General features: G+C 47.8%; 3 protein-coding genes across 4 annotated transcripts; 2 read left to right on the forward strand and 1 right to left on the reverse strand.

Moving 5' to 3' along the window:
• Positions 1-2,846: 2,846 nt before the first annotated feature.
• DET1 (DET1 partner of COP1 E3 ubiquitin ligase) lies at positions 2,847-23,602 on the forward strand. The gene is made up of 5 exons (XM_050967410.1): positions 2,847-2,958; positions 3,315-4,411; positions 12,242-12,432; positions 15,412-15,603; positions 19,918-23,602. Exons 2-5 carry the CDS (start codon positions 3,329-3,331, stop codon positions 20,105-20,107), a joined length of 1,656 nt encoding a protein of 551 aa, XP_050823367.1. The 5' UTR covers positions 2,847-2,958; positions 3,315-3,328; the 3' UTR covers positions 20,108-23,602.
• Positions 23,603-35,832: 12,230 nt separating this feature from the next.
• On the reverse strand, positions 35,833-44,420 carry MRPS11 (mitochondrial ribosomal protein S11). 2 transcript variants are annotated; one of them, XM_050967422.1, is made up of 6 exons: positions 44,299-44,420; positions 42,127-42,249; positions 41,756-41,854; positions 39,646-39,775; positions 36,694-36,759; positions 35,833-36,177 (listed from the first exon to the last, which is right to left on the reverse strand). In XM_050967422.1, exons 1-6 carry the CDS (start codon positions 44,349-44,351, stop codon positions 36,070-36,072), a joined length of 579 nt encoding a protein of 192 aa, XP_050823379.1. In that variant the 5' UTR covers positions 44,352-44,420; the 3' UTR covers positions 35,833-36,069. The 2 variants fall into 2 exon arrangements, with proteins under 2 accessions (XP_050823379.1, XP_050823380.1); XM_050967423.1 differs by lacking the exon at positions 44,299-44,420 and adding an exon at positions 43,359-43,516.
• A 66-nt stretch (positions 44,421-44,486) lies between these two features.
• On the forward strand, positions 44,487-49,526 carry MRPL46 (mitochondrial ribosomal protein L46). Its single transcript, XM_050967421.1, has 4 exons — positions 44,487-44,708; positions 45,802-45,994; positions 47,737-47,910; positions 49,087-49,526. The coding sequence occupies exons 1-4, from the start codon at positions 44,517-44,519 to the stop codon at positions 49,335-49,337; spliced, it is 810 nt and encodes a 269-aa protein (XP_050823378.1). The 5' UTR covers positions 44,487-44,516; the 3' UTR covers positions 49,338-49,526.
• The last annotated feature ends 20,415 nt before the right edge of the window (positions 49,527-69,941 follow it).

Genomic DNA, 69,941 nt, shown 5'->3' on the forward strand with positions numbered 1-69,941 from the left:
TCACTGAGAGGAGAGAGATATTCCAACCACCATAGGACAATAGCGCAGCTAGGGGGAGAACAGAGGGAGAGGCTGCTCCCTTGAGCACTCACTTGGGGCTTCCCAGCATGTCCGGGTCTTCAGTGGCACTCACTTTGGGCTCCGCTGCGTGCATCTTGTGACGGCGGCTCCTGCGGCCGGTGCTTCTCCTGCTCCCCCCGCCCTCACTTTGTGGCGGCCTGGTGATGCTGCTCCCTGTGCCCGCTGAGGAGTGCCTGCTACTTTGCTTGGCTGAGGACTAATCCAGCGTGAATTTCCCACAGGCAGCTCCGGGTTGGCGGCAATTCGGCGGTGGGTGCTTCAGTCGCTCTGGGTCTTAGACAGCAATTCGGTAGGGGGTAATTCGGCGTGGCGGGTTCTTCAGTCTTCGGCGGCAAGACTTGGTTGTTTTTTTTTTCTTTGCTGCTTCGCAGCGAGTGGTGTCTTTTTTTATATGTTCGCTCTCCATGCTCTTAGAACCTGGCTATGCCACTGCCATAGGAAGGGGTCAAACAGGAATAAGGTTTTCAAACCTGTGATGATTTTCACCTCCTCACTGAAGGACCAAGTGGCAATGCGACAGCACGCACTTGAGTCTCTTCTCTGGAGGTGACCAGGTTTCCCAGTTTGCTTGGATCACAAATGTGATGAATTTGCTGGTCACAAGGGGCATTAGAAAGGGACATTTTGAGTCAGCAAAACTGTTGCTCTCATTGACTGCTAATCTATTCCCAAGTGGCAAATAGGAATGTGATAACTTTATTGGGAGTGAGCAAAGCCAGCAATCCTCGGGGAGGAGGATGGGGTGGGACTCTTCTCTGAGAACTGATGTGAAGAGAGCATTAGAGTCTTGGAGGAGCATGATTCTCTTTGACTAAAAGGGCAGTGAAATGGGGCATAGTGTGCTCTCCCCACATTGCGTATCAGCCTTCTCTGCATTCAGGCTGTACAAAACTCTTCTGGGGCGATGGTGCTTTCCCAGGAGGGGAGGAAATACTGGAAAGTGAAAGGTCAGGAAGGCTCTATGGTGGATGGCCAATGAGAGCTGGACTGAAGAAAGCAGGCAATGGGGCAGTACAGGAGGGGGATGGTGCATCAGTCCCAGTCCTGAGGGGGGAACGCCCACAACACATTTTGGAAAGACATGTTTGTGACAAAGTGTAATGGAATGCACTCGTGTAGTCACCTTATGAAATATTTGAAAACTAATATCTCACTGGTCAATAATATCACGGTGGAATGTATGTAGCAACATGGTGTGTAAAGTTATGAAATTCCCCCCTGTATAATGTTAAAGGCCCATGTTTAAAGTCACATAGCCATCAGGTAAAGCTGATCAAGCAGGTCTTAAACAAAGGGAGGTGTGTTTACCTCAATTTGCATATGAGCTGTAAACAGAGTCCTCAGACAGAGGGGAGAGAAGGAACAGCATGAAATCTCTCTCCCCCACCTCCAACATGTCTCCTTGCCCTCCACTGGAAAGAACTTTAAGGGTCATTCTCTGGAAAATGCATTTCAAAGGGTGATTGAACTATACAAGTAAGAGGCAAAACCACTCCAAGTTCTCGCTCCTTATCCATCTCTCTTGAACAGTGGTTCTCAAACTGGGGCCACCGATTGTGTAGGGAAAGCCCCAGGCGGGCCGGGCCAGTTTGTTTACCTGCTGGGTCCACAGGTTTGGCTGATCACGGCTCCAAGTGGCTGCGGTTCACTGCTCCAGGACAATGGGGGCTGCGGGAAGCAGCAGTCAATACGTCCATTGGCCCACACTGCTTCCCGCAGCTCCCATTGGCCTGAAGCAGCGAACTGCGGCCACTGGGAGCCGCGATTGGCTGGACCTGCGGATGCGGCAGGTAAACAAACTGGCCCGACCCGCCAGGGACTTTCCCTACACAAGCGGTGTCCCAGGTTTGGGAAACACTGCTTTACAGGGACAACGGACCTTTGTTATCTGATCTATCCGGGTGAGGGTAGTACATTTTTAGGGGGGAAATCCAGGACTGGGAGTGTGTTGGGGTTACTCTGCATGTGGTAATCAAAGTTGCTGGAAGCCAGAGTGTGGTACTGGTGTTTGCTGACAGGCTGCTGGGGTCAGAATTGCTGGCCCAGGACTGTGGCTACACACAGACACTCAGGGTGTGACCTGCATGCTGTTTGGCAGGAGCCCAGGTTAGGAGCCACAACAGCAAAGCATTGTGTGGCACCCACGGTTGAAGGGCAGGGGTGACACAGCCCCTCGCTGCTCTGGGTTGCCCCCCAAAATGTCATACAAGGGAAGTAGGGTAGTGCCCAGCTATTACTGCAGAAACCCCGGCCCCAGTAGGCAACCCAGAGACGCCGACTAAATGCCCCCACCGATGGGCAGTGGGAGTGTGCACCTGGGAGAGAGTTCCCAGATCGCACGGGGTTTACCCTACACCCGCCACGCCCCTCAGAGCCAGGCTCCCCCGGCCTCTGCCAGCAATGGCTGTAAGGCGAGGGAGTAGGGTGGGCACTGCACCCTGCCTGGCATGCCTGAGGGGCACAGCTGGCTCTGGAGGGGTGCAGTGAGTACAGCTCCCTACTGGGGGATGCCTGGCCGGTGCCCTAGGTGGGGGGAGGTCGGGGTGCCCCGCACTGCTGGGGATGTGGGGCCTGTCTCCCATGATGCCCGGCTGCCGTGGTTGCCATGGTCCCTGGCGGCTCTGAAGGACCCTTGGTTCCCCCAGCCCCGCGGTGACTCCTCCGGCCGCCAGGGGTCACTGTCTGCCGGCTGCGGCGCCTGCCTGAGGCCCCGCCCCGTGGCCTCCGGAAGCACTTCCGGGCTGGCGCGGTACCTTCTTGCTCTCGTCACCAAGGCCGAGGAGGAGTCGTTAACAGCGGCGCCTTGGCGGAAAGATGGCGGCGGCCATAGAGTGACCGGACAGCGGAGGCTCCGGAATCCCGCTGCGGCCCGGAGAGGTGAGGAGACGCGCGACGCTCCCCGCTCTCGCCGCCGCACGCCCATCTCGGGGGACCGCGGCCCTGCAGCGCCCCGGCGTCTGGAAACCGCAACCTCCGTCTGCTGGGGCGCCCAGGCCCCCCAACTCTGTGAGCCTCCCACTCCCGGCCCCTGACACCGGGGCCGCCTCCGGGGGAGCCTCCTGCGCTCCCTCTTCTCAGCAGAGCACCCCGCCTCTAGGGTCCGAGCTGTGTTACCCTCGCGGTGCCCCTGCACCCCCAGGAGACCCTCTCCCATCTCCCCCCCCCACACGCGGTCTGGTATAGGGTCGTGCTGCTCCCTGTCCAGTACAGCGGCCTCTGTGTTTCCTTCCCAGGGAACGATGAAGTGATGGATCATGATGCTCCGACCATCAGGCCCCGCAGAATCCAGAACCAGAACGTCATCCACCGCCTCGAGCGCCGAAGGATCAGCTCTGGTAAGGCCGGCACCCATTGGCACCAAGTCCGGGTCTTCCACCAGAATGTTTTCCCCAACTTTACTGTGGTCAACGTTGAGAAGCCGCCCTGCTTCCTGCGCAAGTTCTCCCCCGATGGGCGCTACTTCATCGCTTTCTCCTCCGACCAGACCTCGCTGGAGATCTACGAGTATCAGGGCTGCCAAGCAGCAGAGGATCTCCTGCAGGGTTATGAGGGAGAGATCTTGGCCAATGGCAACGACCAAAGATCTGTCAACATCCGTGGGCGGCTCTTTGAACGTTTCTTCGTCTTGCTTCATATCACCAACGTGGCCTCCAATGGTGAGCACTTGAACCGCGAGTGCAGTTTGTTCACAGATGACTGTCGCTATGTAATTGTTGGGTCTGCTGCCTACCTGCCCGAGGAACCTCACCCCCCATTTTTTGAGGTTTATCGCAACAGTGAGTCAGTGACCCCTAATCCCAGGTCCCCCTTGGAGGACTATTCTCTGCATATCATAGATCTTCACACAGGTAGACTGTGTGACACAAGGACATTCAAATGTGACAAAGTCATCTTGTCTCACAACCAGGGCCTATACCTGTATAAGAATATCTTGGCTATTCTCTCTGTGCAGCAGCAGACTATTCATGTCTTTCAAGTGACACCTGAGGGCACATTCATTGATGTACGGACTATAGGTCGCTTCTGCTATGAGGATGATCTCCTGACCCTGTCCGCTGTCTATCCAGAAGTGCAGCGAGACACTCAGACAGGGATGGCAAACCCGTACAAAGAGCCCTTCATAAATTCTCTGAAACACAGACTGTTGGTGTACCTGTGGAGGAGGGCAGAGCAGGATGGGAGTGCAATGGCAAAAAGGAGGTTCTTCCAGTACTTTGATCAGCTGAGGCAGCTGCGCATGTGGAAAATGCAGCTGTTGGATGAGAGCCATCTGTTTATTAAATACACCAGTGAAGATGTGGTCACATTGCGGGTGACAGACCCTTCGCAGGTAGGCCCTGTCCTCTCTGGGCAGCTTATTGTTTTGTTGAGGTTATTCCCATGCAGTTAAATACTATAAGCTACATTTCTGGTCTAAGTGCTGATTTGGGTCTTTGAGTGTTGGGTAGAAATGTTCTGTTCTCCACAGTATATAATTTGGATGCTGTTGTGAGGGGCCTTGGTGGTATCTTTGATTGTATTTAGTAAGATTCCCCCTCTCACAATGTAAAAACATCACTGAAATTAGAGAGAAAAGACCAGTGTGGTTATCCAATTTCATCTTCCTGCAAATGAAGTATTGTTTCCTATACTACACTTATTGGTGCTTTGCCCCATTTGTTTGTATTTTAGTAATCAGGATCAGGGACCTGTTATGCCTGGCATTGTACAAATACAGGCTAAAAAATAGTCTCTGTCCTGATGAGTGTACAATCTGATTATAATAGTAGATGTCCCAAGTGACAGTATTTCTACTGCCCTTGGGACACTGCCCCACACATTAATTGGAACTAATTATTGGGATTTGCTCCATAAAACTCATTTTAAATTTTTCTTAATTTCTTCCAATTATTCTGAATTATATCCTAGTGCTAGCCTACATATTGTAACCTTTCCCCATCTTTGGTATATATACCCTTCAGTTACCTGTAGACAATCATCCAGTCATTCCCCATCAGATGCCTTACACAAACTATACAATTAGTTCTTTAATTTAGCTTCTTATTCCAGCCCCTCCAGCCTGCTGATCATTTTGTTCTTTTTCCCCACTCTCACCAGTTTCTTTCTGTTGAAAGGTGCCCAGAACTAAACAGTGCTTCAGAGGCAGTCAGGCCAGAGTAATATAAAGAAAAGACTGTTAACTTCCCTACTCTGTGGTCTACACACTCTGCATGTGCCACCCCAAACTGGCCTTTTTTTCTTTCCGTATTGTATTGCATAGTTGGATCTCTAAGCCATTATTGCTTTCCAGATGCTTTTCTCCTATTAGGTGCGTGTGTTTGAGTATTTTTCAGATGAAGTGGCTGGCATTTTTCCAAGCTGAATCTCACCTTTTCTGCTTACAATTCTAATCTCTCAAAACCTCTTACTATCTTTCTGTCCTGGATGGTGTTCACAACTCCCAATTATGCCTGGAAGAATTCTGCACCAAAAAAATTAAGAATTCTGCACACAATATTTTAAAATTCTGTAAAATTCTGCATATTTTATTTGTCAAAATAACAATATAATCACACCAGTTTCAATTATATTGGTAGTTTGTTTCAAAATACCTGTCAGCACGTATGTCTTTAACAATACAGACAACAAAAAAAAGATTCAGGAAATGGTTTTTGACAAATAGATTCCTTACTAGGCATATTAATACAGAACTTTGAATAATAATTCATTTAAAGTACAATACAGAACGTATTTCCCGCACCCCTCCAAAGCACTGCAAAGGCTTTGGGAAGTTGGGGGTAATGGAGGAGCGGAGGGAGAGGGAAGTAATTGCTGAGAAGGAGCCTGGGAGAGAATCTGGAGGATTGTTGGGTGTGGGCGGGGGAAGTATGGAACAAGGTGGTTTGGGGGTTTTTTTGGAGGGGGGGGCAATTGTTAGGGAGTTGGGGAGCATCCCCCATGCAGACCCTGGCTGACTTCTAGCCTCTCCCATTCAGTCAGGCACATCCAAACCTGTCCTTGTGTTTCCCTGCACCCCCACACCCCATTCAGCCAGGCATATCTGCAAATATGCCCATGTGGCCCTACACCCCCACTCCCCTCTTTCCCCATGTGGCCCAACATCCTCACTCAGCTATGCATAGCTGCCCCATCTCCATGTGTCTCTGCACCCCTACTTCACATTCAGCCAGGCATAACTGCCCGTATCCCCCTGTGGCCCTGGACCCCCATTCCCATTCAGCCTCTGGCTCATTGTCACCCACTAGTTTCTGTGTTCCCGCGCCCGTCTCCCCTTACTAGCTATTATAACCCCAGTCTGCGTGACCCCTCCAGCAGCCCCATATCCCCCACTCTCTGTCCCCCACCACAATTCCATGCCTCCTTACCTGGCCCTGCAGGCAGGGTGCTGTAAGGAAGACAGCATCTGCCCCCTCCCTCTCTACAGTTGGCTTCTGCTCATGAGCCAGTTGCCCTCTCTTCTGACACCACGTCAGCCCCTAGTAGGCAAAAGATGTAATTGTAGCGTGACCCCTCACATGACTTCCCTTTGCCTTCCTATGAGAATCAATTATTTTGCTTGAGAAAAAAAATCTGCTGGGAACATTAATTCTGCGCTTGTGCGGTGGTGCAGAATCCCCAGTTTAGTATCATCTGCTATCTCTAACCAATATGTTGTTTACTCCCATTTCCAGGTCAGTAATGAAGTTAAATCAGACCAGCTGTGATGCCAATCTCCGTGGTAGACATCCCTTACCCCTCTGCCCCCACCATAACACAACATGGTTATCATTACCTCTTTTCCTAGAGATCTTCAGTTTTCAATCCACATGAGATTGGTCTGAGACTAGTTTAAGTTTTTTAATCTACTTAATTCCTTTCATTTGCTTTTTTTATAATTCTATTAAAGATGTCTGGCAAGAACTCTTGCTAAACTTGCAGTGCTGCTTATTGCTCACTGTTCTGTTTTCTTTGGAAGTTTAGTGACTCCCTCCCTGCCCCCCTCAATATTTGCCCCATTGTTTTTCAAGGGCTAGAAGTTGGAATGAATGAATGTTAGCTGTTCGCTTTGAAGCTTTCTTTGTGTGTTCCTTCTTCCATTGTGCACATATTAGTCTGCTGTAAAGTCACAAAGAATGTTAGATCAGTGGTTCTCAAAGCCAGTCTGCCACTTGTTGAGGGAAAGCCCCTGGCGGTCCGGACCGGTTTGTTTACCTGCCCTGTCTGCAGGTTCAGCCAATCGTGGCTCCCACTGGCTGCAGTTCGCCACTCCAGGCCAATGGCTACGGGAAGGGTGGCCAGCACATCCCTCGGCCCATGCCCCTTCCTGCATCCCCCATTGTCCTGGAGCGGTAAATTGCGGCCAGTGGGAGCCACAATTGGCCGAACCTATGGACGCGGCAGTTAAACAAACAGGCCCAACCCGCCAGGGACTTTCCCTGAACAAGCAGCAGACTGGCTTTGAGAACCACTGTGTTAGATTGTGTGCACTGTTTGTTATTGTAAAATAGCTGAGGACTGAGCGTCTTCTGTAAAAGCAGCATTGAAATGTTTGTCTAACAAATACACATAAACAACATGGATATTGCAAAGATATTAAACCTTTGTCCAAGTGGGTTGCAATTTGGGATGTTTTAGGGCCCACTTGACTGCTCCTGGAGTCTTGAGCTCCGTCAGTGGCCAAAAATATCATAAGCCTTCCTGATTAGGTGAATGCAACCAGTTCTCTTGGATCTGGACTTTGACAGACATTTGTGACTGGTCACTTCAATGCTCTCTAGACTGCTTCCATTTGAAGATCTTAGACTTCACAGCTGATGCAGATCGTGGCTGGCTTGAAGCCTCAGAGGCAGGCAGCAGACTACAGTAGTTCCTCAGGAGATGAACTTAGCTTCCCATTAGTTTCTGGGTCCACTTCCAGATATTTACTTTGATCTGTGAAGCTCTGTGTAAATTCTGGCTATCTGATCAGCTGAGGCATTCAAGATAACTGGTTAATAGGTTCTAGATTTAAGCATCTGTGGCAAGCAGTTCTGTGTGTAGGGCTCTCAGTTGTGGAAAGTCTTTTATTTACTTCTGATTTGAGGGAGCCAGAGCTTATTGACAGGTAGGCCCATCTCATCTCCTAGATTTTGCATGAGGAGGGGTTGGGTGGGTTGGTATTTAGGATATTGGGTTTTTTGGTGTGTTAAGAGGGAAAAGTTAAGGTTTTAATTTTTGTTAAAGTCACAAAAAGGTTGTTTTTCAAATGTTATACATGAAGCCTGAGTTTTGATAAACACATTTATGCATCTAATTAAACAACAAGTAATACAAAGTAAAGCAAAAATGGTCACGTTTTAGATGTGCCAACCTGGCCACAAGGTCCCTTCTTCATGCTCTGCCATTTCCACTGCTCTTGGATGGTTTCTATGGCAGCTGTAGCAGGGTTCTATATTTAGTGAAAATTCTGTTCTTTCCTCTGCACTTGAGTCTAACCTTTCCTTTGTTTGTTTTTGATTATGCAGTGAGGCTTAAAATTATGATACAGTTGAAGATCTACATCTGGTTTCTCCCCCCCTCTCCCCTTCTTGGGATCTGAGCTTTACATTGGCAGTGACATGGACTAGATGATTTAGTAGGTTTTTTCCATTTCATTTGTCTGATTAACACAAGCACAAGTAGTGGGAACCTATACTGAAAGTATAGAAGATGAATTCTCAGTTATTCAAATGGATCTAGACATGACACGTTCTATGGAAACACTGTGTTTTTCTAAATAGCTATGTGGTTACCTAACTTATACCAAGTGTATAGCATAATGTCCCACCCAGGAACTACAAGTGGCTTTAAAATGTAACTTGAGAAAAGTTTTTTCTGGTTTAGCACATTTCATTGACATATAATTACAGTAAATACAGAGATTCCCATAAAAGAAATATCTTACAAGTGTAATTTTGCTGGGTGGATTTGATTTAAATCAAATTGATTTAAATCACTAGTCAGGAAGACCTCAATTTAATCATGGATTTCTACATAAAAGTGCATTTTTGTTGGTTGTCATAACCTTAATACATACTCTTCACAGCTCAGAGATAGATGTAGGCGTCATTTTTAGAAGGTACACACTATGCATTTTTAAAGTGATTTATTTTGAAAACTTTTCAGATTAGTTTTACACCTACTATCAGAAAATGAATGATTGTTTGGTTATTTCATTTGCCAAAGGTAATTGAAGCAGATAATTATGAAGTCATTGGGAGGTGAAGTATCTCCAGTTCAACAGGTTAATCATTAAATTTGGAGGATTTTCTTGCCATGCTGTATTAGGAAGCGCACGTCACCAGACACATTTAAATTGTTTTATTTAACTAAAACAACATTATGTATTCTGGATTTTTTTCTTCAACAGCAAACATATAATATTTTAACAAAACAAGCATATGAATTTTTGAATTTAGTTAAACATTCAAGTTTTTTAAAATCAGGTTTGTTTTTGTTTAAAATTGATTTTAACTAAAATAGTTAAGTGAAATATTAAAAAAAAAAATTAAATCGACTTTGTCAGCCAGGTCAACATGAGAAACTTAAAATATTGGCTTCTGCAGCTAACTCAGTCTTCATCTTCATTTTCCTGTTTGTTCATAATCTGGAAAAGAAAAACAAGCTTTCCTGCTTTTTCAGGTCCCAAATGATTTCTCAGTTTCGAATGAATCAGTCCAAAGGAAGAAATATTCTTTCTACACCGGCAGAAGAAGCTACTACTTTAAAAAGTGAGATTATCACTTCAACAGTCTCTGAATCAAAGTGCTTAAGTGACTTCCACCAGTTCACTGGTGTGACGTTCTTTAAAACATCATCCGCAAACATATTGCTTGAAAGGTTCTTATTCCCAAACTGGGTCTCTCTTTTATGGCCTGCTGCCATTATAGGTTTTCCCTTCTAGCGAGACAATGGAATGGTAGATCTCAAATCAATCAAGGCTGCACTCAGAAAGATCTCAAGACTTCTGGAATATGCTGCTCAACTAGTTTCACTTTTGTTTCTACTGCCTGTCCCTCCCTTCTCACATTTATCTCCAAACTTTTTCTCCTTGTCCAGATCTATTCCACCCCCAACAATCTTCTATTCATTGAACTTTTTGAAACTTTGCACTTTTAGAGAGAGCGGTAAGGAAGTGACTCTGTGTACACAAATTCGCAGAGGGACAATAGGGTTGAGGTCTGTTATTTCTCACCTTTATATATTATTTATTTAAAAACACTTTTGCTGTTAACAAGAAGCATGGTATCTCTGGAGGCACAAATCCACAGTTTGAGAACTGCAAAACTAAGCATCTCTGATGGTATCTTCTAGACTGAACACTGCGTCTGACTGGGTAGATAGAAAGATTAACCTAAATAATCTGTACAGAAGTCCCTGGAACTCCATAAGATTCGGACCCTAATCCATGAACTGTTAGAACTCATTTACAAAACTTTTCTTAAACATCACATGAATATATTGTCTCATACTATAGAATTAGAATTTATAATCCCTATTCCATGATGAGGTATCTTTGAGCTATAATGTATCTTAATTAAAACTATCTTCTGATGGGTTTTTTCCTCAAAAAGCATTTTATCAAAAAAATGTGATTTTTTTTTTTTAAATCATTGATCTTTATCCACTGTGTAATTTTGCAGTCTTTAAAGTGGTAAATATTTGTACAGGAATGAGTCAAGGGTAGTCAAGCCCTTCCCTCTGCATTTCAGTCCTCAGGAGGTGGTGATTTAGCTAACGGTTCAGGTGATTGGGAGTAATATGTGGGTGTTTGGCAACTATCCGTTTCCCCCATTTTCTGAATAGTGTACTTACAATGTGTCAGTAACAGCTCCCTTGAGAGAGAAAACTGGATAGAGCGGACCAACTTCTCCAAAACCAACACAACTCTGTAACAAGCCATAGTCTAAACTCCGCCCCATTTTGAGAGACCCATCTGAGTTCTTCCCTCATTCTTCTTCTCCCCAGCCCACAAATTATCCTATAGGGTGAAGTCTTGAGGTGTGTCTACAGCTGGGTTTTGGTTTTTTTTTGTAAAACGAGGCCAGTCTTGCATTGTGCGTATATCAAGGTGGAGTTTGTAGGTTGGAAACATGTTCAGACCTTCCCCAAGCATCTAATATAAATGGAAATCCTAAGGTCTGAGTTGCCTCCCCATTCTTCACCTACCAGACTGGGGGAGGAGAGGAAGCTCGGGACCTCTGCCTTGCAGTGGATGGTGCGGGAGGGGCTTCTGTCCAGTGAGGAGATGGGTCTTGGGGCTTCAGGGCACACCTGCCAGGGCTCGGGGATTCTTCAGGAGCAGGGCTGAAGCCCCAACCCCTGGCTCCCGGCAGGTGTGCCCCGGCTCTCGAACTTCTGAAGATTGAAGATTGTTGTATGTGGCTCGGAAGGCCAGTAAGTTTGGACACCACCGGTTTGGGAGTTAGTGTTTGTAGTAATTGAGTAACCTTATCTAGGGAAAAATTTACTGCAGAAGTACCTGAGTCATGTTTTGGATTTACATTTGCGATGGCACCTGGAAATTCTTGGCTAAGAGTGTCACTATTAAAAATAAATAGTTATTGTCTTTCAGGCTTTCATTTCTACACCAGCATGATACCTGGAGGGCAAAACTTTTGCAGGCAATGTTGGAACACAGTGCACTAAAAATATCTCATCTCTGCATGCTGGAAATATTAAGAGGGGAGGAAAACAATAAATGCCAAAAAAAAAAAAAAAAAAAGCTCTCAGCTCTTCACATACAGGAAAAATAATTTGTTGCCAGCCAGCATCTGGTTTAAAATCACTTCCCTAGCAGGAAAGAAAATTAAATCTGCCACTTTAAAAAGCATTTTATATTTGGTGGGGAGTGAGGAAGAGAAAACAGATATATTGACGTCCAATTTGAAATGAAAAATTGAAAGTGCATTTAGTTCCCTTCATAAATAATTACACTGTAGTGAATAGGCTGGATAATCTGGTACCCTCTGAGGTATTTGAATAGCATAATGAATTTGTATAGTGAATGTGAGATTCTCCTACATTGCAGAATAATCATGGGTAATCTTTTGTGTGTGTGTGTGGTGTGTGTATTGGGGGGGAGGGATTCCCAGCTAATATAGACCCTGTATTGTCTGTCTGCACTCTGTTGGAAAACCACTAACTCTGCTACTCTCTGCAGCCTTCGTTCTTTGTTGTGTACAACATGGTGACCACAGAGGTTATTGCTGTGTTCGAGAACACTTCAGATGAGCTACTGGAGCTCTTTGAGAACTTCTGTGACCTCTTCAGGAATGCCACCCTGCACAGCGAGGCTGTCCAGTTTCCCTGCTCAGCTTCCAGTAACAACTTTGCCAGACAGATCCAGCGCCGGTGAGCCATTCGGAGCATGCCTTATACCATATAGGTACATGCTCAACACTGCCAGCCAAAGGCCAGTATCAAATAGCTGTGGCAATCTTGAGAAACATAGCTCTTTAGTGACTGACTTGTGTATGAGTCCATTCTGAACATGGCACATCTCACCACAGCCTTATGGGTTCTGAAATCCTGAACACTCAAGGCTGAGGCAGGGTACACCTAGTTCTGTATTCCACATTCACTGTCTTGAAAATGGTAGACCAAGGCTAGAAAGTATACAGCAGTGGTCCCCAACGTGGTGCCCGTGGGTGCCATGGCGCCCGCTGGGGCATTTATGTGCACCCGCCTAGTGCCCAGCAGGGGAGAGATGCCACAGCCCTACGCCTGCCGGGGACAGAGAACTCCGGAGGCTGCAGGCGCCGGTGTTCTCTGTCCCCGGCAGGCTTGGGGCTATGGCTTCTCTCTGGCTTCGAAGCCGGAGAGAAGCCGCGGCCCCGCACCTGTCGGGGACAGAGAACTCCAGGGCTACAGGCTGTGGGCACCAGTGTTCTCTGTCCCTGGCAGGCACGTGGCCCGCCTAGTGCCCAGCATGGGAGAGAAGACAGGGCCCCGCGCCTGCTGGGGACAGAGAACTCCAGGGCTGCAGGCTGTGGGTGCTGGTGTTCTCGGTCCCTGGTAGGTGCAGAGCTGTGGCTTAAGCTGGAGAGAAGCCGCAGCCCCGCGCCTGCCGGGGACAGAGAACTCCGGGGTCACAGGCACCGGTGTTCTCTGTCCCCAGCAGCGCGGGGCCTGCCTAGTGCCCAGCATGAGAGAGAAATGGGGGCTCCGCACCTGCTGGAGACAGAGTACTCCAGGGCTGCAGGCGCCGGCATTCTCTGTCCCTGGCAGGCGTGGGGCTGTTGCCTCTCTCCAGCTTCTCCGGGGCTGCAGGCTGTGGGCGCCAGTGTTCTCTGTCCCCGGCCTGCAGCTTCTCTCCGGCTTCGAAGCTGCAACCCTGGCCCTGCCAGGGGCAGAGAACTCCGGGGCTGCAGGCTTCATTCTATGTTAAAGTAAGAATAATAAATATATTTGGACCACCAGTTCAACAGTGTTTTACTTTTTTAAAATAATGTAAGATAAAAACAGTTTGATATTTATTTTATAAAAACTCCTTAATTTTTCTTACAGGTAGATAAAAAGAGCAAATTCACATGGTAAGGTGAAAGAGTAATTGCCGAATAATTAAATTAATACCTTTTTACATGTAAAATTACCCTTTTTATCTTATGGATTCATATATTATGTAATATTAAATACGATGTTTTTCATATTATTTAATGTACAAATACAAAATAAGCCTTGAAAAATGGTTGGCACCCACCACACTCTTCTGAAAACATGAATGTGCTGCTGACCACAAAAAGGTTGGGGACCACTGGTATACAGTGACAACCTAAAAACCGAACCCAACCCTAGGGAGAGAGATTTCTGAGGGAAGAATGCTGCCAGCACACTTTGTGCTGTGTCTTCCTCTGCGGCGGTTTAAGCGATGCTGTCTGAATAGTTAGGGCCCAAAGCTAGGATTTGTTAAACTAAAAATGTCAGCATATTAGGGATTTATTTTGCAAGACAGGTTTCCCCAAATGTAATATGAATAAAACTCTGTGTTTGTGGCATTTTCTACAATTTCAGCAAAAAGTATGCTGTTCTTTTTTTCAATTGAAACTTCCTTTCCAGTGTGAAAGTAAAACTGACCAATCTAATGTCACAGTGAAAGTGGAGTGAGATATAAAAGTAAATAAGGCTTCTAAAATTCTTTTAAATAGACGAAAGTCAGGTTAGTAATGCAGGTGGTGATGTTTCTAAAATGTGGTCCTAGGAATATGTGGTGATATACCCAAGTGTGCCAGAGTCTCTTGTACTTCCCACAATTAATTTAACTTCAGCATAACTATGTAGTGACCATTTCTGCCATTGCTTATAGGGGTGACTTCTGTTGATTCAAGCTGTTGAATCCATGCAAGTGAAGGAGACTTACTCGTCTTGTATATATCCATAACTCCCACTGGGGATTCCTTACTGCTTGTGAGAGACAGAACTTAATGCAAACATGTGAAGTGCTGCTCTTGTTTTGTAGCTGAAACCAGAGGCAAGAACCTCTTTAGCCTTCTGGTCCGCAACCTTTTTGTGGGCAGTAGCACATTCAGGAATTCAGCTGTTGGTGGTCAGAGCCTATAATGGGGCTAGTGATGGGGTGCTAGGGTGCTTATTAAATAAGTAAACACAATAGGCCCTTGCCCTGAGAGTTTACAGTCCAATATAAACTGTTCCTGATAAGTGGCTTTTATACCGCTGGTCTCATAAAAGTTGGATCTCAGCAACAGAAAGCTCAGATTCTGCTTACTAACTTCTAAAGAAGAAAAGCTCCAATCCAGATAAATCATTTCACAGGAAAGAACGTTTCAGACTGTGCTGAGCTAAACAGCTGCAGGCTTCTCTTCAAGGTTCTTCTTCTTCTACAGTTTCTTCCCTTTATGCAATGAAAACGTAATGGCTGGGGAGAGATGGATTCCCAAGTCCTTCTTCAACCTCAGGAATTCAGCTGTTATAGCACAACTTTCAGACTTCACTGACAATGTTTACAATCTTTGCAGTAAAACCTGGACTGATTAAGCTACTACTCCATCTTTCCCCATTTCTGATCCTTATTTTTCCAGTACTGCAAGGCAGCTGTAGCTAGATCTTATGGAATGACAAGTTCCTATCCACTTGTCAGTCCACATAATTCCAAAACAGAATAGGAACACAGATTGTGGAGCAGGTGAAAGGTCACCAAAATTGAGACTGATGGTGTTTTAGATGAATTACAACTTCTGAACTTAGTAGTACTGTTTTTTTAAACTGCTGCTGTTTTGATTTTTGTTCTCTGTCCTTTTTGAACACTAATGTATCTATATTGTGCCATTTACCTGTGTGCTTTGCAAATAAAATGTGTCCCTTTGTGTGTTTCAGGTTTAAGGACACTATTGTGAATGCAAAGTATGGAGGGCACACAGAGGCTGTGCGAAGGCTGCTAGGTCAGCTCCCAATCAGCGCTCAGTCTTACAGCGGCAGCCCTTACCTTGACCTCTCCCTCTTCAGTTATGATGACAAGTGGGTGTCAGTTATGGAACGGCCAAAGACGTGTGGAGACCACCCCATCAGGTATGAAGAAGAGTCAGAAATTGCACATGGCTAGGACTGAATGTGTTTTTTCTCAGAAATGTACACGTGTCTCGACTGTGTCTCAGACTGAAGTGTACATATAGGGATGTTTGCCTTTTCTCCTCCTCTGTCCCATTCCAGCAAAGTCGTTGTTTAGATTATTCTGGAGAGACCAGTAAATTAGGAAGCTCTGCCTTTCCTCTCCTATGGACTGTGCCTATTTTACATACGCACATTTACATTTGGCTCTTTCAAAAGTGGAGCTGAAGTGCATTGGTCATGTTGAGAGGCAGAAATGGGTATCAGAGGGGTAGCCGTGTTAGTCTGGATCTGTAAACCACATGCATCTGAAGAAGTGAGTATTCACCCACGAAAGCTCATGCTCGAAAACGTCTGTTAGTCTATAAGGTGCCACAGGATTCTTTGCTGCTTTTACAGAAATGGGTAGTGAAACTTTAACATCCTTTTATAGGAACATTAAATTCCTCCTCTTCTCAGACTCCAGCCTTTTGCTATGACAGCCAGCATGCTGTGGTTGCAATGTATGAGTCTGCTTTGCCACGTCAAGAAAATGCTCATTTTGGGAGGTGGGGCTGGCCAGCACTTATACAAGTCTGATTTGTTTAAATGTCTTTGTTTGTTATGTGTTACCCATAACATTCACAGCACTGGTTTGACTGTCTTCATACTCCGGTGTCTGTAACGCACACTGAGAAACTTAGAAACCAAAGTCATCTTTCACTACGAACTTTATTCCTCTTCATTTAACAAACATTGGAGTCCATGGTCCCCTTTTCCCTATCGGCTCTTGTGTTTCTCATGAATTGGAAACGTATAATACATAAGATACTTGCTTGAACAGCAGAACCTTTGGTCAGACCTAAGGGCCGTTCTGCTTATTTCTGTCTGTGCCTTATTAACAGGAATATGTCTAACCTTGAAAGTAGGGAGGTTTGCAATGCTCCTTGCAGACTAATGGGAGCGTGCACATTTCTATCTTGGGCATGCACAAATTGTTTCTGTTTATTGGCCACAGCAATGGATTTCAAGAACAGCTGTTTGGATTCTGGCACTTCCCCCACCATATTCAAAACGTCTTAAGGGAGATCATACTTTGGGCCTAAATGTGCTGAGTGTCCGAGGGCAGAAAACTGCACAGCTCTTAGTGCTTGAAGAGCGAAATAAATCCTACATTTTGTGAACAAAGAGAGAGAGATCAAAGAGTTAATACGGCGATCTGTGACTGCCCTGATGTCAGTGTTTTGATCTGCCCAGAGAGATGGGGAAACAGGTCGCAACCACCAACTTAATTGCTGTCTACAGTATTCCCTCCTGCACCATGCACACTATACCTGCTTAAGATTTGGGAACTTCTGACCATTCATACACACACAATCCCCAAATCTTAGCTATTTAATTGATTTCCCATGTACGGTTTGGTTTGAGCTCAAACTTTGTACAGTCTGCAGAGAAATATTTGCTGCTTTTTCTGTCGCTGTACTTGATGTTCAGAGATCTCACTGGGTGGTGTATGTCTGCATCTGCCAACATTTGTGCAGCTTCTACAGACAAAAGGGAGTGGGACTGCAGACATTTGCTGTGGTCACGTCTTCTGTAGTAAACAAAGCAAACTACCGCCTTCCCACTCTCCCCTGAGTAGACGTGTAGCTTTGCGCTTTAGAAGATCAGGTTATAAAATGCCAGAGTCAATCAGGACTTGAATAGGGCTTTGGAGCTGTGGGGGTGCTCCTGCTTCCCAGCTGCCTGCTTATAGTATGCAGGGTAATTCAACAGCAGAAGTAACCCTTAACCCTTCAACAGCTGGGAAAGTGCTGCTGTGTTCCTCTCTCACAAGACAGTGATTAATAAGATACAACAGTGGCCCATCATGTAGAAAACGGTTTTGAAATAAAGACGCGTTAACTTTATTTTCTCATTACTGGTAATGTAGGATTTATAGTGACAGTTCCATGCACCTGGCATTGGCACAGAGCCCATCAGCAGCCCAAGGTACACTCAATCTGTATTTTCTTTTCTTTTTGGAGGTCTCATAGTTGTGTCCTGCACCAACTCAGCACCCACTCCTGCTGCCTTTAGTTTAACTCCTCCCCACTCTTAGTTTTTTTTCTCTTCCCCTGGAAGGCTGCAGCAGTCCTCTCTCTCAGCTGCTGGAGTAGTTAACATCCTGCTTCCTGGCCTCTTTGCTGATGGAATGGCTTCAGGGCCTTTCCCCCAGTATCTGTTTACAAGAGGCTTGGCAGCAAACTCACAGCAGGGAACTGCAAAGCTTGTGGGGGAGATGCATGGGCTGCCAAATCCTTAACACAGCAACTCCTGTGTTAGGGGTTAAAGCTTTTAAATCTAAAGGGTTAACAAGGAGCCTAATAAAGAAGTGGACTGCAGATAGATTCACCATTTTTGTACAAATTGAAAAGGCTGGTCTTGTTGTTTTTATTAACACAAGGTCTTATATTTCAATGCCTAGTTTATCCACAGAGTGAGAGTCCATGGAAATGGCCTCTGATTGCAGAGCACTTTTTAAAAATACCACCCGAGCACATCTTTGAGATTACCTTAGATTACAGGGAGCTCATCCTGAGTGTGTTTAAATTACATTGAATTGTGGCGAGCGGAGCAGCCCATAGGCCATGTTTTAGTTAGAAAGCAATCCCCCACATGCCTAGTTCTGTGTAGGAGGGAGCTTTTTGGAAAGCCAGCTACCAAGATTGTAGCTCTTTTGCTTCATTCATGTGTAATTGGCAGGCCAGTTGGTTGGCACTCTTATTCAGGTGAGGAGTGAGATTGGAGAGGAGAATGGCATGCTAGAAAAATGCAAGGAATTTAGCAAGCTGTATTATCAAAACCTGGAGGGTGTCTGATATTGAAAGAATCTGTCTGGAGCCATTGCTGCCAGCCTAAGAGCTGTGAGTGTATCAGGCTAGCAGGTGGTGTTGGGAAGAATGTGCTCTGATACAAAAGCAATTTTGAGCTAAAACCAGAGGCAAATGCAAACAACCAAAAGCTGCAAGGCAGGAAGGAAATGGAAACAGATAGAGAGAGAATGACCACCACAAGTCTGTGCTCGGAAAAAGGTCCTAATCGTGGAACCAACTTCAGGGCCAGTGCTGATGGATTTGTGTAATAACAGGAGGCTTTTTGGTTTTCAAATTATCTGAAGAACCTACCGAAGTATTGAGCGGAAGGTGAAGTTGCAGAGATCCTTGTGTTCTCCTAGAGATGTAGGGGGAGCAGCTTGAAACAGCATAACTCTTGGACATGGAGAGGAGTTCCTCCAGGGCACTGGAAAGATCAAATAAACAAAGGAGTGCTAGGCAGAACTCCCTTTAGAGGCAGCCAACGCTGCTCTGCTTATGGCCCGGAAAGTCAGTGAAGAGCACTGTCCACTTCTTACCTGAGCCACATTGCAGAGCACTCCAGGTTTGGGGAGCAAGGGTCCAATCTGAGTCTTGAAGGCGGATCTCTGCATGGTAGTACATTAGGTGATCTCTTTCCCTTTCCAGATCACCCAGATTTGCTGTGATCCCTGCATTTGGCCATTAAGCGACTTTCTCCTAGACTCTTGCATTGGGAGTTTTCACTGGAAATCAGCAAGTGACTGTGAAGTCTGGCTGTAAAGTAGTGTAAGGCACCTTGGAGCAAAGCCAAGTCCAGTAGCTCTCTTGCACCTTCTGAATGGGGACACAGCAAGGGGACATGATGTGTGAGAAAGCAAGTCACATAGCAGCAATGTGGTGTTGTGAAGTCTTTTTGATAGAACAGGAGAGGGACAATGCATTCTCACAGGTGGAGAGTGAAGGCTGTTGTTTAAAAGTTACTAAAAGGAATGGCTCTGTATCCTCATTTGCTCATGTGTAACTCCCATTATGACTATGGGATATGTTTGCATCAGTGGGATGGGAGAGAGCCAGTATTTATTTTATTAGAGATAAAGCCTTTCATTTCTAACCGTGGATCCAGAAATCAGAGCACGCAAGAGTGAAATACAGCCCTTTGCAAGAGGCTTCTCTCATTTATGGCACTAAAATGAGATAAAATGTTAGAGATTAAAAACTTCTACCCAGGAAGGTACTTTCCCTGTGTGACCTTCCATCATTTGTATTGCTTAGTCAATACTACGTATTGTATTGTTCAGTGCAGGCTGAGTCTGTCGTACCATATTGCCAGCATGCTTTTGGTAAGGGAATAAGGAGCAGTCATCAGTGGCACCAGTCCCTTTTCATGCAGAGTTCAAGATGGCAAAACCAGTGAGCAGGAATAGACGTAATCAGCATTCTCTGCTTCTCTTCCTTACAGATTTTATGCCCGAGATTCTGGCCTTCTGAAGTTTGAAATCCAAGCAGGACTCTTGGGCCGACCCATCAATCACACGGTACGACGCCTGGTTGCATTCACCTTTCACCCCTTTGAGCCCTTTGCCATCTCGGTGCAGCGGACTAATGCAGAATATGTTGTTAATTTCCACATGAGGCACAGCTGCACATAGTACAATACTGGGCTGGGGCAGCTGTTGCCATTGTGAACACACCAAAGCCGGACACTCATGCCTTCTAGGAAACCAAACCATTGGTCACCGAAGGAACTTGACCTGGAAGCCCTAACCAACCAGCATTGTTCCCCAGCCTCTGCAGCTGGCACTCGCAAGCCATTGGAAGAGAATCCCGTTATGCTTCTGAAGAAGCCATCTTGATTGGAGATTAGTCTTGTGACCTTTTCTTTCTATAGATACCATCCAGTTCATATTGCCAAAGCCCCTTGTTGCATTAAACCCTGTCTTTTCCCACACCTGTTGGTGAACAAAATGTAGCCGAGAAACCTTGCCTGTTTCCCCAAGGAGTGTTGTCTTTTCTCTTGCTTTATCTGTTTTTGTGATAGGAAAGACAGAGTTCTCAAACACTCCTCCTATACCGGCACCCTTCTACTTAGTCAAGACAAGTAGCCCATCTTACAGAGTGAGAATTAAAGCCACGATGGTGGGTTTTTTTTATTTGTACCTTCACTGTTATGAGGAAACTAAACTAGCTCTTGTGATTCACACAGTGCACTCAAGGCATTAGGGGAGAAAGGTCTCTGGTAGTGGGGTGGTCTAGTAGTTAGAGCAGGTCACTGGAATCAGGGGAGATAATTTCTGTTCCTGACTCTTATGCAAGTCACTTAATCTTTGTGCCTTAATTTCCAACCGTAGAATGAGGATGTGACCATCTGAAAAGCACTTTGAGCCCCTCAGATGAAAGGTGGCAGGTACCAAGGAAGGGAAGCCAGAACAGCTGACTGCATGCCTAATGAGTGAGCTAGTGTGTAGGGTGGGAAGATGGGTAGCTAGCAGCAGGAATGCATGAGAGAGGCTTAGGGAAAAGAGCTGCATGGACCGAGAATGTGTCCCCAGGAGTAGGTGTTGTCCTCTTCCCTCACCCTGCTTCCACTGACAACGGTGAGAGAGAGCCAGCCCCAGCCTCTGGTGCATGCCAGGTACATGAATGTGGAGAATGTCTGTCTGACTTGTGGAATCCTTGTCTTTCCCATGGCTACTATGTGATTGCTCAGACTGTAAGGTTATAGTCACCAGGAGATAACAGGGTTGACCTGAGAGAGCTGATTTCAGAGTGTCTGCGTCTGTTTGGCACTGGAATGTCACGTGCTTGCCTTTCTCCTGAAGTTAGAGGACAGCTAGGCTGGATTTTGCACTGGGAGAAGGGGAGACTTGTGTATTACTGGGAGCTTGTAGCTGAAGGTCTGACTTTGCTGACTTACTGCTGCCTGTCCTCTCCTGCTTCACACCCTATTCTTTATGAGCACTGGGGATGAGGTGGCAAGGGGTGCCAATGGGTGACTGCCTGGGATTGAAGCACAGCTTGCTGGTATATCGTTGTACACTTGAAGCAAGATTGACTTCTACGTTGTCTGAGATGTCTGCAAAATGAGCTGCTAGACTTGAATCCAGAAGATGTGCACCTAAATGCCTCTGGGTCAGAGCTTGTGCAGGCTTATATAAATGCTGGCCCTACTTTGATCTGAAGATCACTTAATTGTTGGCTGCATTTGTACTACAAGGTAGCACATGGGCTTTCTCAAAACCTGTGCATACCAAAATGTGCATGTTGCTAGAGAGTGTTGTCATCTTAGGCAAACAAGGCTGGTTAAAGGTGCTGGATTAACACTGGAAACTGCTGTTTTTTGATGCACATGATGGGCCATGACAGGGCACTGTCCTTGAGGGCACCCCCCCTCGAAGGAAAGCCCTTCAGACTAAAAGCCCATTCGTATCTGCTGAAGGTACTAAAAAGGGGGCCAATTGTGAGTAATATGTTGTGGCCACTTGTCTGCTCAGAAAGTCCTGAGTCACAAGCTCATCTCAGACATCACTGAATAGCCATCAGATAATCTTATTTTTGTCACTATTGACCTGGACAGGGTTTGGATACCTCACCTAGATGTGACAAGCTCCACATCCCACCCTGGATTCCTTGAGCCATCTTGTCCTTTGGATGTTTACAGCCCTCAATGTAGTTCTTTTGCTCTATCTTCCTTTCTTCTGTCCTCCCAAACACAGCCCCATCGCAACGCTATACAGCAGTTTTTGTATAAGGATCTCAAAGCACTCTTACAAAAGTATTGCTGCCATTTTGCAGATGGTGAAATTGAGACTCAAATGAAATAATTCATATGACCTTGTGTAAACTGAGTATAGAATTGACTTCCAGTTCTAACCAGTAGCCCATCTGCATCTGTGCAGGATTGCTCAGGGCTTTCAAAGCCTGGCTGTGGAAAATGTAGTCCTAGGACAAGAATACATATTTCTTTGTCTTCTTTCCCAGGGTATTTGTGCTGATGGGAAGTTTCTCAGGGCTGTAACAAATGACTTCAGGTTGGGAGGCCACTTGCTGGGGGGAGATGTCAGGACATGCATGCAGTAGTGCCTCATTCCTCTCCAGCTCAGAACACTATTTTCTTTCACCTACAACCTGTTTCTCAAACTCTTTCTATTAAAGCTCCGAGCAGGGAGTCTTCGCACATTGTCTCCTTGATAAAATGCACTGTAGTTGATAGATAACTGAGCTATCTGCTTTCTCTCTCACCAAAAGTTCACTCTTCATTACCCTTTTCCATTGTTAATGTATCTTTCTGTCTTTCCCAGAAGTTCTCAGCAGTTCCCATTAACTCCTTGATGCCACAAGCTAGTGGTCCCTCTCCCTGGATCTCCAGATGGGGTGGAGCAGTGCCTCAAAATAGCTCCGCTTTCTGTTGATATCATTTCCTTTAAGTGGTATAAGTCAGTGGTTCTCAAACTTGGGCTGCCGCTTGTTCAGGGAAAGCCCCTGGCAGGCCCGGCCAGTTTGTTTACCTGCCGTGTCCCTTGGCCTGCACCGTTTCCTGTAGCCCTCATTGGCCTGAGCAGCAAACTGTGGCCAGTGGGAGCCACGATCAGCCGAACGAAACAAACCGGCCTGGCCCACCAGGGGCTCTCCCTGAATGAGCGGCAGTCCTAATTTGAGAACCACTGGTATAAGTAACAACCATATTAACAGCTCTGCCACTAAATTGTGTAATCTTAGGCAAGTCACTTCCTCTCCCCCTGCCTCAGTTTCCTTATCTGTAAAAGGAGGTGATGTGGACTCACGTTTGTAAAGCACTTTCAGTTCTGTGAGTGAAAAGTACCAGATAAGTGCTAAATATTGTTTTAATGTTTTTTCTGGAGGCACAGATTTACGGTTGTGAGGGGTATGAACTGCATTAGTGCAGCACTGTAGTGCTGCTACATTTTGTATCTACAGTGAAGGATTCATGTTACCACAGGAGTGTGTTGAAAGAAAAGCCTGTCTCATTCTCATGCTTGACATTTTGATTTTTTTATTTAAGAAACAAGAAGTGTGGGAGTAGGGGCAGGACATATATTTTCTACCTAATATTTTTACTAGGTTAGGATGAGAACTGTTAAGCAACACAAGATAAATACCAGAATAAACAAGAACTTGTTTCATGAGTCTGACTTGTATCCTCTTTCCAAGATCTCCTATCAGATATCAGTTGTAACTCAAATCCTTTCATTAAGAAAAAACAGGGTGCATTTGTCTTGAGGAGTCATGACCTATATGTGTAGGAGGGTCTGCATAAAGTCTAGGGTATTAATTCATTGTGCTGAAGTTTCACCTTAGAGCAGTTAAGATGCTCCTATGGACTCATATGTATGGACAAGTGTGAGTTAATGGCAAAGGTGGGACGCACTCCTCTCTCCCACTTCGGTGTTCAAGTTGCCAGCCACACTTGTGAACATAGACTTTTTCCTTCTGCCTGTCCCTAGGGCCTCATCCTATGGCTATTTTATCTACTGTCCCTGAGACATTAACATGAAAGTTAAGCCAATCTGGGTGGCTTTGCAGGGCTGTCACCAACACTTTTCAGTGTGGGTCAAAAATACTGGTGGGTTTTGTTTTGATTTATGCATTTTTTTTACTGCATGGTCCTCCCAGGTGGAATGTGCCTCTGCTAGCTTGAACAGTGGCTGCCAGTGCCCAAATGGGCCCGATCTGAGGCTCCACACCTTTGGATTTCTCACTGCTCTGCTGCACTGGGTACTCAACAGCAACAGTGTGGTGTGCACTTCCATACTCAGTCTCAAGCAGGAGAGCACTGGAGAGGCCAATATCTTCACTTCCTGAGCCCTTTCCCTCTACTGTGTGTAGGGTTCTTTATTCTATGGCTTCTCTTGAGCTTTGTGTCAGAATGACCCCACAGAAGCCCTTTAGCACTGAGCACTTCTCTGTTCAGTTCTGAACTAACTGGCAGGGAAACTCATGCCTTGAAAAGACAGTGTGTTGGTTAACAATGGATCTACTTTATGCTTTCTGTGACTTCAGCCATCTTTGATCTGACAGACAATCAAAATAAGATTGGGTCAGTTGTGTGAGGATTATATATAGCCGTATTAAGTGACAAGCTACAGAAATCATTGTGGGCTCAAAAATGCAACCTTCTGTACATCTGTGTATTCATCTAAAGGTAGATCCCTTCTCAAGTCTCCTTTCAGTTAACCTTCAAGCAGTGACTTCCTTTGCACCATTTCTGCCCTCTTCCTTGGCTTTGTTCCCTTGCAGTCCCAGTGTAATTATGGGAGCGGCCCTTTATTCACATGCGCCAGAGTATCTGGTAGGCTTGTTTAGGACTTTTCTGACACGGGGAGAAAAAACAGGTTTGTGACTTTCTGCAACTTTTTTACGGTCTTTCCTGCCTCTCTTCTCTTCCACCACACTCCCTTCTATGGGAACCATTTCATCCGTGGGGAAAAGGGGATGAAGTCACTGAGGTCTAGTAAAACCTGGTTTGCTTCTGCTATGTTTTTTTATTTAGAAGAGTGACTGTAGAAGACATTTTGTAATCAATAAATCATGTCCCAGGTGTGATGGTCCTTTGTTCATGCTACTCATGCAATGATAGGGTCCAGGTTGTTAGTGTGTCCTTGTGCCTTTCTGCCTCCCTGGCATCATGTCAAAAGTTGTTCTCTTGTCAGAGTAATTATGAGAGATGGTTGGCTAAAAGGAAATGGAGCGAGGGAGACAACTCCAAACTCCTGTTACTGCAGACACGTGCTCTGGTGAGTTGTACAAAGTAAACTCTTCTAGAGGTAAGAAATCTGCATGACCCTGCCAGCTGCTCTGTGAAGTGACTGACTTCAAAACCACAGCTGCTTTTTGGCTGGGAGTCTGTCTGCTCCAGTGCAGAATTTTAGCTGGCATGCTGGAAAATGAGTTCTGGTTTTATTCAGAGAAACAGTGATGTGAAAATGCTGAATTGTATAAGGTTTTTCTTATGAAATGGGATAAAAATACAGGCTTTAAGATTGTAACAACCAGAAAACTATAGTGATGTGTGGGTAACCAGCAATGTACCAGTGGGTTTGTAAGGGGATATACTTATGAAGAAGGGCTAGTGAGTTCTGACAGAGTTGTGCTGCATCTAGTTATGCTCCATTGGAGGCTGTAATGTTAATCCATATATCCAGACTTCAGTTGGTCCTAGTGTCATAGTTTGGAGCTCTGCTATAATGTTACATTAGCGTGTTGGCTCTGTTGCTATCTCCTAGGATCAAAGTGGGCTTGGAAGCTTTACTGTGTCTTGTGGGTGGGTACAGGCATGCCCTAAAGAGCTGGCTTTCAGACAGACAGCTGCAGCTGGTAGACTTCTCTTGCATCTCTGGATGGTTTGGCTGTTCTTCCAGTGTCTTCCCCTTTGTTTTCTCACTCTGGCAGCTGGCGAAATCCTCTCTTAAAACATCTTCCGCTTCATCTGCCTGACAGAATTGCCATCTGCTTTGCAGTGACTGGAATGCCCAGTGCACTGAGGAATTTAGGGAAAAGTTTATTCATGCACTGTGGGTGGGGAGACAGACTATCGCCAGCTGCTCAGTGAGCTTAGCAGAACCTACTTAAACTTACAGAGGAGACCCGTGAGAGAATCCACTGGTGGTTTAGGAGACCCATAGGGCTTAGATGACAGTCACTAGGGCTGGGGAATGTCTTGTGGAAACTGAAATGAGGCAGCGTGAAGCTAGAGGAAACCTTAACACCCCCAGCCTATAACCTAGTGGGGCAGTCTGACTTGTCAGATGGAGGTTGATGCTTGGTGTCACTGGCCTTAGAAGTGGACACTCTTCGTTAGGTTGCTAATTTGCAAGGATCAACTGAGTTTAACAGAAGCTGTTTATTTTTAACCGATAACTGTACTTAGTAGCAACTATCCCTGGTCCTCAGCTGGGAGCTCTCCAAATGCCTTCATTGTGTGCCAGCTGCCGGTTGGTGCAATGAGAGAGGAATCTCAAGGAAGTGGAGCCCTTCACAGGCGCACACTGTTTAGCTTTCACCTGAAAGACATATCAGGCTTCCGCTCCTGGACATACGCCTTCAGACTTCCCTACGTGGGACTACTCTGAAGACTCTTTCCCCCCCTCACCTGCCATATCTTTCTCCTCCAGCCTTGCTGTGGCAGCTATAGGCCTTGGCTATAAGGCAAAGTAGCAATAGGAGACAATAAACCCTAACTCACTCTGAGCCCCGTTCTCCATTCTTTATGATACAAAACTCCCTGGCTTCAGTGTGGATGTGTGAGGAAGGAACGATCAGGCCCTTCAATGCAATGGGTCTGGCTGCTTGCATTTTTCTAGCCTGTGCCTGGGAGGAGTGGTATGGAGGTGAGCCTGTAGCCAGGCAGCATCTAAGTGTGAGTGCATGGCATGTGATGTTTGGTGGTATGCTTGAGGCACGTGAACAGCTGCACTCGGGCCAGAAGGTGGCCAAGGGAGGTGCGGGCCTACTGCTGTACTCCTGCTGGCCTGCAGGGAGCTCATCCCCAGCGGGTTTCTCACCAGTAAGAAAGCAGGAATGACAGGCGAGGGGAAAGGGAGAACCCCAGCTGGAACTGAACAAATATAACAAAGTGAAAAGTGGGAGGAGGTGACCTGGCCATCTCCAGAGACACCTGTCTGCCAGCCCTGGTCAGATTTGATTTAGAGTGTTAATAGGAGTAGTTGGCTGAGTACTGCATCCCCTCCGAGCAACTATCGCAGTCTTGGAGCTGGTAATTTGATAGCTCCTTGGTGCTTGTCAAAGGCGTAAGCCGGAGCAATGCTGGGATTAGATGTACCTGCTGCCTTGGGAGAGCACACGGGGAGATGCAGCTTTTACCCCTCCCCCATCTCCGGATTGAGCTCTTGCTAATCACTGTAACCATGACAACCAGGGGAGACAGGCCGCAAAAGCAGCTATCAACCTGGCAACGTCCTCGGCACAGGGCAACAAAACCCAGTTAAAACAGCCGCTTGGAGAGGAAAGCGGCCAGCAAACAGCCTGGCCTCTCCTGCTCGGGGAGGGGAGGAGAGGTAGCAGTGCACATGGCTGCTCTGCACATGACTGAGGTCATTTCCCACCCTTTGGCCCAGTGTCTGGGCAAGGCCCCTGTCCTTGTTAAGCCTCCCCAGGGTGGGATGCAGCAGCCTGAGCTAGAAGACAGGAGGCTCAAATGAACCAGCTACTCTGAGCAACCTGCACAAGGACATCTCCTGAGAATGGTGCTAGTCAGCCCTGGAGACAACCCTCTCCCAACCCCGGAGCAGGCTCTTATGACAGCTCCGTTACCAATGGCCAAAGAACCGCTGCTGGAACTATGCTTATGCCACTACTTTCTATGAGGGGATTAGTAGCTAGTGTCACCTGCAGGGTAGGCCTTATGCTCTTGGTCCCTCTTTCTCATTTTCTTTCTTTCCTACCCCGAAGGAAGATTTTTCAGTGCTGTTTATTGCATTTTCTAGCTGGATGCTGAGTCCAGAGTCCAGCCAGGTTAGACCTGCTGATACTGGTAGAGAACTAGCTGTGCACTGTCTCCCTCCGAGCCAGTGTGTGCAGAGCACTGATAAAAGCAAGGGACAGACATGGGAATTAATTCCATTTTTTGGCTAAAATGTGTGCGTATTGGGAGGGAGAAGGAAAGTAGCGCTTGGCAGCCAAACAGTTTGGCTTTCCAACCCCTCATCTAGTTCATTGTCTCTCTCGGCTCATCATGTGCTGAATAAGGGGAAGGTGGGACTGACCTGAAGGGCTGAAAGTACTTTTAAAGCTAGCTATAGCCTAGAGCCATGAGACTATTTTCTTTTAAAGCTGCAATTCTATGTACCCATACTGACTGCTGTGAATCTCGTCTAGCCCTCTCTGCTCTTCCCACCTTGAATGACCATCATTTTGGAGAATAAAATCCCTATTCTGCCTGCACCTGCTTCTTCCAAAAGAGGTTTTAAGTTAAAGAGGAGTTTATAGGAGGGCCTGGCTGGCTCAGAAGCAGGGTGTTGGAAGCGTTTCTCTTCTACAGGGCCCGCTTAAATCCAGCTGTGTTTATCCCTACCCTCCAGTGGTCATTCATTTGACATCTGAGGAATGAGCTGGCTGTGACAATGTTCACTTCCTGCTGCAGAGGCACCCATATCACACCAAGCACCAGCACACAGGGTGGCAATATCAGCAGAGGGCAAAAATGGACTGGCTGCTGCTGGTCAGGCCCGCTGGGAAGGGAGCTTTCTTTGCAGCTGGCCAGCCAGCTACGGTTCTGTGGGTAAATCAAGAATGTCAGTGTGACTCTCGTTGGCATTAAACAGACTGTTTACCAACATGCACAATAAAGAAGCATTTTGGTGCATGTTGGGTGCAACACCGCTTGTTGGAGAGAGTGGTAGGGAGAGAAGCTGCACCTGTTATTCTCCCTCTCCCTAGAATAAGGAGACATGCATTGAGGGGCTGGCACTGGAGGTTAGTCTGACTGTTTGTTTTCTAGACTTTCTTGGGCAGAGTGGTCCTGACTGCTCAGTAAATCAGTCATCTGCTTCTGTTATGGCCCTGCAGGACCAAATGAAGGCCAGATTCCAGGTCTGTGCAATGAGTGGCATGAGGGCTATTCCTGACAATTACTGGAAAAAGTTGCTTGCCTCAAGGCAGGAATAGGAAGAGATTAGAATCATCTTTCAACACTTCAGCCTAGGGACTGATAAGGCAAGTGTGGCTCTTGCTAAGCTCTGTTTTTCTTATGCAACACTCAGTCCAGCCTGCTGTGGGAAATCCAGCCTGTTCTCAGACATGGTAGTTAGTGGAGGAAACAAGGATGTGTGATTAAAATGAACCAGCAGCGAAGCTGTTATCCAAATGGTTTTGGACAAATGTAGGACATGAACCCAGGCCATTCCTGTTTTTCACTTTGGCTTTGCCAATCAGAATCCTAACTGGTGAGATAGCGCAAGTCCTGCACTTGCTCTGATTTGGCCTCACTCTAAAGCAGGGAGCTGCGCATAGCAGCTCTACCCAGCAGCATCTTTGGGAGAACTCACTCGTGGACTGCTGCTCCTGTAGTCTCTCATGCTGACAAAGAATCCATCTCCATAAAGACAAGCAAAGGCAGACAGAGCCTCATGGACATGCCCCTGGAGCATTTCAAAACCAGAGTAGGAGGGAAGGGAAAGTTTTTTGAGGGGTGTCATTTTCACATAGAGAAATTAAAGTTTACTAAAGAGGAGCAAGTTGGGAGTCAATTTCCAATGGGACTGTCAGGCCCGTATTAAAGGTGGCTAAGTGAATACTCCCCCTGGACTCTTCATGCTAGCAGCAGGGGTGCATGGAAACTCCCAGCTGCTTTTTTGGGTATTGGGAGGGAGGAGAGATGGGTTCTTCCCTGCTAGGGAAGGGGAGTGAGTTGTCTGAATAGCCGTAAGTCCTTAGAGTACAGTTACTGCTGCAGTGGTCCCTGCTTGTACAGCCAGACACTTTTGGTAATGCTGAAGGTCAGCATAGGAGAAGATTTGGATAGTTACAGCAGAATATAACCATGCACTTCCTGTACTTTGATCCCAAACTTCTCTTTTCTTGAGTGGCTCCTGTTTCATTCCCTTCATCTTTGCTTAGCATTCAGTCCCCTGCCCCATGTTTGCTCTGCCTACTTCCTGTAGAACAGTAGCTCTAAACTGACTACATTAGCTACTTCCAGGAACAGCCTCAGTTGGCCTGGGCCTAGGGGAAGAGTTATTGGGGCTTTCCAGCTGGTGCAAGATTTCAGTTCAGACAGCAGGAGCACATGCAGACTCTCCAGCACTCTGCAGATATTGGGCCCAGTGAGGGAAGGATCATGAGCATCTGACAAACAAAAGGTAAAGGGGGTGGAGTCAGAGGGACAAGAGAGCTAAGAACACAATGCTTCCTCCTACACTGGTGCTCAGTTTTCTCACCAGCTGTTTAGCTGCCCAGCGGGATCTTGAGTGATCATCGGCAAAAGGAAAATAGCCATTGTCTGCCCACTTCTGTTGGTACCCCCTCCTCAAGAGAAATGTGCTGCCAACCCCCACCATTATCTCAGGAACTTGGATGCTGTTAGCTAGCTGAAAAGCAAAACCTCAACCTCCAAGCACTCACTACTGTTGAGTGCCAATTAATGCCTGAGCCTCTTCCTGGAGAGCATTATGAAAGTAAGAAAACAATCTGAAGATCCTTGACCTAATTTGGTCTAAGAGGTTGCATGCTAAGAACCTGGAGAGGTAACTAGGAAAGGAAAGATGGCCAAGGTAAAGAGGCTTGAGCTGGATTGGTATCAATGATTTGTTTGTAGACTGGAGAATACTGATGCCAGAGTCTCAGTGCACAGGAAGGGCAGAATCATGACCTCATTTGGATCCCCTCCACGCTTCAGAGGAGTTCATAAGGATTCTTAGGAATGTCCAATCATGGAGTTAATTTGATTTACCACCTATAACTGAGCATGATTTTGGCCCACTACCACTTTGCCACTGTAAAGGAGTGTAATTCCACTGCAGCGCTCCTGAGGATTTCTGGTTACAGACATTCCCCCTGGGGTCAGTGAAGGAAAACTAAGCAGAAGCCCTATCCCATGCAGACATTGTGTGAAGTAAACCACCCCAGCTACTGCAGATTATTGGCACTGGAAGCTCTGTCCTCTTCTCTTCCTCACTTGGTGTCAGCTATTAAAGGACATCAGCATCATTTGATTAATGGTTCAATTAAAACATGCAAAGGAATTGGAATTGGGTACCTGACTTGTCACCAACAACCCTTTACAGTTAAACGACAAAGGAAATAGTGAATCACTGGCTCAGCAAACAAGGATGACCACAGCTCCAGCGGGGAACTGCTTGGTGCAGGGGCTAGGAAGGGGGTTCCCTCATGTACAGCAGTGCACTGTGAGGGATGAGTTTTTGTGGCTTTTTGTTCAAAGCACCAACCATAGATGCACAAAGGAGACTTCGGCACCTAGATCCAACCTAAATTCCCGCTAGTGAGCATGCAGAAAGCTGTCTTGTACTTGAAGCAGCTCAGCAATGTCATGCCTACCTCACACCTGAGCCCAAGTGGGATTGACAAACTAACCACTTCCCTGTTCCTGTCTTGCCTGGTGCACGAAGTGTGCTCTCTACTCCAAAAAGGTGATGGTGCCCCTTTTTGTTCTATAGCCCAGGGGTTAGGGCACTCACTACTTACGTGGGAGGCCCAGGTTCATATCCCCAATCTGCCTGATTCAGAAGCAGGGCCTGGAACTCATGTCTCTCACCTCCAAGCTGAATGGCTTTGCCACTGGGCTATAGCAAGGGGGTAGGAGCAGGAGTGCTGCAATCATCACTTTTCTTGCAAAAAAAAAAAAAAAAAAGGAAAAAGAAAAAAGACTGACCGGTGTTAGGCACCAACTCCAGTAAAATGAGCTGAGAATCCGGAGTGGAGGAAGGGGTATGTCTCTGGCCCAGAAAGATAGGTACCTAACTCCCTTTGAGGATAGGATTTAGGCACCTAGGATTTAGGCACCTCAGGCTTATGAATTCCACTAGAGAGCAGAGCAGCTACAAGTTGGGCATGGCCAGTGCACTGCTTAAGTTCCGCTTGTTACTCTAGTCCCAGGTATTGGCCCCTACTAGATGCAGGATAACAGGTTAGCAGGACTAACTGCCTGAGGCAGTATGGCAAACGCTACATTCAATAAGGTAAACTCATATTAGCAGAGTATCCATAAATGAGTAACCGATTTTGCATTTTGATCCCTCACTATAGGAAATTTGGATACGTTCTAGTTTAAAAGAAAGGGTAAAAAATAGCCTATGTTTGTACCATGACAGCAAAGAAGAAAGAGCGGAGTTTTGCCCTCAGTAACAGACTAAACAACTTGTGTTCAGAAAGGCCTGTCTGAGCAGCCTTGAGTCATGAAGTGGAAGCTACAATGGTAGGCAGAAAGTTATCAAAGCAAGGAAGCGAGAAGCCTACCTGTGCCAAGTGAGCACCGGGGCAAACAGAGAACTCTTGAGAGGAGAGAAGTCAAACAGGGACTAGAGTCTGACCAGTACAAAAGTACTAGGACCAAATGGTGCTGCACACAGAGGAGGAGCAGCTAGGCAAGACAGCACGGAACTATACCTCACCCAAGCACTAGGGCAAGCAATTAAAACTTGTAAATCCTGGTAGCTGACTCAAACTGGGTTTTAATTAACGGTTGAAATGGAATTGTAAAGAAATCCTGTAATTAAGTGCTGTTGGGGTCCATTCGTACCCAACAAAGAGCACAACTGAGCACACCGCACCAAAAGTTCCACAGCAGACTTTCATCTGCAGCACAGTGTTTGAAGGTAACTGTCCCACACAAGGGGAGTAAGAGTCCAATTTGGATGCAATTATGCTCTTCTCCAAGGCTAAAAGCTGCAGCATGGGCCTAAGCTTTGCAGAACAAAGAGAGTTAAAACTGCAGCAGAGTCAAGGCTCCCTTGCTCTTCCACTCATGCTTTATGAGCATGGCCTGGGCTCAGATGGTCTCTTTTTCAGCAGTGAAGTCAGGGAGAGAAAGAAGGTGGATGTGGTGGATTTGAATTCACAGATAAGCACTGTAGTTGATGCATTGTGTTTGCAAACAGATGAAGATTATGCTGAGCTGGGGGATTGGAAGAGAAGCAAACGTCAAGATGTTCTATATGGCCAGCTAATGAACAGATGGAAAGGTATTGCCAGCTACTTCTGGCCAGGTACACAAGGATTCTAAGAGAGAGCTAGGCGAACATCAATATTGGATAGGAAGGGAGAGAGACAGGCAACGGGGGTGAGGCAGAACAACAGAGAAGAGATGAGAAACTTCTTTACTGCACATACAGTGAAGTGAGTTTGTTGGATTCATGTGTCTTTCACAAATGCTGAGGAATCAACAGTGTTAAAAGCCCCGGTCTTCATAATTGCTAGAGAGTGGGAAAGGCCAAGATTTACTGTAGATTTGGCCTGGACCTACAGAGAGTATATGTGATGAGCGCATGACTCAAAAATAACAGACCTCCCCATAGCACTTGTTATTTTTCACTCCCTTCTACCATTTACACTTAGAAGCACTTCTTGCTGCCCCAGTGGTGCTCAAGGTAGCATTGGATTGAGCAGCACATAAGCTACTTGTATTCAAGAGTGACTATTTAGTTTGCTCCAGAATATATTATCTTCATCCATTCAGCAATGCTCAGACATGCACCTCTTTAGAACCATGCCATTTTTTTGCTGGCTAGTGAATGTACATGTTCTGGGACGCTGCTAAGTTCCCACAACTACTTGCTGAAGGCAGCACTAAAAATGATCAAGCTTTACCCACATCTCCATGTATGCTCTCTGTCATAAACAGATAGCTAAGGGTTAATGTCTCTTTCACCTGAAGCACCTGACCAGAGGACCAATCAGGAAACCGGATTTTTTCAACTTTGGGTGGAGGGAATTGAGTGTCTGAGTCTTTTGTCTTTTGTCTGCCTGCCTGCTTTCTCTGAGCTTTGGAGAAGTACTTTCTACTTTCTAGTCTTCTGTTTCTAAGTGTAAGGACAAAGAGATCAGATAGTAAGTTCTATGGTTTTCTTTTCTTTGGTATTTGCATGAATATAAGTGCTGGAGTGCTTTGATTTGTATTCTTTTTGAATAAGGCTGTTTATTCAATATTCTTTTAAGCAATTGACCCTGTGTTGTATCATCTAATACAGAGAGAACATTTGTATGTATTTTTCTTTCTTTTTATATAAAGCTTTCTTTTAAGACCTGTTGGAAGTTTTCTTTACTTCAAGGCAGCACTAAAAATGATCAAGCTTTACCCACATCTCCATGTATGCTCTCCCTGGCCATTAATGAAGCATGTGGTTAATATTTTTCTATAGGATCTATAACTGACCCAAACACTGTCCAGGAGGAGATGCTGGGAAGTCAGCAGAAGCCCAGAAAACCCTTTCCTGGGCTTGGGGGGAAAAGCTCTCCTGCCTTTTTGAGTGATTAAATCAAATCAATGGAGAGCCTACAGGAAAAAGCTTCTCTCCTCCATCTTGCAGTCTTGTGAAGAGACTTCCCCCTACTTTAAAACAACTTCCCTTCTGCCCAAATTCACATACACAGAGCTGGGATGAGGTAGGAGGAGTCATTCAAGCCTTGTTTTATTGCCATTGGTTAAATGTAGCCCAACTGGCTCCTCTGAACAGCCTGATTTCATGAGCTTGCTGCACATCTCACAAAGCCATGAAGGTGTTAAACATTGCCTTGTTGCTATGGCACCCTCTCTCTTTAAAGGGGAAGAGAATAGCTAATTACACTGTTTGAGAAACTAAAGAGGAAGCAAAAGAAAAGAGAAATAATGGAGCAGAGAAGCCTGGATTTGTGCTAAACCTGGCAGATGGACCAAAGGAGAATCTGTGCTCATTCACATCCCTGATAGAGGTGAAGTACTTGCCAGGAATCTGGGACATGTAACCAATGCTTCTTTCTGTTCCTCTTGGTCTCCTCCTTGAGCTGGAGATGACTAATCAGCAAACTTCCCTCAGCCAGGAAGAGACCCCTTCCTCAGTTGCTAGAGTTACCACCCCTTTCACACTCCAGAAAGCCCTTAGCCTATGAGACTCTCTCCTTGAGTGGAGCTGAAATAGGTGGCAGCAAAGAGCAGGTACGTTCCAACACATAGGTCCTGGCTTATGCCAGCCTCTAGCCAATGGCAGCATTGGCCTGGCCTGGCATTTTAAATCTCTTGGGCAGCATTTGGTTGTTCCTCAGGCCTTCTAATCCCCTACTTACCTTCTCCCTTCGAGCCCTGGCACAGCAGGTGCAGTTAGCAAGAGAGAGACAGGACTGAATGTACTGCATGCAGTAATAGTTAGAAAAAATGTACCAGCTACTGTATGTGCATTTCGCAGTGCTAGCTATGCATGGAGTTGGCACAGTCACAGCAATGATGCTGTAGATCAAAGCTGGCAAGATTCCTCCTTCAGTAGAACTGGGGCTTTCTATTAGTAAATACCACCAATTAGACAATTGTAGCTAAGGCAAAATGAAGCAACAAAACCAACCTATAGCAGCAATGACTTCAGACTCCTCCACTCCGTGCAGCTGGAGGAGCTGGCTGTTCTGCACTCCTCTCGCATAGCAGCGCTGGGCTCAGGCTTCTGGTGGGAACACCACATTTTGTTACCTAGATGGGGAGAAGAGGTTCTCCACTTCCAGCTTCCAAATCTGTGTTTGGATAAAAGGGAGATGAGAAAAATCTGCCATTCATTGCAAAAGGGACCCTTCCTAATGACAAGAGTAACAGTACCTGGATTTGTCAAAAGCCACATACAGTAGCAGTGACAGGAGGAAAGCAGCAGTTGGGAGAAGAATAATCCAAAATGCTTCCAGGAAGCCAGTACACATGGCCATCACAAAGACTAAAACATTTTCATTTATTAACTTTACAGACGAGGCTTCCTACTCAGAAAGTAAATACAGGCTTGCTTCAACCACTCAGCTAAAGACCAGGGTTGTGTCCATTCTCTAAGTTTCTCCTAGGAAAGGCTTCCAAGGAACACATCCTGCCAAGATCCATCAAAGGCAAAATTCAAAACCAGTTCACAGTGCACCAAACTGATACTGTACACGGTGTCTTCCTTCCACTCCCCTCTCAGAGTCTTCGTGCCTTCCGAGGACGGCAGCCATTGTGTGGAATTGGGGTATTGTCTGTGATGGAGATGACCTCCAAACCCCCCATGGTCAACCCCTTGATGGCAGACTGAAAGAGCAAGAGAGTGGACATTAGACTGCATGCTGCACCATTGCACAATCAGCACAGACTGGCAGAAAAGTGAAAGAGATCTTTGAGAAGGCAGTCTGGAACAGGGCAATCAACATCTCTTTGCAATAGACTTAATCAGAAAGCCCTGTTTGGTCCCAGATGGTCCATTCCTCCTGGCTAGGGCAGGATTGTTTCTTACAATGTATTCTCCATTGATTTGCTACTCTAGCTTGAAGTGACGTAAGCAATTTGGCTTTCACTCAGTTCCTTACACAAAATTATTCTAGGATTTCACCAGGAGGACATTTTTTTTTCTTTTTGCAATTAAGGTTTTGGGGTGACAAAACAGTAAATTCCCTGCAGCCCCTCTTGTCCTTCATGTCAATTTCAGAAAAGCAGGTTAACAGGCATCATAATGCCATAGGCCTAAATAAAAAACCCTGCAGCCCTCAGAGAAAGGAACAAATAGATGAGGGCTCATGATGCCGGTGAAGAGGAATCTTAGGCACTTACCATACGCCCAGGGCCCAGACCTTTCACCACCACTCGCACATGGGACACACCTTTCCCGCAGGCTTTCTGTGGGGAGAAAAGTGCTTTCAGTGATGAGGGGCAGGCAGGTCAAAAGGTATCTATCGCTGCTAGTACCAATCTCTCTGGATTAATCCCTTTCATCCACTATCACAAGCATCTTCAGACAGAAAGGAAGAGAGAATCAAGGATGGTTCCGGGGAGATAAACATGGAGATCATATGGACAAAGCCAGGGATTTGGGGAAGGATAGGAAATGCACGCCCAGGGACACATTCAACATAACATTATGTACGAAGAAGAAAGGTGAGCTGAGAAGGGAAGCTGTCTTGGGTCATGAGTTGAGGCAGCAGATGATGTGTCCTTTTAAGGCTGGCAGGTGACCAAATTAGGGAGGGCCTAAAAAAATTTCAAATCAACAAATCTTACCAGTTTCTCCTAATGTGACACAGCACTGCCATCTAGTGGAGATCTCTAATCCTCCCTGAGGGTGCAGGTTAAAAATTGTCGGGAGGTATGTTTATACTTAAAATGATACAGCCCCAGAACTTCAGGGCTTGTCTACACTTAAAACACTGCAGCTGCACTGAAGCACTTCAGTGAAGACACTATCTACACCAACAGGAGGGCTCCACCTCCTCAGGATGTTAGGTTGATTTAACTGCATTGTTCAGGGGTGTGGATTTTTCACACTCCTCAGTGATTAGTTTTACTGACTTAATTTCCTAGTGTAGACCAAGCCTGACAGGAGGGGTTCTTCCACTGGTGTAGGTAATCTACCTCCCCGAGAGGCAGAAACTGGATTGACGGAAGAATTCTTCTGACAACTAGCACCCATTTACATCGGGGGTTCAAACGGCATAGCTACATCTCTTGGGTGGGGATTTTTCACACTTGAGAACTATGCCAATGTAAATTCCCAGTATAGACCAGGCCTCTGGATACAGGGATAGAGGCTAATTTCTGACACTGGCTATTTGTGAGTGGTAACAATGCATCACTGCACCTGTATTCTAAGAATCCGTCCTTGATGCATGAGATTAGTGCTGGAAATGGTTCTTATTCATATAAACCAATCACAACACGTTGTTCTTCCCACAATGGGAAAGAAAACTCCAGAGGCTAAAGGGTTAACTAGAGTGAGTTCTATCCAGTTCAGAATGGGGACACTCTAGGTCAGTGTTTCCCAAACTTGGAACACCACTTGTGTAGGGAAAGCCCCTGGCGGGCAGGGCTGGTTTGTTTACCTGCTGCGTCCGCAGGTTCGGCCGATCATGGCTCCCACTGGACGTGGTTCACTGCTCCAGGCCAACGGGAGCTGCTGGAAGCGGTGCGGGCAGAGGGACGTACTGGTCACCGCTTCCTGCAGCTCCCATTGGCCTGGAGCAGCAAAACACAGCCAGTGGGAGCCACGATCGGCCAAAACAAACCAGCCCGGCCCGCCAAGGGCTTTCCCTACACAAGCGGCATCCCAAGTTTGGGAAACTGCTCTAGGTTTTCATTCTCACTGTGCCTCATTCTGCAGTGCTGGAGTCCAAGACACAGGTAGTCTCATCTTCCCCCACACATCATGCACAAACTTAGGTTCTTTTAGAAACACTTACACTAGATCCACAGGGCCAGATTTTAAACTCTGTGTGCAACTGGTAACTACATGTGCTCATATTCCCAAAGTCTGACCATGCTCTTTTAGGAATGAAGGGTTGCCAGAATGGCTCAGGTCATTGGTGTGGTATTCTGCCTCCAACAGCAGCTTATAGCTGAGACTTCACCAGGCCAACTGTGCAGTGCTGCTCATGGGATAATGCTAAACACAGCAGTTCCTTCCTGCCTCTCACACCTGCTCGGTTTGTGCTTAGATTTCGTTTCCCCTTATTTGGCTTTTGAAAATAAATGGTCCATGTTCCAGTTGAGACCATCTGAGCAAAAGCTGCTCTCAAGTCAGGGCCACAACTCTGCACAAGGTTTTGGCCCTTTGTATCCATCTAATTATTATTAATTTTATTGGATAAATTAAAGAGAATATTCACTTCTAAACCATTTACAACAAGCTTCACAATAACTTCAGAAGTTGGTTCAATAAAAATCTATTATCTCACCCGCAGTGTCTCTCTAACATCCTAGGATCAACACGGCTACAACAACACTGCTTAACTTTACTGTTATTTTAAAACTCTTCATATAATCTTGACATTTTCAACCTGTCACTCTTTTCTGAAACTAATGCACAGCTTGTGAGTACAGAGAGAAATAAATGTGACTTTGAAAGTCTATTCCACAAGAGGTATCCAATAACTTTCAAGCCTTGACAGTCAACTAATGTGTTCAGGTTGCTGGCAGATAATTCTTTTTCTTTGACTTGTCACTTGTCTAACTGCTTACAGGTGAAATTGTACCCTTATAAGCTATAACTGAAACGGAAGCTCTGTCTCTCACAAAGCAGCTGCCATTTTACCAATGAGCGACACTGCTTATAACAGCATCGATATGTGGAAGGGGAGTCACAGCTGAATAAACTGTTTCCATCTGGGCTTAACAGTCAAATGAAATGTGCTGCTTAACACTTAGACCCATAGTTTAAACTACGATGCTGTCCAAACTGGAGCCAAAAAAGGATAGGAAGCAACTTTCATCTCTTCATTATAGGCCACTAAAGCCACCACATGTATATTTAAAGCTCCCATTTCACATACAGTTTATCCAGGCTGAGAAGCTCACCATGCCCCCTCTCAAAGGAAACAATGTGGAAACAGAGTGTACTGCTCAGACACACAGGAACTGGCAGACTTTACTTCTCTCCTCCACCAGAAGATAAAAATGGAAGAAGGAAGCAGAACTTCAGAGTCCATCTGTTGGCAATCACTCCATTGCTAGCACTCCTCCTGACCTCAGCAAGATTAGCCTCAACAAGCAGAATGATCAGACCAGACTCACTGCTGCTGCTGCGATGCCTGCAGTCTGTGCTGCAATGGCAGTGGCCTTCTTGGCATTTCTGAATCCTTCTGTGCCACAGGACGTACGGGCAAATGGCAAGTTCTCAGGACTGATGACCTGGATGTGGGTGCTGAGGATGAGAAAAAGGAGGGTAAGAAGCCATAAGAAAGTAATTCTCCCATCTTTTCTTGCTCTGATTATCTTCCAGGCCGTCCAGAGGGCGCCCCCGCCGCCCCATACCTCAACACTACTGCACTTTAGGCCAGTGGTTCTCAACCAAGGGTATGCAGAGGTCTTCCAGGGGGTATATCAACTCATCTAGATATTTGCCTAGTTTTACAACAGGCTATATAAAAAGCAGTAGCGAAGTCAGTACAAACTAAAATTTTATACAGACAATGACTTGTTTATACTGGTCTATAGACTATACGCTGAAATGTAAGTACAATATTTATATTCTAATTAATTTATTTTATAATTATATGGTGAAAATGAGAAAGTCAACAATTTTTAAGTAATAGTGTTTTGTGATGCTTTTGTATTTTTATGCCTAAGCGTGAGAGCAAGTAGTTTTTAAGTGAGATGAAACTTGGGGGTACACAAGACAAATCAGACTCCTGAAAAGGGTAAGTTGTCTGTAAAGGTTGAGAGCCACTGCTCTAGGCAATGGTAGAAAGCTCCGCAACAGCCCTAGTTTGTCTTAAGGGTCATGCTAGAGTGGCAGAAAAGAGTACTGGGAGAGTACTGTCTTTTGAGGTAATATACTCCTGCTAGAAATTGTTCAGATAGGGTTTCACCTTTCCAGACCCACTTTCCCACTACATGAGTAGGATTCACCACCTCTGCTTATTTTAAAAACATATAGAACACCTTTTTTAAGCTTCAGAGCGCTTTACAGAATTATAAAATTATGTCTCATTAGGGGTCACCACTGAAATGCAGCCACCTCTGGTGAACAACATGGCAGCTGTTCAACAGCTATACACAGTGAAGAGCTGCCAAAATCTTAACAACCGGTTCCCTCCCTCCTCCTGCTCGGCTGGAGCTGGGCCATGCCGCCACCGTGCACCACCTGAAGCACCAGGTCAGACTGAGCTCGCAGCCCCCGCTGCTTCCCACGAATCAGCTGTTCATGCGGGAAGCCTGGGAGGGCTGAGAAGCAAGCGGCAGCTTCATGCTCAGGCCCAGGGAGGCGGAGCGGAGGTGAGCTGGGGCAGGAAGTGGTTTCTCCCCTGCGCTGCCTCCCCCCCTCCGGTTACCTGCTGCAGCACGGGCGGCCGCCCTGCCTCAGCTCACCTACGCTCTGTCTCCACCTCCCTGGGCCTGAACACCACACCGCTTCTCCGCCCTCCCAGGCTTCCCATGCAAACAGCTGATTCGCAGGAAGCCGGGGGGAGGGGGAGAAGTGAGGCGGAGCGTTCAGGGGAGGCAGTGGAGGTGAAGGTGAGCTGGGGCTGAAGGGCGGGGAGCTGCAGCACCCACAGGGGTTGACACCACTTTTGGATAATGTGCTCAGGGGGAGCGGCTGTTCCCCCTTCTTCCCCCCCCCCCCCCAGCTACGCTCCTGGGTCACTTCAACTTACTGGATGTTAAATGTAGAAGCCCTTTTAGAACCAGTTGTTCCACACAGGACAACCAGTTCTAAAAGGGCTTCTAAATTTAACAGCCATTTCCCGCGAACCAGTGCAAACCGGCTCCAGCTCACCACTGGATGTACAGCAATACTGCAACAATGTAAGACAGGAAATGATAAGATTCCTGTATCCTCTTAAAACTGCCTGTGGAATTTAGGGGGGACAAGATGTAATTACCTATACTGGAGTTTGGTCAAAATATGCGCTCAACAGCCTTGCTCTTGTGAAAGGCACTATGGTCTTGCATTTCCCATTTCCCCCTCCAGCACGGCACTGAAGTACTGCTTCAGTACTGACTCATAAGAAAGACTGCAGCCTCCTGAGTAGCCAACACTACTTCCCTGACTTTTCCATAGAGGCCTCCCATCTACCCAAGATCAGGGTCCAGTTGCTTAGCTTGTGTGTTCTCAGCATAAAGCGGTACTGCTGCAGGCCCTTTTACATGGGACCTGTACACCAAGAAGTCTGTGTCTTACTTGTTGTACGTAGCTTTGATGTGAGCTATTGGGATATCTTCATATTTTTTTCCACCCCAAGTTAAGGAACTTCCTTGTCCTGGTATAGGGGGAAAAAGGCTGAAAAGTAAAATAAGAAGAATCAAATACTTGCAATATCACTAACACGCAATGGTAGTTTTTAATACAGTTTTGGAATTTGGAAAAAAAGTGGATCAAATGCTGCCAAACTAAGCTCAGAACTTCTTATATGAACTGTGCTTGTGATTGTTTCAAGTCACTTGTTTTCCTTACTTTCCTGAAAGATGCTTGAGGTGATTTACCCCCTGATGAGAGGCAAATGAAGAGACTTTACACCACAGCTTGGTTTGGAACCATACAGGATGCCTCACCTGAAGTCACTCTTGCTTTGGTTTGTTGTCACCTCAGGTGCAACACTTTCTGTATTCTCCATTTGTTCCTGCAACCTTTGGGAACCTGTGTGTATGCCACGACGCAAGACAACATTGTAACCACTAGGTAAAAGATGTGGGAGAAATAGATTAGGATTTCACAGTTACACAATAGTCTTTTACATTATCTTTTGCCACCCTCACATAAGACCTCCCATAGTATATTTTCGCAGAGGAAACAACCAAAGCTATTTGCTGACTGCAGGACTAACTCAAGCAGTCATCATCACCCTCAGGGTTCCCCAGTCACGTTGAGGAATCAAATAGTAACCACCCCAGGAACATCACTTTTTCAAAGGGATGTTGTCAGCCTCCACATTCCAGTTTTTTATCAAAACAAACAGTTGGGCAAAACCGAGGAGTGTTTTCACAATAAAAATAAATTCAGACAGCATGCCAGCAACGCACAAGAAACAGAAATGGAAAGGGACTTGGCTAAGTTCACTGGCCAGGATCTAGGGAGGCACAAAATCAAACAAATACTGAAATAAGCACTGAAGTATTTTGTATAATCCCTTTAGTAGCACAGAAGAGGGGATTTTAGGTGGCTGTCTAATTTCATTTGTATCTTGACAACATCCATTGTGAAGAGACACTTAACTGGGAGCAAATTTGAAAATAAGACTGTTCATCAATAAAAGAGTAGCCTTACCCAATCATTTCCTGCCAAGCCTATGCGATACCCTAACAGCCTGTACCTCAAGCCCTGGATTTCTCTATTGTGCCTAGATCCTGCACGAGGTCATCGGCTGACATGGAAACAGCAGCAACAACATCACAGTATGACCTTGTTACAGGTAGAGCTGGGAAGGAGGGCGCCTGTTAAACACATGTAGCTTTAATAATGTAGCTAGTTCTACCCTACACAATCTCTTCCTACCCAGCAGAGACCTTCCGGCGTGTATCAACCAGAGCTGCTGACTTCAGTAGCTACATAGGTTTCATTAGTTGAAGAGTAAACAGGTTTCTATTGCACCTCATGCTTTGTCAATACAAGAGTGAACTAAGCTGTAATGACAGGACCAAAAGGCTGTATATAGGAGCAGAACGTGAAGACTGTGTGATTGCACAGGTATCCCTGGGGAAGAGAATCTTTATTACTGAGCACCATACCCAACCAGAGGGAGACTAGCCTGAGTCTGCAGGGCTGATAGCAAAACAAATGTTTTTATTTGCGCTCTGAGCAATCCGGCTCTGGAACCAAGAAAGATGACAACAGCAAACGAGCCCCACAGCACCCGTTTAGCAGAGTCACTGCTTGGAGCAGAGACATTTTGAATCCAAAATATAACCCAACGCGAAGTGCAGCTGCTGTTGTGGTTAGCTCAGAGCTGGAACCCCAACACCCTGGCCACCTACTTCCCGCAGCTGCCAACACCCTGGCCACCCGGCTCCCACCGTAATGCCCGGGCCGCTCACTCCCCACTTCCCCTGTGCAACTCCCAGGCTGCCCACTCGCCATCCCCACCAGCGTAATTCCCAAGGCCTTGGCCGGCTGCTGCTCCTCCTCCTCCTCCTCCCGCCCCAATCCCAAGGCCCCGGCCGCCCGTTCCTCCTCCGCCCCCCCAATCCCCAGGCCCCGGCCGCCCGTTCCTCCCCCCCCACCAATCCCAAGGCCCCGGCCGCCCGTTCCTCCCACCCCCCCACCAATCCCAAGGCCCCGGCCGCCCGTTCCTCCCACCCCCCCCCCGCCAATCCCAAGGCCCCGGCCGCCCGTTCCTCCCACCCCGCCAATCCCAAGGCCCCGGCCGCCCGTTCCTCCCACCCCCCCCCCCCCCGCCAATCCCAAGGCCCCGGCCGCCCGTTCCTCCCACCCCCCCCCCCCGCCAATCCCAAGGCCCCGGCCGCCCGTTCCTCCCCCCCCCCCCCCCGCCAATCCCAAGGCCCCGGCCGCCCGTTCCTCCCCCCCCCCCCCCCGCCAATCCCAAGGCCCCGGCCGCCCGTTCCTCCCACCCCCCCCCCCCCGCCAATCCCAAGGCCCTGGCAGCCTGTTCCACCTCCCACCCTCCCCAAGGCCCCGGCCGCCCGTCCCTCCCCAACATGCTCCCCCACGTCGCTCACAGAGCCGCGCCCTGGCCGCTCCCCGCCGATACCCCCATCTCCTCCAGTTACCCCAATCCGGCTCCTAAGAACCGCTGCCAGGCAACCACCAGCACCCGGGTCATGGCCCTTCCCCGCTGCCGTCCAACCCGCCCCAGAGCTAGGAGCCACTGCCCCAACACGCCAGGAGAGGGGAAAGGTCAGCGTGGTGCATTGTGGCCTATGGGAGGAAAGATGGCGGCGCCCAGATGGCTCGGCGGCGCGGTGCATTGTGGTCTCGGTGACAGAAGATGGCGGCCCCCATGCAGCGGACATTGTACGGTGGCGCGGTGCGATGGAGGTGGGCGCTTGGCCCTCGTTGGGTGTCTGCCTCGGCCGCGCCCCGGTGGCGGCTCATGGGTGCGCTGTGTCTGCAGAGGCTGCCTAGCATCACGCAGGCCCTGAGCCTGGAGCAGGAGGAGATGGCGCAGCTGGTGCACCAGGTAGCGGGGTTGGGGGGAGGTGACCCTCCCGGGGCAGGGGGCAGGAAAACACTGGGGTACTGGGGGCTGGGGTACGCACGGAGCACGTGCTGGATCCTGCAGTGCCTATCGGAGCCGCTCCTACCCCCGGGCAGCCCCCCGCACTGAAGCTGGTCCAGAGCCGCGTTGGCCACATGCTGTGTTTCCCCCAGAGGAGATTGCTGCCTCCCCTTTTGTCAAGCTCAGGAGTATCAGAGCTGAGGAAAAGCACCTTGTTGTGCCTCTGCGCTGTGACCCACCTGGAGAGGTCCCCCATCTAAAATGCAAATAGCTTGTAAATCACAAAGTTAAAACCCAGGTGCAAATGCCCCTTTGTAACTGTACCGGGGCAGGACGCAGGCTGTGCCCCAGGAGCTTATGCACTTGGATGCAGAGTGACTGGGTGGCGTTCCATGCGCTGTGATGTGCACCCTAGATGATCAATCAGGTGTCCCCTTCTTGCTTTAAGCACTAGCACTGTGACTCTGCTTCCGTGAGGAGTGTTCTAGTGTATGGATCTTGTGGGGAGTGGCACACTAGGGGTGTCCTTTGAGTCATGCGCTCCATGCCCCCGCATGTGCTAGTGGGCAATGGAATTCCACAAGTGGTGGAGTGACTTGTTGGAAAGAGACCACTCCCTTCTGAGACAGTAATGACTCCAATGCCTGGCTGTAGTTCTGAAAGGTGATCTCTGCTGGATGTCACATGGAGGCCATGTTACTGTGAAACCCTCAATTTTTGCATTTCCCGATTTATGTGCATTTAGATTCCAGACTATAATGTGCTAACATATTTTTTGTAGTTAGCATATAGCTGTATTTACAGTGGGTTAGCATCTCCTTATGTCTTCAATATTGGATGTGTTCTCTGCACAGTGTAACTTTAACCTCCTGGGGTAGAGCTTATGCTCTGGGCAGAGAAGTTATTCTCCAGCACAAAGAAATCAGCACAAGCCCTATTTGTGGCAATAAAAATTGCTTTATTCTCTGTGTGTGACCTAGGATAACAGTGCTGGTAACTGTGACCCATAGTGAGGCTGCTGATACTTGACAATTCTCTATGATGTCCTTTCCAGATAGAGGTGGAGAAGAGCATCTTTTCAGACTATGAGCTCCGTCACTTGGCAGAAGAGGAGCAGCTAAAGAAGAGGAAAGACCATACACATGTTGAGGAAGAGGACTCTGGGCAAGCTATTGTGTTGGCCCAAGACCTGGAGGATGCCTGGGAACAGAAATTCCAGCGGTTCAAAGCTGGCCCACGAATAACAGGTTCTGAGCCAAGTTCTCTCAGCTGAGCAAGAGAGGGATGGGGCCTCTCTGGTCTATCTGAACATGATTGACTTTGGTACAGTGGAAGTGAGGCAGGGTGCTGAGCCCTCAGGAAGAGGGAGCTTCCATGGGACTCCCATGACGCCTTTCAGCTATTGTAGGATGAGTTATCCGGTCTGTGAAAGGAGCCCTCTCAAAGGTTCTGTGAGAAAAGTATGGAGGCTGGTTATTCTGTCCTTATCAGAAAAATCATGACCAGACTGACTCCCAGTTGTAGTTCACAAGAGCACACAATACTAGTGTTGTAATTATGTAGGTCCTACATAAACGTTGACTCTTAGTTATTAGGCACTAAGTTGAACTAGAGACTTAAACTACTTGTTTTAAATGGTCTTTTTTAAAAGCAGAGCATTTCAAGTGCAATCCTGCTTTCACTTTTATGAGACATGACTGAAAATCAATGGATTCCATCCAGATCCCTAGGTGACACCTATTCTGTTGTATATAGGTTCTTGTACTTTGCTCAACACCATAGTATCTGAGTGCCTTCCAGTAGTGTATTAAGTAACATGACTAATGTCTATCATATGCTGTTTGTTCTCTCATCATCTCCCCAGCGGGTGAAGCATGTGTGGTGGAGTGTTTTGAGAACATAAGAACAGCCATTCTGGGTCAAAACAACGGTTGTTCTAATCCAGTGTCCTGTCTTCTGACAATGACCAGTTCCAGATGCATCAGAGAGAATGAACAGAACAGTGCAATTTTGAGTGTGCTATACCCTTTTGGGTAGTCCCAGCCAATGGCAACTGGAGGTTTAGGGGTACCCAGAGCATTGCAGATAGCCATTGATGGACCTGTCCTTCGTGAATTTATCTAATTTTTTTTAACCCCATTATACTTTTGGCCTTCACAACATCTCATGGCAATGGGTTCCATAGGTTGACTGTGCATTGTGTGAAGAAGTGCTTCCTTTATTATTATTATTATTATTATTTATTTTAAACCTGCTGCCTATTAATTTTTTCCAGTCACCTTCTAGTCCTTGTGTTATGTGAAGGGGTAAATAACACTTCCTTATTCACTTTCCCTACACCATTCGTGATTTTATAAACCTCTATCGTATCCTCCCTTATCTATCTCTTTTCTAAGATGAACAGTCCAAATCTTTTTAATTTCTGCTTGTATGGAAGCTACCATACCCCTAATCATTTTTGTTGCTCTTCTGTATACCATTTTCATTACTAATATCTCTTTTTAGGTGACCAGAACTGAATGGAGTATTCAAGGTCTAGATGTACCATGGGTTTATATAGTCGCATTATGATATTTTCTGTTTTAGCTATCTCTTTCTTAATGGTTCCTAACACACTGTTAACTTTTTTAACTGCCACTGCATATTGAGCAGATGTCTTGTTTTGGTAGTTGTTTTTTGTTTTTTTTAAAATAAATATATCTTTTACTATGGGCCTATGTTAGAAAAGGCAATGTCAAAGAAATGTGCCTTGCACTTGGAGTGGAAAGCAGCTAGGTTTGTGATGTTTCTTATTTCTTGAGGGAGTTTATTCCACTCTCCCAAGAAATAAGAAGCATTTGTACCTAGAAGCATCACTCGGAATTGTTCTGTGTGTCCTTGTTGTCAGGGTCTGAGCGAGAGGAAGGCTTGGGCTCTGAAGAGCTAGGTACTGGATGACGCCATCCTGCTTGGGGACTTTCTGTCTCTAGAATCTGTTCTCTCTTGGCAGATGCTGATAAGCACAATGACCGGACATCTTTGAACAGGAAGCTGGATCGGAATCTGATGCTTCTGGTCAAAGAGAAAGTTGGCAACCAAGAGTTGTGGCTCCTGCCTCAAGCAGAGTGGCAGGCTGGAGAGACGTTGCGAAGCACTGCAGAGAGAGCCTTGGCTACTCTCTCAGGTAAGTCATCTGCTGTGCAGCTGCTGCCACCCCTTCCTGTCCCCATTTCTTTCTCTTGTGTATTATCTGCTCATACTAGCAGAGCCCCACTATACTCCATTAGGATTGGCTAGAGAAAGGACATGTAGCAGCAGAGGGGATGAGTTGCACCCAGTGGGGTCTCTGAGGCGAGTTGTGTCTGAGTAAAGTTGATGGGAAGCCCAAGGTATTGCCCATTTCAGGGGGAGTTGCTTTACGTTCCAGCTCAATTGCTAGTGTACTGACTCTCTACAGGGGGCACTAGGTGCCCAATCCTATGTCTATTCTTACGACGGCATGGAGAGTACAGGTACCACACATACAGCTGCCGTGAAAAGTAGGCTGTGTCCACACTTATCGCTGCAATAAGTAGCTAGGCACCGCAGAGAGAGACTTTGGCAGCAGGGATGCAGAGGAACACTGCAGCTGTTAAAAAATAGCAGCGTAGACAGGGAGGTGCTGCCTAGTATGTAGAGAGCCTATGTAGGGTGTGTACCTGAGGAGTTCAGGCGTGTAGGGCACTCTACTCATCCAAGCCATGCCTCACCATCTACCCTGCCATTTATACCCATACTCTGCACACCACCATAAGTGTAGACATACTCTAAGAGTAAGACTTTGTTGTTGTTGGTAACTGCAGCGAGCTGGCCCAATGATTTCTTCAATGTGGCTTTAGGGTCTGCAATGTTTCAACCGCAGGGACTGGCTCCTGACTGGTATCTAGTGCTGTTGTGGGGGAAAGGGCTTCTGTCTCCACCACACACAGCTCATTAGCAGCCTTTCTTGGCATGTAAAGCCTATCCTCAGCAAGGTCACTTGCTTCCCAGCAAGGGAGCACTGTGGAAACAACCCAGTTAGCCTGACAAAGAGGGGGGGGGGTGGCACTTTATGATCCCCAGGACCGCGCTACCTCTGGTCAGTCCTTGCGAGGGGTTATTGGGACTCTAAAAAAAAAAAAGCCCCTAAGAGGGAGGTGTGGCACAGTGTGGACCTGCGGGAGGAGGTGTTTTTGCTAGAAAGAGAGAACAGAATTGAACCAATACTAAGCATGTATCCTGTGCTGTTCCACTGTTACCCCTTGGATGCGGCAGCTGCTATCGTGTGACCTGATCTCTTGCTTTGTTTTCTTTCCCCCTCGGGATCCCTGGGACCTCACAGGAAATTGCATCCAGGCCAAATTCCTAGGGAATGCACCATGCGGGCTTTATAAGTACAAGTTCCCCAGGGCCCTCAGGACAGAGGGCAGTGTTGGGGCCAAAATATTCTTCTTCAAAGCCCTCCTCCAGAGCGGTGATCTGCTCCAAGCAGAGAGGAGAGAAGACTATGTGTGGGTCAGCAAGGGGGAGCTGGGGGATTACTTGAAACCGGACTACCTAAAGCAAGTCAACAGATTTTTGATGGACCAGTGAAAGACAGGGCTGTACTCCAAGCAAATGGGGAGGACACAACAAAACATGTTCAAACAGGTGCACAATGCTTAGCATTGCTTCTGTGTACAGAGAGTGATGTTTGAACCTGAAGAAGGATCCAACCTTCCCCCTTGTTTTCTGTTCCTCTTCTCTAGACCTGTATCAAATAAATATTAAAACCTCTGCTAAGTGAAGAATGTTGTGCTTATGTTGCATCCTCTAATGCCCCTAGGATTCTCCTTTTTCCCTTTCCAGCTATGCCATTCCCTAGGTCTGTGGTACCTCTCTTCACTGGATTCCTGTAGTAGCCTGAAGCTCAAATGGTCTCTCTGAAAAGCTGTACTTTTCCTTTAGCAGCTGTTCCTCAATAAGAGGAGCAGTGAGTGAGCTCCCTTTACTTGCTTAGGTGGGACGAGACACTGTTAGAGGAATAAGAAGGGGATTTACCAATTAGTTGTATTGGGAGACCTGGCAAAGGACCATGTTTAAAGTTCCCCATTTTTAAACTCTGTGTCCAAACCTCTAAGTCCTTCATCTCCTTCTGGGTTATTGTGGCCCCTCTCGGGAGGAGGCGCACCTGTCAATGTGTGGGGGAATAGCAGCCATCTGCTTCTCTAAGGAATTCAGCTCTCATTGACCTGGAACGTGGAAAAGCAGCATCTTCAGTAACACACTGGTCCCTGTTCATGCAAATTGTACACACTGTTGAGCTCATCTGTCCTCCTCTTTAACTTACCAGGGGGTCCTTTGACTTCTCCAGAGGCAGCCATTGTAATTTATCTAACGAATAAGAACTGTTCTAGGTCAGTGCTGTGTATTAATTTGTGGCATCTGTGCCTCAGCAGAAAGTGTGTCTGAGTGCCCGGCAGGATATGGTGGCTGAAGACAAACTGTCCTCTCGGCAAAGCGGAGCATCTGCGCTTTATGCTCTGAGCCATGCCCCAGGAAATGTTCGTCCTGCAGCTGAGGACTTGGCTCCTCTATTTCTATCTGCATGGGAAATTCACAATGAAAGTCAAACTGCTTAAGTCACATGCAGCTGTTTCATCCCTGTCTGTGGCACTCCAAGTCCTTGTAAGGATGCGGCAGCAGGTGGTGTGTTGGCCACCTACCACACAGCCCTCTTTCCTTAGCATAAAGACCATCATGTGGCTTTCCTGTCGCCATTCTGACAGGGCTTCTGTGAGGCCATTGCTACTCTATAGCGCAGAGGTTCTCAAACTGTGGTTCGTGAACCACCAGTAGTCTGCAAGCTTCATTCAGGTGGTCTGCGGATAGTTCCGTCTAAGATACGCAGCTGGGTGGCCGCACACAAGAGAAGGAAGGGCCACCCACCTAATGAGTAGAGCTGCGCAGGCATGGCTCCAGTAATGAGGTGCCTGGACTCTGGAGAAGACGCACGTGTAAGGTGAGGTGGTGGCCTTAGAACAGGGGGAAGGTGGGAGGGGGCAGTGGGGTGGGAAGAGGGATGGGGGGAATTTGGGACGTGCAGGGCTATGGCAGCCAGAGAAAGAGGTGACTTTTCCCAGCTCCAGGGCTGCAGGTGCTGGGGAGAGAGAGCCCTCCTTCTCAGCCCCAGCTGAGGGTCTACCGCAGTGGGGGAGAGAGGGAGAGACCCTCCACTCCTCAGCCCCAGCTCCGGGGCTGCCGCAGCGGGGGAGAGAGGGCACATCCATTGCATTAGAAAGGTAAGACTACTGATATCAAAATATGAATTGTGTGCTTTTATTTGTAGAACAAAAAAAATAGTTTATATCTATAGCGGTTTTATCCACAGCTCTTTCCAATAGTTAGCTAACAGTACAAAAAACATTTGGAAAGATCATTAAGTGGTGCACCAAGACTCTCAGCAATTTTCAAGTGCTCCGTGGAAAAAAAAAATTAGAGAACCACCACTCTAGTGTGTGAATGAAGCCTGATAGACTTAGAAGCAGAGAAAGCAGAGCTGCTGCTTACACTCTGCCCTTACCTAGTGCCCGAGTATCTTCTCCATCCTAGCAGGAAGTTCAGCATTAGAGTTGCCACTTCACAGATAGGAGAAGGTATGGAGGGGACATGACTTATCCAAGGTCAGTCTCTGTCAACCTGGGTGTAGAAATCCCTGGCTCCCCATTCCTATGCACAGAATTGTTAGGTCAGAATTGCTAACCCTACTTGGGAGTGCCTGTTATTTACAGTCTGACTTCAGATTTCAGGGTAGGGGCGTGATTTCTGAAGACTATGTCCCATGCTTGCAGGGCTCTGCCTTACCTGATGGTCTGATTTCCAAAGGCATTTTCTAACTGAAAGCTTGGCTGACTGTTGGGCTAGGTATGGATCTGGTGCTTGCTGCATTTTGTGAGGCAACAACCTTTTCAAGTGGCATAGGGAGAGACGAAAGAGCAGTTCTGAATCATCTAGGGAGAGTCAGGGCTTCAGGGGACCAACTTGAGATTGCTATATGTATTTTGTCAACCCCAGGGGATCTGTTGAGCTGCAGGCCGCAAATTAAAGCTGTTAATCACCCCATAAGCAGTCAGAGATGCAGCCTTCTGTTTTCTAAAGCCGGGGAGTTTCAAAGCTGCAGGCTAGTAATAAATTATATTAAAAAGCCCTCTCGTCTTAGATTGCCCTGGGAGGCTCATGGACCATCGCAGAGGACCAGGGAGAGGGAGAGCAGGCTCTAAAGAGAAACTAAATAAAAGCAGAGTATGTGCCTTTGGTCTGTGAGCTTAGTTTGCTGAGGTCTGGTGACTCCAGTTTCACTGAAAGGGGGAAAGGGTTGGACTTCAGCCCGCTGGGATGCTAAAAGCTGTCTGCAGCAGGAAGAGATGGGCACGGCTTTCCATCCGTGCTAAGCACCTGCGTTCTCAGCTCCCTGCCTGTCAGGCACACCTCACAGTGGGGTGTTCCCGGTCTCCATGGCAACTGGAGGCAGACCAGATCTTTGTTCTCAGCCTGGGCTCAGAGCTGCCCCTCAGGAAGGACTGTTGGAGCTCTGCCTCCACGCAGCTCGCTCCAGAGTTCCCTTTGCAGGGTTTCTGACAGACGTTTAACGAAATGTCTCTCTCTTCGTTGGCTTTGAGGTTTGTCAGAACAAAAAGAATTCCATTTGGCTTTGAGGCAGATTTGAAGGAGAGCAGCTCTCCCCAGGACCCAGCTCCTAGCTGGCAGATGGGTGAGGTCCATGCCTAGGCAAGATGCATGGAAGCTGCCTTCCCTGAGGCCAGGCCAGAATCCGTGGCAAGTTTTTTCAGCGCCCCCATATGGGACTCCTATTCCCACAGCTTGCCTTGCAAGCAGGAAAGTTTCATGGAACCACCTGAATCCCCAGGGCAGGTGAGGTCTGTGCTGAGAAGGCTCCAAAGCATCCCCTCTTCTTACAAGTTGTTTTAGCTGCAAGCCCTCAGCTGCCAGGAAAGACGGCAGCTGCTGCGACTTTTCTGCTCACCAATGAAGGTGTTTATCTTTAGCGGCTCCAGCTCACTCCTCATTCTGTGTGGTCAGGCTCTGCTCACTCTCAACTCAGCAGCAGGGAGCATGGGGTGAGGTGATTCAGATCCCCTTCCCTAGGAGATAGCCCTCCCTCCTTTCCCCTTCCTCCCTCTAGGGGTCCCACAGGAACTTATATCCTCTTGGGGGGGCCCATTAACAAAGCAGTCTCTGCGGCTATATACAAAGTAATACATCCCTCCCTCCTTCCAGTGAGAATATCTTCAAACCGCTTCATCTCAGCCAGTGTTCCCTTTGAAACCTCTCTGCTCTTCTAAGCTCCAGCTTAGATGCCACATGAGGAAGAAGCCATTACTGCCTTTCCTGAGAGGTGGAAGACTCAGGCTGGGATTCTTTTGTGGGGAAAAAACATCAAGCCCCGTAAGCATTGGGTGATTTTTTGGATTTCCAAGTTTGGGCAAACCCTCCCTCTGTGACTTTAACGATGAGTCTTTATCTGTGAGTGACCCACTTACAAAAATGGGTACTTGGGATAATCAGGGAAGTCTGTTCAATAGAGCTCATTCTTGTCCAAGGATCAAGTGTATCCTTTCCCCAAAGTGAATTAATATAAATCAATAATAGCAACAGCAAGTCTCTTTGTAGAATCTAAAGATGAAGGGTGCAGAAGTCCATTTTCTACACGTTAGAATGATAGAACCAGTTTCATGGAAAACATATTTTGGAAAAGGCATAAGATTCTTTGTTGTACAAAGAAACAATAGCACACAGCCCATTTTAGATCTTGGGTCTTCCATCATCCACGAGGAAATCAATATTCTATGCAGAAATACTGAAATCAGTCCTTGCAGCATTATCGCCTCCAAACTCCGCAATATGAAAATACACCTCCAGGAGATGTACTGAAGGTATGCATGGGGAGAGTCACCCAGGGATACTTTAGGTTCTGCTACCAGAAGAAGCATTTTCAATACAAAGCAGTGCCCTTTTGGACTCAGCTTCTAAATGCATATATAGCCCAATGTTTCATCAACTTTCCTTTCAAGTGAAAGGGATACATATCTACCCTAGTTTGGATGACCTTCTTATGTTAGCAGTGTCTCCTGGGCCTTGTGTAAAAGCCTTCAGGCTTTGAGTGAACAGGTGGTCGGCCCAATTACAGCATGCTCAGAGCTCCAGTAACTAAGTCATCATCAAAGATCAGAAGATCTTTATTTCAGAAGAGAGACGGAAGAAGATAGGCAAGGTGTGCTAATGTTTGGTGAACTAAGATAAAATCTCACTCAACTCCTGGACTAGCTGGTTTCATGTGGATACCCACCACAATTCTTTCTCTGCTTCCGGACAGCAATTGCAGTAAATCAGTATGTAAAGATCTTCATCCAAATCCACTACTTGAATTCACCAAGAGATGCTTTCTTAATATTTTTACAGCTGTCTGGTGTTGAGTCCAGAGAAGCTGGTGATCAGTACAGATACCAGAACCCATGTAGGGGGCACATATCTGAACTCCTGTCTGACTTGTGGAAGTGAGGGGAAGAGCTGAGATCCAAGGAGGAGACATGGAGTTAACTTGGCACAGAAACGGGGGAATGGAACCTAGACCATCTTGCTGTTTGGTGTATCAGAGGCGAGGCTGGAAGCCTGTTGATGGACCTATTTTAATTTTCTGAATGGACTTTGATGTAGAGGTACTACTATGTAAGAAAGAGACACTTGATAGCAGAAGCTGTGCTCCCTTTATCTCAGAGGTGGACTTAAAAAGCTTCATTTATATCTCCCTGCCTCCCTTAACCACTGAGAATTGTTCAGATACAATGTTTAGTAGAAAAGTGTTATGCAATAGGGTGACCCAGTAACCTTTAAGTTCCTTTTCAAACCTACATGGGTAAATAGAATCCTCTGTCTTCCCTCAGGATGGTTTTCTGCTTTGTTTGTCCCACTGTGAAGACTGTCTGACGTGGAGGGAACCGAGAGAGAAAATTCACAATTTTTATTCCAAGACCCTTCATTGGAGGATTGCATTGTGCCCAGGTTTTTCTCTGGCTATTGCTCACTTGTTAGAGAAAGGGAAGAGGACATTCCTTCCACAAATCCCTGAGCTTCATGTCAAGATTTTTCTGCAAATTGCTTGAGCGAAATAGCACTTTTAGAAAGAAGTGATTTTTCAGCTTTGGCAGTTATCATTCTGGAGAGTCCTTTCCAAGGGACAATCCTAAGCCCAGGCTAAACAAAGATAAGGTTGGCCTCCATTTTCAAGGGAGACCAAGAACACCCACTATGAAGATTTTCCAACATGGAGGATCCTAGAACTAAAATTCACAGGTAAGACAAATATTTTCCTTTTCCCCTTGTACATGTCCAGGAGCAGATGGTCTCTGCTGGTCAGAAAATGAGCTTTCGAGTAGACCATGAAGAGCTCAGGGAGATGAGTACCGTTATTGTGAGATGCTTAAAGCACAATCTTTGGAGTCTGATTCTTTGGGAGTGTTGTGCTGGGGAAGGTCCTGCACTGAAACCCCAGCCACCTGGTCTCCTCCTGTACTTAAATTCGTAGAGCAGGAGAAAGTAAAACCTCCATCGCAAACATGTCCTCAAGCTTGCCCAAATTGACCATTTCTAGGGGGAAGAAGGGAGACCAGTCTCCAATGCTCATGCAGTCCTTAATCTCTCTGCTGACAATATTGACAAGGCTGCTGCTGGTGGCGATGGGCTAGGGCTGTAATCACACTTGAATTGGCTAATTTGGGAGACGGTACGCAGTGTGACAAGAGCTAATCCTTCACTCCTGGATCGGAGCGTGGTTCCATCCTGCTCTGCTGAGCTGGAAAGGATGAGATCTTGTTCATTACATTGGTAGCAACTAGGGTGACCAGACAGAAAGTGTGAAAAATCAGGACAGAGGGTGGGGGGTGATAGGAGCCTATATAAGAAAAAGTCCCAAATATTGGGACTGTCCCTATAAAATTGGGACATCTGGTCACCCTAGTAGAAACAGCTCAGGCCATCTTGTCCTGTGCCCTCAGTTCTGGGTATCTATCTGCTCTGATTTGTCGCTTCTTTCCTGGGAAAGGAAAGAGAAAACAAGGGTTGGCTCCCACTCAGCCCTATGGCCCCTCCTTCCCCAGTATTCCCATCAGCCAGGAACAGGACATGCCTTTGGATATGCAAAAAGTCATGGCTAGCAATCCTTCGCATTTTATTACATTAACCCTCCCATCCCAATGGGTTTGAAAACTGTCCAGGAGCGGGTCCATGACTGGTAGATTTTGGCCCCAGCCCCATGTTCCCCTGTCCCATCCCTGCATTTATAGCCCCAATATTCCTGTGGTGTGAAATGCCAGTAGGGAACATGTATGGTGTAGGCGGGGTCTACAAGCCTCTTGTCAGCATCTTGGCCGGGCCTCAACTGTTTTGGTTTTTGGTATATTTAATGATGCCATATAAGGTCTCCTGTGCACGCTGTTTTCCTTGCTGGAACAAAAGGTGGAGAGAGAGGGCTCTAGACTTCCTGGTAGCTTCTTTCTCACTCAGTTTAAAGCACTCTGAATTTTATTTGTGTTGGAAGTTTTGCACCATCAGAAGCATGAGGAACTTTGTACGGGAATTTCTCTGACAGCTCACAGCATTTCTGAGCTCTGCCTGTTTCTTCCATAAGCCGTTGCATGCAGTCTGCAAAAGGAGCAGGCTGCATGTGCTGAGTAAAGCAAATTTCACTCCATGCAGCCAGGTGGCACAGTCGGTTAAGGGTTTAAAAGACTGATTTAGGTCACCAGTGGCAAGTGTTTACCTGGTCTCTCCAGTATCTAGCAGATATTTTCTCCCACAGTATGAAACCATCCATATAACCTGACATGCCTCACTGGCTGTGCAGGACAGGTCTTGGACCAGCAGGGGTTGCTATAAGTCTGTACTGAGGAGGATCCACAGGGATAGGAGGGAGAGTCAGGACATGCATACGAGGTGAGGTATTAGCAGAGAGGAACTGATTTAGAAATCTCTTCAATGGCTGGTGATGGGACACTAGATGGAGAGGGCTCTGAGTTACTACAGAGAATTATTTCCCAGGTGTCTGGTTGGTGGGTCTTGCCCACATGCTCAGGGTCTAACTCACTGGCATATTTGAAGTAGGAAAAGAATTTTCCCCTGGGTCAGATTGGCAGAGACCCTGGCAGATTTTTACCTTCCTCTACAGCGTGGGGCACGGGTCACTTGCAGATTTAAACTAGTGTAAACTGTGGAGTCTCTATAACTTGAAGTCTTTAAATCATGATTTGAAGACTTCAGTAACTCGGCCAGGGATTAGGGATGTATTACAGGGGTGGGTGAGGTTCTGTGGCCTACAAAGTATAGGAGGTCAGACTAGATCGGGGTGGGCAATAATTTTCGCAAGGGGGGCACTCCACGAATTTTGATAAGTCATCATAGGCTGCACATTTCTACTATATTAATGGAGGGGGTGCATAGTCTGGGAGGGAGTTGGGTGCAGGAGGGAGCTCCGGGCTGGTGCAGACTGTTGGGGTACAGGAGGGGGTTCTGACCTAGGGTTGGGGTACGGGAGGGGCTGTAAGGTGGAGGCTCTGGCCAGGAAGCGCTTACCACAGGCAGCCTCCAGCCGATGGCACAGCAGGGCTCAGACAGGCTGCCTGCATGCCATGGCGCCATGCCACTCCCAGAAGCGGCTGCGGCCGGCTGCTGCTGACAGTCTCTGCGTGTCCCTTGTGGGGAGCGGGACAGCTGGTCTCCATGCGCTGCCTGCGCATGCAAGCACCGCCCCTGCAGTTCCCATTGGCTAGTTTCCAGCCAATGGGAGCTGTGAGGATGGTGCTGGGGGTGGTGGTAGTGCATGGAGCCACCTCAGGGTTCTTACACCTTCCTATGAAGCATCTAGTACTGGCCACTGCCAGAGTCAGGATACAGGACTGGCTGGATTTCAGGTTTGATCCAGTCTGGCTGTTCCTATGTATCTGTCAGTAGCATTGGTGGTATTCCCACGATTGTGTGTGTGCGTGGTCTTGTAGTTCAGTGTACTCCCTGCCTGCCTTCTGCTCTCTCTCATTTATCAAAGTAATTACACACATTACATTTATCCTTTCAGGTTTTACCCTCCCAAATGTTATTCCTGAGCATTAAACCTATGGGGGAAGTGAATTACCAGGGAAAGTAACTAGATATAATCCAAGTTTAATGGGCACATAGAAAAGCAAACCAGCTTGAGTAGGGCAGCTCAGGCAGCGTCCTGCATTTGCAGGCAAATAGGAATTTATCTTGATGTGTGTGTATATATCCAGCTTACTGATCTGTGAGCTCTTCATAATTGGTTTGGTGCCCTGTCAGCAGTGCTCACTCAGCAGAGCTTTCCCCCGTCTCTGGTTAATATAATGGGTCACAAATCCCATTCGCTTTTGAATTCTGAGTAATCCTTTTGTTAATGTTGCCTGTTAATGTTGCCTATTGCTGTTTTGGAAGCATTGGGGGAAATCTGAGCCATGTGCTAATCATGAAATCTGGGTCTGCACATTTGTAAGCCGCTGACCTGCCCTGGGCCGTTCTTCCAAATGACCAACGTATCCCATTAGCGCCCGACACCGGTGTGCCATTCTGGAAAACAAATTGTTTTGCAATCCTTGGAATTAGCAACTTGAGAATGTTGGAGGAGCTTTGGAAAGCGATGGGGTGTGTTCAGGAGCAGACAGCCAACCACTAAGGGGAGGTGCTGGTAAACCAATGGACTGCTCTTGCAGACCCCAGTATCAGGCAAGGGCTGCTGTGCTTCAGGGAGCAGCATAGGTAACTCTCCTTCTCTGAGTCAGGGCCGACTCCAATGCTTCACTTGTGCTAGGGGCTCTGGGTTGCATGAAGCAGCATGGATGTCTGTAGAGGATGCTCTCCTTTCTGACTGGGCAGACTCTAGCGTTGTGCTAAAGAGGGCGTGCTTCAGGGTGTGGTACTGGTGGGCCTTTTGAATCAGTTCTGACCTCGTGCGCAGTAAGGGGCCATGTGCTGTGGGAAACAAAGTTAGTGACTCAGAGAGGACAGCACCTACTACTGAGTCAATGCTGATCCCAAGCCCCTGGCATGGAGCTGGGCTGCAGGGACTTTAGAAACCTTCTAGTAGTGACTATTCTCCCAGGCTGCCTGCCTTTCTACCCCCTTGATTTCATTGACCTGGAAACAGGATTCTTGTGGCTTCTGAGTCCATCTGCTGCTGACAGCCCTTTCCCACTGGCCTCCTAACCTCATGGATGTAGGGGAAATCCTAGCTGGCTGTAGTGGGGCTGATGGAGGTGCCATTCACTTTAAATGGGGGTGAAAAAGCAGATGAGTTAAGAGGCTCCTAAGGAGAAATCAGCCCATGTTAATGCAAATGGTCCTACTGGGGAGAGGGGGAGGGGAAACCAAACTGTTCTTCAGTCACCTGCACTCATCAAAGCAACTTGCTGGTTGCCTTGCTCAATGGGACAAGGGAGGAAAGTTCTTGGTGTGCTTTTCCTGGTTCTGTGACTGTGCTTCCTGGCCCAGCCCAACACCTTGCAGCCCCAGATATGTGCCCATTCTACCATGTTAGACAGGACAGTCTAACGTGGTAGAACGGGCACAGCTTGTTATGGGGCTGGCCTCTTTCTCCAGATCTGCCCCCCCCCCCCGCCCTGCATTAGCATTGCAACCCACTGATTGAGAAACACTGTATGGAGGGGTGGAGGTGGGCTCAGCAGGGTGTATCTTTACCATGCTCAGTCATTGTGTTCGTTGAATTGACCCACCGTGATCTAGGCTGCTGCTTACCTAAGAAACACCTTCCCTCCTGTCGTAGCCATGTCCCAGAGAGAGAGAAGAAACTCCTGCCAGAGCTTGCACTGGGGCTCTGAGACTGGGAAGCTGTGGTCCATGCTCTCTGGCTCAGATCTAATTTAAAAAGCAAATTTCGCTTCCTGTTCTAGCAAACGTTTGTTGACAGCAGTGTGTAGGCCAACACCTTGCTGTGCCACTAGGTGGCAGGCTCTGTCTGGGAATTCGCATCAGATGCTCCCACACTGAGTTTTTCTTTAAGCTCTCCTAGGGCGTCAGCTCCATCAGTGGTAGCAGCAAGGACAGGAGCAGTAGCCTGGACCAGCTGCCAGTGGTCCAACCCTGCTCAGAGCACAGGAGACTTGTGTCAGAATGGTCCTGGGGAGGCTGGTGCAGAGGGAGTGGTGTAGCAGCTGGCCACTCTGCCAAGCTGCCTGTGACTCAGAAGGCTCAAGTGTCTCTATCCCTTGGGCACAGCGAGAAGAGGAGAGAGTGGCCAGGGGAGGGTCGGGTTGTGGGGGCCAGGGAGGGCGCGTCTGAGAATGGAAGAGACGGAGGGGTAAGAGTGTGTGGTTGTGCGTGTATGGAGGCTGCACATGTTCATGGTGAAGTACGTGTGTGTGTGTGTAGACAAAGCGAGTGTGGTAACTGGTGGTTTTGCTAGAGGCAGGCACAAGCCGTGAGACTGTCGGGCTCAAATTTCCGATGATCCAAGTGGTATATGTTTCCTCTGGCGAAGGTAGCAAATAGCTTCCCTCTAGCACTGTGTGAATTTGTCCCTGTGTTGTGGATGGGGTCGGAGTGCCTTCAGTTACAGAGCTGTGAGGAGATGGAAGGACTGTATTCTAGGACCGAGAGGCTGGGTTGAGGACTCCAGCTCCAGGTCAAAGTAACTCTAAGGCAGGGTCAAAGTAGCTCTAAGCTTGCAGGCTGGATCCGGGCTGTCTAACATTTTTGTCCAGCCTCCTCTGCCCCCTTCTGATCTCCAAGTCCGGGCTGCTTAAAATCCCCCAGTGCAGTGGGGTGCTCAGCCAGGCTGCCTGCCTGCTGTGGTTCCATGCCACTCCTGGAAGCAGCCAGCTGCTGCTGGCACATCACTGCATGCCCCTGGCAGGAGGAGGTAGCTCCGCGTGCTGCCCCTGCCCCCAGCACCATCCTCACAGCTCCCATTGGCCGGAAACCAGCCAATGGGAGCTGCAGGGGTGGTGCTTGTGAATGCAGGCAGCGCACGGAGACCCGCTGCTCCCTTCCCCACAAGGGGCATGCAGAGACGTGCCAGCAGCATCTGGCCGCAGCCGCTTCCGGGAGTGGTGGGGGCCCATGGCATGCAGATAGCCTGCCTGAACCCTGCTGTGCTGCTGGCTGGGAGCAACCTGTGGTAAGCACCTCCCAGCCAGAGCCTGCACCTCACAGCCCCTCCACCCAAATTTCCTCCCAGACCCTACAACCCCGTCCCCAGCCTGGAACCCTCTCCTACACCAAACTCCCTCCCAGAGCCCACATCTCTCACCCTCTCCTGCACCCCAACTTTCTGCACCAGCCTGGAGCTCCCTCCTGCACCCAAACTCCCTCTCAGATCCCGCACCCCCTCCATTAATATAGTAGAAATGTGTGGCCCATGACAACTTATCAAAATTCATGGAGTGGCCCCCCTGTGAAAATTATTGCCCACCCTTGCTCTAAACCATTTACAATGCTGCTTTGACTCCTAATGCTTTCCCCCAGCTCTCGGCATCCCTAGGTGAAGGTGGCAAGAACCAGCTCTATCCGCATCTCAGAGCACTGAAATCTCTCGAGGGTCGGGAGTCCTGGCCAGTGTGAGTCCCTTACGCAAGGGGTAGGGGTGCCTGGTAGCACAAGCTCAGGCCATGCACAGGACTAACCCTCCAGCAGGCCAAGCTCTCTGCATGTTTGTGTCTCTTCCCAAGGCAGGTGGGAGTGTGATACCAGACTGCCCTGGGCCAGGAGGAGGAGAGCTGCCTGCTATAGGAGGCTGTCATGGGAGTCTCTCAATCTCCAAATGCTTGGAACTGGCTCCTGAGCAGAAGGGTGTCAGCATCCCAGCTGCAATTTAGCAGAGAATCCATTCACTTTAATTACCATCAGTTAAAAACTGTGCATTAAGGTAGCACTTGTGAAAGTAACAGGCCAACCCCGAAGTTGTCCCAGACCTGCACCCCCTACAGCTCTGCTGCTGCCCCTAACTCCTGGCCTACAGCACCCCCAGCTATTCCAGGCTTGGGCTCTGGCTACACTGATCTGCCAAGACACGTCAATCCATTTCTGGGTCCACCCACCACACACCTCGGCCCTGCAGAAACTTTACTATCCTAGTCCTGGCTTCTCTCCCATTCTCCCTAGAGCTCTGCCAATGTGCCTCCACCCCAACCTGCCATTCCCCTTGCTCCTCCACTCCTAGGCACCCACCCGCAGCTCTGCCCATGCACCCAAAACACCCCCCTGCTATTCTAGTCCTACCTTGGGCTGCATCCAGCTCTGCTTGTGCTTTGAGGCATCCTCTTTAATGATGGCTGCTGCCTTCCTTAGCAGAGCCAGGACACAGGCCAAGCTGTCTGTCCATCACTGTCAAAACATGTGTCCGGCAGGGCTTGTGCTGCTTCCAGTTAGTATCTCCTATCATGCCAGGTGGTCCCAGGCTGTCACTCTGCCCCCTGCCCTCATCAGAGCCATGCAGAGAACTTCCTCTGGGGGTGGGGTGTCTCTCCCCAATGGAAGCATGTCAATCAGAGCCCAAACAGCTGAATCTGGCGGAGAGTGTGAAAACTCTCCAGCAGCTCCATAAATTATCAGGCTGTAAAGCCCCTCTCCTCCTGGGCTTGACGTGCCCTGCAGCATGTTCCAGATGGCCAGGAGGGGCGTAAGAGGTACCATCTCTGGCACTGACCCATGGGCTGCGTCAGCCCTGCTGTGAGCTTATGGCTACAACTAGATTGGAGGAGTGATGCCCCTGGAGCATTTAGCAACGTTTCCATCTGTGCCCAGTGCAAGCAGCGTTTGCTTCCGAGGTCTGCCCTAGGGCAGGGGAGAGAGGACCCTCCAGAAAGAGACTCTAGATGCAGAATATTGGAGGGTGGGGGTAGCCTGTGGGTCAGGAGTGAGGTGCATCAGCTGAGTCCTGGATGTATTTGTGCCATTGATCTCTAAGTTCCCATGCTTTATCCTAGAGATTCCCAGGGCATTTGTAGCAGGAAAGTTCTGGGCTCAAAGGTGAGAGAAGTTGGCAGAGCTGCTGGAGCAGGACTGGGGAAGGAGGGTCAGGAACAGGCTGCCCTCCCACCCCCATCAGTGTCCACTCCGATAGAAGCAGATTGCAGAGTGAAGTAGCTGTGAAGCTGCTGCAGCCTGTCCTGCCCCCACCCATTTGAGATGAGAGGCAAATTTCATGCCTCAGATGACAAGGCCCTTCCCCAAATGCAACAGAAACATCCTTATTCCATGGAGGCCCTGCCGCTCCTCGGCTTGGAGGGAATAAGGATTGTCTGGCTTGGACCTGTAGGGGGTGTTCGGCCAGACCTGGCGAGGGGTATGGGTGAAGGACCCCTGTGGTTGGACTCTTTCTTCTGGGACACTGCAGGCCACAGCCCTGCCTTGTGGGGGGAGTTTCATAGGCTTGGTATAATGTCAGTTGAGATTAGAATGCCACTCCCTTTAGTCCTCTTGGGCTACTCAGAAAACTGCCATGAGTCTACATCGGCCTCCAGCTCCAAATCCCATCCCACCCCCACGGTCAGGGGGACCGTCACACTGGCCCTTGTGAGACTCTCCCAGGACGAGCCTTATCCAGCTCCCATTGCAGGCAGCAGAGTTTTGTTGTTGATTCAATAGGAGCTGGGGTGCGCCCTTGGAAGACAGCCTGTAACTCAGCGGGACTCAGTTGCTTCTGGAAGAACGTTGGTAAAATTGAGTGAGAGCTGCCTGGGAAACAAATACACTATAGACCAATATGTAACAACCAATTCCTCAAAAGGGCTCCAGAGGCGCTCCTGGCAGTGACTGGCCAGTAAACCTAATTTCAGGACCAGGCAAAGTGGTAGAAACTATAGTAAAGAACAGAATTATCAGCTACATAGATAAACACAATTTTGTTGAAACACAATTGTTCCCATTTGTAAAGGGAAGTTGTGTCACCAATCTATTAGAGTTCTTTGAGGGAGTCAACAAGCGTGTGGATAAGGGAGAGCCAGTCGATATAAAGCGTACTTGGACTTTCAGAAAGCCTTTGACAAAGTCCCTCACCAAAGGCTCTTAAGGAAACTAAAGCAGTCATGGGATAACAGGGAAGGGCCTCTCATGGATCAGTAACTGGTTAAAAGATAGGAAACAAAGGATAGGAGTAAATGACCAGTTTTCACAATGGAATGAAGTAAACAGCAGGGTCCCCTAAGGATCTGTACTGGGACCTGGGCTGTTCAACGTGTTCATTAATGATCTAGAAGCAGGAGTGAATGGTGAAGTGGCAAAGGTTGCAGGCAATACAAAATTATTCAAGATAATTACGTTCAAAGCAGACTGCAAGGAGTTACAAGGGGATCTCACAAAACTGGATGACTGGGCAACAAAATGGTAGATGACATTCAAAGTTGGTTACAGCAAAGTAATGAACATTGAAAAAAATAATTCCACCTACACATACACAAGGATGAGGTCTAAATTAGCTGTTACCACCCAAGAAAGAGATCTTGGAGTCACTGTGGCTAGTTCTCTAAAAATTTCTGCTAAATTCACAGCAACAGCCAAAAAGGCTAACCGTATGTTAGGAACTATTAAGAAAGGGATACAAAATAAGACAAAATAATATAATACCACTTATAAGTCAATGGTGCACCCACACCTTGAATACTGTGTCTAGTTCTGGTTGCCCAATCTCAGAAAGGGTATAATGGAACTGGAAAAGGTTTGGAGGAGGGCAACAGAGATGATCAAGGGAATCCATACAAGGAGAGACTCAAGAGAGTAGGGCTGTTCAATTTAGAAAAGAGAACTAAGCGGGGATTTGATAGAGATCTATAAAATCAAGAATAGTATACAAAAAGTGAATAGAAAAGTGTTATTTACCCCTTCACACAATACAAAAGCTAAGCATTTAAGAGGCAGCAAGTTTAATGCAAACAAGAGGAAGTACTTTTTCACACACTGCACGACTAACGTATGGAACTCATTGTCATGGGATGTTGCAGTGACCAGACGCATAACTGGGTTAAAAAAAAACTGGATAAATTCATGGAGGATAGGTCTATCAATGGCTATTAGCCAGGATGATCAAGGATGCAACTCTAAACCTCTGACTACCAGAAGCCAGGAGTGTACCCTCTCCCTGAAGCTCTGGCATGGGCTGCTGTTGGAGACAGGATACTGGGCAAGATGGACCAGGGTCTGACCTAGGAAGGCAGCTCTTATATTCTTAAAATCCCTTGGGACTCTCCTGGCACTCCTGTAGCTGAGCCCACAGCCATCAATGCGGTGTCCTCTAATGGAACTCTAGAAACCATCTGCCACATCTATATCTGTATCATGCACATGGTGATGTACCCATGCACACCTGGCTGTGCTGTGTGCCTTACCTAGGCTTTGCTGGGCCCTGCATCCATGTGCACCACAAGGCCTGTAGCCACAGGCCCCAGGCTGTGTCAGAGAGACACCGTAGCCACTGGTATGCAAAGTAGCCAGCAGGCACTTGTGCTGTGGAATTGGCAAAGCCCCTATGCCTGTAGATTCCCTGTAAGTACCTTCCAACAAAAAGGGGATTATCTGTAGCTTGTTAGAGTCCTTGCAGGGAGGGAGAATCAGGCTCTTTGCTCTGAAATGTTCTGTTCTCTGGGATTACAAGATAATGCATATGAAATGCCATTAGCTCAGCCAGGTTTATGGATTATTTGAAAATCAAATTCTTGTAATCTCATCCACCATCTGGCACCGGCGTAGCAGCCAGCCTGGGGCCCTGTCTTTCTGGGAGAGCCAGCAGCACCACAACCAGTGATATGCTCCTGGGAGCTCCTCACAGCTCCCCACTGCCTGTGCCTGGGGCTCAGGGCCAGAGCCCAGCACCGGGGGCATTCTGGCTTTTTCCCAAGGCTCTGTGGATCCTGCCAGAGGCCAAGGTTCTCTTTAGGCTCCCCCAACCTGGCACACACACCTGGCAGCATTAGCATGAACTTTTGCCAGGCTCCCATCCACCCACAAGGAGACCCCCACCCCTCTGTGCCCCTTCAATTACTATGGTGAGGGCCAAGGCCTTATTCACACCAGGTAGTTCTGTCTTGCACCAGGGAGCGGAATGATCATCTTAATATCCCATCTTCCATCCCTGTCAGCTTCCACCTGAGGTCATAGGCACAGAGAGGGGAGGCCTGTGACAGGAGCAGGGGGGACAGAGGCTGGCTCCTCTGGTTCTCAGCTCTGAACAGTCGTCACAGAACCCCCCTTTGCTCCCATGAGCGAATGCGGCTGCAGGCATCTGGTGGTGGCAGCTGGTCCTGTTCCAGGGGCTGAACACCGCCCCCCGGTGGACACATTCCAAAGACGCGGTATTAAAAGTCTCTGTTAAGGATGTCAAGTATCAGAGGGGTAGCTATCTTAGTCTGGATCTGTAAAAGCAGCAAAGAATCCTGTGGCACCTTATAGACTAACAGACATTTTGGAACATTCTCTGTTAAGGATGTATTGACATGCTGGGCATTTTCCTCCCCTTAAAGTTTCATTTAGGGCTGATGGAAGGTGCCACTCTGAGATCCCCAGAGACCAAAGGGCTGTGTCTATCCACAGAAAGGATGCTGCTTGGCAGCAGCAGGGCAAGCTCCCCTGACTCAGCCCTGCTCTGCAGCAGCCCCCACTGGGGTCAGAGGAGAGTTGAGTCTCCCTGGCCTCTCTGCGCACACCACACCTTGGGGCCCAGGCAGTGCCAGGCCTGCCAGTGCTTTTAATTCCTTCCCCGTCTCCCTGCAGGGATTTCTGATCAGGCAGCGGGGTGGGACACAGGGCAGGGTTTGTTCTTCCTTGTAGCTCCTTGCTGCCTGAGCCCTTCCCAGATGAACTGGTATCATAGGGATGTGCCCAGTGGATGGGCACCCATGGTGCTCCCAATAGGGCTTTAAAGGGAGGGGCACAGAGGGGCAAGTTCCCAAGATGAGAGGGAACTGACCTTGCATGAGCTTGTGTGTTAACAAACAGGTTGACAGCCTAGCAAGCTGGTAGGCTACCAGCAGAGCTGCACCAGGAGCAGCTTTGTCCAAGTTTGGAGCTCTGCTCCATTGTATGTCTGCAGCCCATTGATTCAAAGTCATCAGCTAGGAGGGATTCTAGCCCCAGGGGAAGAAATGGAGGCCCCTGGCTAGTCAACATCAATCCCCAGGCAGCGTGAGTGTTTCCTTTGCACTAGGATTTGCAATGATGGACAGAGTGGGCTGAGGGGTCAGGACTCACTGCAAAATGCTGATGCAGGGATTCTTTACAGGCAGTTGAATTTCCTTATGAATATGAATCTGGAGCTGTCACAGTGAATCTGGGCTGCATGCTGGGGCTGGAGGCTCCCGTTGTTATGAGGATCAGGGAGCCAGGGATAAATGAAATTGTTCGCTGTGTGTAATGCAAGTGGACATGAGCTCTCTGCATGGGGCAGAGCATTGGTGCCAACCCAGAAGTGCATCTGTGCCATGGCCTGGGGCAGAGCAAGCAGCCTGAGTTCTCATGGCAGAAACCTGGCTCCCCAGAGGCAGTCACAGCCTGGCACTTCAGCTTCCCGGTGGGATCTTCATATTCAAAGGGATGGGACAGCATGTGAGATGACCCAATAGGCAAAGGGATGGTGTCTCTGTGGCTGGGGCTTGAAGGGTCCAGCTGATGCCTGCCCCAGCCATACCTGCTGTGCCAACAGTTGGCAACCCTTTGTGACATACCCAAATTCAGCCTCCCCATCTCACTGAGAGTGTCAGATGCACCTACCAGATCAACTGTCCCACATGAATCCCCAGCCGGGCCCAGCCTTCTTCCCTGGAGGCAGCTCCAGCTAGGAGGAGCAGCGTGATCCTGCCCGTGTGAAGGAGGCTTGGTGGTACTGAGAGTCTGACTCTCTGCTGGGTGCCAGGACTTTCCCATTTGTCTCTTGAGTGACAGGTAAATGGGGACATTTCATCCCAACTTCTGAGTTATTTTCTGTGTCTCACCTAAGCTTCTGGTGAGCTTGAGTCACAAACATTTCCATCTGTGCTGACCCACTCCTGTGATCCCATACCAGGCAATTCTGGGGGATTCCCCAGGCACCCCCATGTCCCCCGAGTCTGCTGCAGATGCCCTAGGCCTGTGGGGGGCACTGAGGGCAGAATGGTCCCTGTTCTGGTCCAAACAACCTTTCTCACTTGCTCACACTGAAGTGCCTTGGGTAAGATGTCCCTGTGGCTGTACAGCCCCTGGGGTACTGGCTGGGAGCCGGTGCCTGCCATAGGGTGCTAGCTTGACTCAGACACTGCCCGGTGCTGAGTCTGGTATGACAAAGCCCCCCACACCCTCCCCTGCCCATGGAGAAAGGCAACTGCCAGGGTTTCTCTATCGCTAGGGCTCCATTGTTCTGCTATCAAAGGGAGATCCTCCATGCCCCCATGGCCAAGGTGAACATGAAGGTCTCTGGACAGAGCCTCCCTCCTGCTCAAGACCCGTGGGGCAGAGAGCTCGTTATTACAGGAATCAGCTGATGAAGACTTCTGCCCTGCCTCAGCCCCACACCCAGCATTTGTGCCTCTAAGAATTTAATTAGTCCTGGATTTTCTGATGGGGATAATTTGCAGATTTAATTGGCATTTTCACTTTCTGATGCTTGCCCTGCATTCACACCCCCTATACACACAGCCACTTGTATACACACTGCAAACAGCCACACGTGTACACACATTCCTACCCTCCTACACACACAGTTCACAGCCACCCACACTCTATACACACTGCACACACATACTGTCTACAGCCGTACACAAAGCAACACTTTGTGCACTGAAACACAGCCACACACAACCACAGCCACACAGGCGGAGCAATGCACGCAGCTATCTGCATACTCATAGCTACACATACTCTGCACTCCACCTTCGCCGCCCTTCACACATTCACACGTTGTGTCTACTCTTCATACACACACACACACACACACCTCTACCATTGCATCCAGCTACATAGTCTCCCCACATACACACGTACTCGTGCACTACCAGTACCCTCCCCTACAGAGACACTGTTGCACTCACCTTCACATCTTTGCCCACACCTCTACCAACCCAGGCCTGGAGTCACGGCACAGGAGCTGTGGGCCACCCAGCAATGGAGCAGGATGCTGGACCTGCTCAGTCCAGGCTGCCGCTCATCTTGGACACAAGCACTTTGAGCTGGTTGAGGTTTATTTGCTATTTCATCATACATGCACCCCACTCCCCTCCAGGCACACACCTGCCATTCCCACATAGAATCATAGAAGATTAGAGTTGGAAGAGACTTCAGGAGGTCGTCTAGTCGAACTCCTGCTCAGAGCAGGACCAATCCCCAACTAAATCATTCCAGCCAGGGCTTTGTCAAGCCTGACCTTAAAAACCTCTAAGGAAGGAGATTCCACCACCTCCCTAGGTAACCCATTCCAGTGCTTCACCACCCTCCTTGTGAAATAGTGTTTCCTAATATCCAACCTAGACCTCCCCCACTGCAACTTGAGACCATTGCTTCTTGTTCTGTCATCTGCCACCACTGAGAACAGCCAAACTCCATCCTCTTTGGAACCCCGCCCTTCAGGTAGTTGAAGGTTGCTATCAAATCTTCCCTCACTCTTCTCTTCTGCAGACTAAATAAACCCAGTTCCCTCAGCCTCTCCTCATAAGTCGTGTGCCCCAGCCCCATAATCATTTTCATTGCTCTCCACTGGACTCTCTCCAATTTGTCCACATCCTTTCTGTAGTGGATGGCCCAAAAGTGGATGCAATACTCCAGATGTGGCCCCTCAATCTGCTGGCAGTACTCCTACTAATGCCCCCCAATATACTGTTAGCCTTCTTGGAGACAAGGGCACACTGTTGACTCATATCCAGCTTCTCGTCCACTGTAATCCCCAGGTCCTTTTCTGCAGAACTGCCACTTAGCCAGTTGGTCCCCAGTCTGTAGCAGTGTTGGGATTCTTCCATCCTAAGCGCAGGATTATGCACTTGTACTTGTTGAACCTCATCAGATTTCTTTTGTCCCAGTCCTCCAATTTGTCTAGGTCACTCTGGACCCTATCTCTATCCTCCAGCATACATACGTCTCCCCCCAGCGCAGTGTCATCCGCAAACTTGCTGAGGGTGCAATCTATCCCACCTTCCAGATCATTAATGAAGATGTTGAACAAAACCGGCC

The sequence above is a fragment of the Gopherus flavomarginatus genome, chromosome 9 (genome assembly GCF_025201925.1).
Source record: "Gopherus flavomarginatus isolate rGopFla2 chromosome 9, rGopFla2.mat.asm, whole genome shotgun sequence".
NCBI lineage: Eukaryota > Metazoa > Chordata > Testudines > Testudinidae > Gopherus > Gopherus flavomarginatus.

What these genes read in the sequence shown, in the direction of transcription:
- MRPL46 (XM_050967421.1), top strand. Translation starts at nt 44,517, where the DNA reads ATGGCGGCCCCCATGCAGCGGACATTGTACGGTGGCGCGGTGCGATGG. An exon ending in AGCTGGCCCACGAATAACAG is followed by an intron (nt 45,995 to 47,736) that starts GTTCTGAGCCAA and finishes CTCTCTTGGCAG; the next exon opens with ATGCTGATAAGCACAATGAC. An exon ending in AGCCTTGGCTACTCTCTCAG is followed by an intron (nt 47,911 to 49,086) that starts GTAAGTCATCTG and finishes GGGACCTCACAG; the next exon opens with GAAATTGCATCCAGGCCAAA.
- MRPS11 (XM_050967423.1), bottom strand. Translation starts at nt 43,459, where the DNA reads ATGTCTCTGCTCCAAGCAGTGACTCTGCTAAACGGGTGCTGTGGGGCT. An exon ending in CCGGATTGCTCAGAGCGCAA is followed by an intron (nt 42,250 to 43,358) that starts ATAAAAACATTT and finishes TCTTTTACCTAG; the next exon opens with TGGTTACAATGTTGTCTTGC. An exon ending in ATCAAAGCTACGTACAACAA is followed by an intron (nt 39,776 to 41,755) that starts GTAAGACACAGA and finishes TCTCATCCTCAG; the next exon opens with CACCCACATCCAGGTCATCA.
- DET1 (XM_050967410.1), top strand. Translation starts at nt 3,329, where the DNA reads ATGGATCATGATGCTCCGACCATCAGGCCCCGCAGAATCCAGAACCAG. An exon ending in GCCAGACAGATCCAGCGCCG is followed by an intron (nt 12,433 to 15,411) that starts GTGAGCCATTCG and finishes TGTGTGTTTCAG; the next exon opens with GTTTAAGGACACTATTGTGA. An exon ending in TGTGGAGACCACCCCATCAG is followed by an intron (nt 15,604 to 19,917) that starts GTATGAAGAAGA and finishes TCTTCCTTACAG; the next exon opens with ATTTTATGCCCGAGATTCTG.